The sequence below is a fragment of the Lissotriton helveticus genome, chromosome 8 (genome assembly GCF_964261635.1).
Source record: "Lissotriton helveticus chromosome 8, aLisHel1.1, whole genome shotgun sequence".
In the NCBI taxonomy this organism is placed as follows: domain Eukaryota; kingdom Metazoa; phylum Chordata; class Amphibia; order Caudata; family Salamandridae; genus Lissotriton; species Lissotriton helveticus.
In genome coordinates this window covers 1707197352-1707269440 of record NC_136069.1, presented here as the reverse complement: position 1 = coordinate 1707269440, position 72089 = coordinate 1707197352, and the positions used below count along the sequence as shown (strand labels likewise).

The window sequence follows — 72089 nt, the reverse complement described above, 5'->3', positions numbered from 1 at the left end:
GTGAAGTGAACCATTTTAAGACATGGTCCCATTGCAAAATACAGCACTTTATGTTCATGTGTGTTTTAATTTTTTAATTATTATTGCAGAATTCATTTATCTTTGAGGGGATGGATTAGCCTGCCTCTCTCCAGTGAATAATGGGCTGCACACCAGGTACTGCGAATTATTTATGGCAGAAAATGCTTGATTTAATCAGACACTGATAATTGCTCTGGGAATTGTTTTTGTTATGTAATGTTATAAAGTTTTCTAGAGCAATGAAATACCCAGAAGCATCTTGGCTCCGGCTTTAAAGCTAGCAGTGTAACAGGTGGACCCGGAAGAAGAAAAGCTACAGAGACTTAAATAATTTTGGGGCATATTAGCAACAAATAGCGATAATTATAGCTAAATGCGCTTTTATTCTTTTTATCGTCAGCTATCGCCGGATATTATTACAGAGATAACATGCTATTAGAAACGTTTATCTCCAAAGCGATAACATATCCGGCGATAGCGGCTCAATGAGTGAATATCGCTGGAAATTCAGTGATATTCAGGCATCATCGCTAATGGGGACTTAACCTGAATATCCAACTCCCATTGGATATACAGGTTAAGAAGTGTTATGAGCAGGTGTTAGGTATTGGCGATAATCGCGCTTAGCGCAAGTTTTTTATCGCTTCGCTTGCCTTGCTAATAGGTGATACCTGAAGTAGCGACTGCTTTCAGTCGCTAACAGGTTGGGTACTCCCACTTTGCATGTAATCAGCGATAAAATTCGCTGACATGCAAAGCGGGCCCCAAACCTGTAGCTATCGCCTACAAGCTGTCGCTAACTTCTGTTAGCGAGAACTTGCTAAAAGGGCGATAAAAATATTGCCGCTTTCGCGGGAAAAAGTCTCGCTAAAAGCGGCGATATCGCCCTTGCTAATATGCACCTTAGTCTTTAACAATTTCCTGAAGACTAGTACATTTGGGGCCTCCTTGACATGCAGTGGGAATGCATTCCAGGCTTGTGTGGCTCCCAGTCGAACACTCTTTCCTCCCTAGAATCTGATAGGCACCACAAGTTTAGCAGAGGTTGGGGCATATCAGCAAGGGCCTGCGATGATTGTCGCTTAGCACTCTTAGCGCCAGGATAATTATCGCAGGCTAACGCTGGATTCTACCGTGGAGATAGCGTGCTATCAGCAACACATATCTCCCAAGCAATAGAAATCCATACGGGTATGTAACGTTTACAACGAAATTTTTACAACGCACTACCATTACAACGCAGGCATTACCACGCATACCATTACAACGCATTGCGCTGGGGGGCGCTCTAGGGTAAGTAATACGTTTAATTTTCTATCCAACACCTTCCCTAGTGTCCACGGGGACTGGAGTTGGAATAGAAAATTATACTTACCACTATCCAGCACCTCTAAGCGCTATGCGTTGTAATGGTATGCGTGGTAAAAACCGCGTTGTAAAGGTCTGCGTGGTAAAAGTATGCGTTGTAATGTCATACATCCATCCATACGATTATTGCTGGAAATCCAGCGATAATTGCACTGTGACAGGCGATACCTTGATGATAGGGCAGGGTGGACTTAGCCATGTAATCCACCTCCCATTGGATTACACGGCTAAATCAGATCGTCGGCAGGTGTAAAGAAACCAGCGTTAAGCGCATTTAGCACTTCTTTTCCAATCGCTAAGCAGGTTAGCGATTCCCTTGATAATTAGAGAAATGTCTGTTAGCGACATTTCGCCTGTTATTTTGGGATGGAACGCCCACTTTGCATCTCATTAGAGATGCAAACGAGGGCGTTACGGGAAAGGGCGCCATGGCAAGGTTTCACGAGATAGCTGATAAGGCGATAAGATTATCGCTGCTATTCATCCAAAAACGGATGCAAAAGCAGCAATAAGTTTATAGCGCCGCCTTGCTGATATGCCCCGTTGAGCGCAAGCTTTTACCTGGAGTGTACCATATGAAAAACAATGAATAACAAGTCGGTCTAGTCCATACAGTGCTCTATAGTGTTTAATGGGGGGCCACTGCAATTGTCTTATGGCATTTTGTAGGGTTTGACATTTGTTTATAACACATTGGTTGGCAGAGAAGAGTAGTCCATTGCCGGGTCGTGGACCAGGATCAGCGGACTCGATAATTCTTGCCTCGGTGCCTAGTCTAACCAGGGGTCCCACTCGGCAACTCTGGGCATTAGCTTGCCTCATCTCCACAACGGCCCCATCAACGCCGGGGATGCCTGGCTCCACCTTGGGGATTCCTAGCAGGGACCATCCCACAGGGAAAGCCAGAACGGGTTCCCCAGCGGTATACAGCGCCAGGACGCCAACTGGCAACAGTGCGCTTTACAAGTATACACATTACATTACATTACAATAGTCCAGTTTTATCATGATCAGTGATGTCAATAGAGTTTTTGGGAGATGAATGGGCATAAAAGGTAGAATCTTTTTACTGGTCCTTCACGTAAAAAATAAGCAGAAGAGGTCACTTAATGAATATGAACTGAAAAAGACAGTCTATCACCCATCAAGACCCCCAGGTTATGAACCTTCTTTAGTGGAGATGGTAGGGGACCCAACTCCAGTGGCCAACAGTAGGGGTCCAGAAGGAGGTATGAGCTCCAAACAGTAGGACTTCCGTCTTGGCGGAGTTGAGCTTTAGACAATTTCTGTCCATCCAGAGCTTAACGGTCTCCATACAGCTGTCAAAGCTGGTGCCAGTGTCGTTATAACTTGTCTACGCCATTACAGACATGGACCTGGCATACGCCATTCAGCCTTGGCACTGCTCCAATTGGAACGGCCATCCTGAACTTCTAGACTAACTCAGAGCTTATTTTCAGGTGGGGCCAACCAGTACTCATTTTTGGGGACCAGCACTTAGTTTTCCTTTTCAGACTTTGATACAAAGTGAAAGAGAGAAAAACGCAGAAGGAAGAAGAGAAAAATGGAAAACTGTGGCAAAGAGAGAAACCAGCAACTGGTAAGAGTGAGATAAAGAGACAGGAAGTGTCTGGTGGTGGATTAAAGAAGCATCCGGTGGAATCCAGATGACACACCCTTGATATTCCGGCCCTGACCTTCGATTGCGCCAGCCATGGGCTTCTGAGCAAAACTTTGGGCCCTACTTATTCTTTTACAAACTAAGCACTGGACTAACTCACTTTGAATAAAATTACAAGCAGCACCAGAGCAGTTTCACCCTTGTTGGGCCTCATCAGCGAGATGCCGCTCTAGAACCGATGACAGATCGCGCTAGGGACTCAGGATTGAAATGTAGAGAGTCAGAGAGAGACTTGGCATTTTTGCATTAGGACTGCCTATTGTCCATCAGTTTTGCAGGGAGGTGGGAGATATTTTGACTGGAGTGACCGCGTTTAGAGTATAGCTTGAGCTTAAGCTCCGCTTTGCGTGTGGTATTAGCCTGAGCTTGCTCTGCTTGTGATATTGAGCCTAAGCTTGCTCTGCTTCTGATATTGAGCCTAAGCTTGCTCTGCTTGTGATATTGAGCCTAAGCTTGCTCTGCTTCTGATATTGAGCTTAAGCTTATTCTGCTTGTGATATTGAGCCTGAGCTTGCTCTGCTTGTGATATTGAGCCTAAGCTTGCTCTGCTTCTGATATTGAGCTTAAGCTTATTCTGCTTGTGATATTGAGCCTAAGCTTGCTCTGCTTGTGATATTGAGCCTAAGCTTGCTCTGCTTCTGATATTGAGCTTAAGCTTATTCTGCTTGTGATATTGAGCCTGAGCTTGCTCTGCTTGTGATATTGAGCCTAAGCTTGCTCTGCTTCTGATATTGAGCTTAAGCTTATTCTGCTTGTGATATTGAGCCTAAGCTTGCTCTGCTTGTGATATTGAGCCTAAGCTTGCTCTGCTTGTGATATTGAGCCTAAGCTTGCTCTGCTTGTGATATTGAGCCTGAGCTTGCTCTGCTTGTGATATTGAGCCTAAGCTTGCTCTGCTTCTGATATTGAGCTTAAGCTTATTCTGCTTGTGATATTGAGCCTGAGCTTGCTCTGCTTGTGATATTGAGCCTAAGCTTGCTCTGCTTCTGATATTGAGCTTAAGCTTATTCTGCTTGTGATATTGAGCCTAAGCTTGCTCTGCTTGTGATATTGAGCCTAAGCTTGCTCTGCTTCTGATATTGAGCTTAAGCTTATTCTGCTTGTGATATTGAGCCTGAGCTTGCTCTGCTTGTGATATTGAGCCTAAGCTTGCTCTGCTTCTGATATTGAGCTTAAGCTTATTCTGCTTGTGATATTGAGCCTAAGCTTGCTCTGCTTGTGATATTGAGCCTAAGCTTGCTCTGCTTGTGACATTGAGCCTAAGCTTGCTCTGCTTGTGATATTGAGCCTAAGCTTGCTCTGCTTCTGATATTGAGCTTAAGCTTATTCTGCTTGTGATATTGAGCCTGAGCTTGCTCTGCTTGTGATATTGAGCCTAAGCTTGCTCTGCTTCTGATATTGAGCTTAAGCTTATTCTGCTTGTGATATTGAGCCTAAGCTTGCTCTGCTTGTGATATTGAGCCTAAGCTTGCTCTGCTTGTGATATTGAGCCTAAGCTTGCTCTGCTTGTGATATTGAGCCTAAGCTTGCTCTGCTTGTTATATTGAGCCTAAGCTTGCTCTGCTTCTGATATTGAGCTTAAGCTTATTCTGCTTGTGATATTGAGCCTGAGCTTGCTCTGCTTGTGATATTGAGCCTAAGCTTGCTCTGCTTCTGATATTGAGCTTAAGCTTATTCTGCTTGTGATATTGAGCCTAAGCTTGCTCTGCTTGTGATATTGAGCCTAAGCTTGCTCTGCTTGTGATATTGAGCCTAAGCTTGCTCTGCTTGTGATATTGAGCCTAAGCTTGCTCTGCTTGGCTGTGCCAGAAAAGTACAAAATCATTTTTGTGGAGTTAGCGCCTGGTGAAACAGAAATACATAATTGAGTCAGTGTTGAGGGACGTACCATGCATTGCCAAGTGGTTGAGGGGCATTTTAAGAATAGAGGTCACCCACGTAAAGTTTCAAAAGGTTTGGTGCTGTGGCAGGAGTATTTCTCTATGCTATGGATAAGAAACCCCAAGTGTTTGGTTGGGGAAATTGAGAGGATGTGGGGGCATATTATCAAGACTCGGCGATTAAATTATCACCGCTTTATCGGCAGGAAACTGCCGCTAAAATGGTGATAATAGGCTTGATAATATGCGTTGTAGAGTTCCAATAGAAGCCCAGGTGATATGTCCTGCACATCTAACCTGGGCTTCTATTGGAATTCTATTACGCATATTAGCAAGCCCATTATCACCGTTTTATCGGCAGTTTCCTGCGTCTAAAACGGTGCTAATTTTAACAAGGTTCTTGTTAATATGCCCCAGAGTTTGTAAAATGTGCAAATAACAAATCCTCTGAAAGCATGCATGTGTCTGAGCAACTTGAAATAATATAAATATGTGCAAAGAAAAGAAGTGCGTCTGGTCTGTCGAGTGTTCCTCTCGAGTGGATGTATGACGTTACAATGCATACTTTTACAAAGCATGCCTTTACAACGCGGTTTTTACAACGAAAACCTTTACAACGCATAGCGCTTTGGAGTGCTGGATAGTGAATAGTTTAATTTATTATTCCAACTCCAGTCCCCGTGGACACTAGGGAAGGTTGTTGGATAGTAAATTAAACTTATTCCCTATCCTAGAGCGCCCCCCAGCGCAATGCGTTGTAATGGTTTGCGTTGTAAAAGTTGCGTCGTAAAGGCACTGTGTGGTAAAAGTTGCGTTGTAAAGGATGGTTCCGCTCTCGAGTTGTTGCAGCACTTTGAGGCTGTGATGATCTGTTCCAATCCTGATCTCTAGTCAGCCTTGGACGACGATGTCTCAATGTCATGCATGCTTCTTTGATTGCAAAGAGTTCTTATTCACTCTTAAAATTGTTTTCTTTTGAAATCGGAGGACTCCTGCACCAGCAAAGAAATACATGTTCTTCTCTTTTGCTGTTCTCTTGTATCAGGACGGATTCTAATTCGGATTCAGTGCATTTTCTTTTGGGCTGAACAGGTTTGTGCAATTTGGCTGATGCTGGAACTTGAGGATTTAACTACTGTGTACATCTGACTTCAGATATGTTCAGCTCTGCTATGTCATAATTTTTTTGTAATGCGCAATACGTGGTTCAGAGAGACAGTTGAATCTGGGTCAGCCCCCTTCAGCCAATTTCTTCCATGTATTGGTCATACTTTGGAGGCTTGGAGGAGTTGTCCATCAAGTCCTTAGTATCTTGAGAATGGTTCCATTGTTTCATTTGTATCCCCTTAGTGTTTGGTTATTATTTTATTATTTAATATTTATGGAATGTGTATAGCGCACTATCACCTTGCAGGCATCCTGGCGCTAAGCAGCTCAGAAAAGGAAGTAGGTCAGAGGCAGAAGCCGACCAGCTACTTCATAGGGAACAGCCACGTTTTTACACGTCTCCTAAAGGGGAGTAGTTCCCTAATTTGCCTAATCTCCCAGGGAAGTTTGTTCTACAATCTTGCTGCTGCCACTTCAAAGGATCTACCCCCTGACCTGACTTTCCTAAATTTTGGCACCTTCACCAGTCGGGCCGAAGAAGAGCGGAGCAGTCTTGAAGGGGTGCATCAGACATATTTTTTGCGCAGCAGCGCCGGTCCTACCCCGTGAAGGGCTTTAAAAACTAGGCAGAGAGACTTAAACTGCACCCTCTGTCTCAAAGGGAGCCAGTGGAGTCTTGCTAAAGCTGCAGAAGCGGAGGACCTTCTAGACAGCCCTAGAACTAATCTGGCTGCAGCTGACTGAATCCTTTGTAATCTGTCCAGCAGAAAATTGGGAGAGTCCAGCAAGAGGGCGTTACAATAATCTAGCCTACTGAGGATGGTACACCTTGCCACTAACGCGCGCGCCTAGGCAGGTAGGAGTGGAAACATTTTGTGAAGGGGCCTAATAATCGCAAAGCATGAGGCTGTTCTTTTTGTCACCTGGGCTTCCAAAGAAAGCCTGCTATCAAACATAATGCCCAAGTTGCGTACAGTTTTTATCGGCAGGACTGTGTTAGAAAAGCCCGGGGGTTATAGGGCATTAAATTACTCTTCTGTTAGACTTGACATGCAACATGGGTGCCAGTGTGTGTCCTTTGATACACATTTGCAGACAGAGTCACATTTTAATTGCTGATGTATGGATTTATTTGTTTATGAAGTATATGCTATTTGGATGCCTTAGCTTATCATCAAGACACAGTACTATTCTCTAATCACCTTTTCACATTTATTTGTTTTACTTTGCTGTCATGATAACTTGCTGTTCGATTCATGATGTTTTTCTTCTCAAACCAAAAGCATGCACACATAGACTTCCTTAAAGATACAAAAAGAGGCCTTTTGCAAAGGTCTAGTGTTCCATATTTGACTGTGTGTGCCTTTTAATTTCACCAACCAGATGTGACAGACCTTTCTTCCTATCCCCACCCAACGCTCGCAGTAGTGACAGATGTGGCACCTTTGTGTTAGGATGCTCATCTGGGAGAAGTAGCAACCACATTCCTTCGCTCTTAGAGCCAAGGCTCCAACCCAGCCTGCAAAGGCTTTACTCCATTTGGTTGGTCTAAAGGCCTTTCTTCCATACATCAAAAGGAAGCCAGTTCAGGTCCTATTTTATTTATTTATTAAGCTTATAGAGCGCGACAGGTACCCAATAAGGGTTTCCCGGCGCTGAAAAAGGCAGTGTGCTAGAGGACCGCAAGATTCCTACTTACTGGAAAATTATTGATTGAACAGCCAGGTCTTGGTGGCTCTGCGAAATCGAACATAGCTGGTTTCTGTACGGATATTCATGGGGAGAGAATTCCAAAGTTTAAGGCCTAAAAGAGAAAAGGACCTACCGCCCATTCTAGCGAGTCTGTATTTGGGCACGCTGAAATAGCCTTGGGATGAGGATCGGAGGCAGCGTGCAGGAGTGTAGGTGTGGACCAGGGATTGCAGGTAACGGGGGACAATACCCCATTTTATCTTATACATGTAGCGCAGGGTTTTAAATTTGACCCTACTCACTACTTTAAGCCAATGTAAGTCACGGAGATGCCCCGTAATGTGATCAGTTTTGTGACTTTTACATAGCAGTCTCGCAGCGGCATTTTGAACAAGCTGTAGGCGTCTTGTTACTGCCTTGGTTGCCCCCAGGTAAAGGACATTGCCATAGTCCAACCAAGAGGTTATCAGGGCAGAACAGACAACATTACCGCAAAGTGTTACTGCAACACGCAGTGTAGTAGAGTGTTGCGGGTCCTGTGCCAGGAGGCACTGCAGCTCTGGAAGTAGTTGGGCTCCCAGAGGATTTCTCTGATGATAAACCATTCAGCAGGTTTGCAGTCTGCCAGGGTTGATAAGTTCAGCAGATACCACCTGCTAACCACCTGGAGGTGCTTCAAGGTGTCTTGGCCAATGGGCTGAATACTAGCTAGATCTTTGTTCCACCACCAACAATGCATTGTCATAAGTACTGAACATTTAGTTTCCGCCAAGAGGCTCCCTGGGAGACACATTCTTTACTATTGGGACATCTATCTCCCGTATGCATTCCTGCACCTATCTCTCCTGCCCCAGTTCTGAAGAAGGTCATAATAGACTGGTCGCAGGTCATTCTGAAAGCCTTGAGTTGACCCAGGAGAGTGTGGCACTCTGATCATGTGAGCATTTGCTCTCATGTTCTCCTGCTTTTTCATGAGACCTCCTGTCTCAACAATAGGATAGGCTTCTCCACCGAATCCCCAAACGCTAGATCTTCACGTGTGTAAATTGAGCAACACTAAGTATAGAATGGTATTTTTGTGGCTAGGTGCCCATCTACCAAATTTATTTATTCTGGTTGTTGAACAAAGTTCATGGTCTGGTGCGGATACCTTCAAACGGATCCTCTCCAGGCAAAACTGGCTGATGTTTTGATGTTTGTTTTATCTCGGCCTAGCAAGCTTTTGTATTGGACACTATTAACCTCTTGGGTGCCCATGACGAGCTCAGCTCGTCATGCAGCACGGTGGCGCTGTGCTGATGATGAGCTGAGCTCGTCATGACCGTTACGCTGGGATAATTCCCTCGCTGTGCTGGGCGTTCCATTGGAACGGGCGTGGTCATGACGAGCTCAGTGCGTCATCAGCGCAGCACCACCATGCTGCATGACGAGCTCGGCCTCTGGGAAATTAGCCCTGCGGGGATGGGGTTATAGGTTACTCCATGGCTCTTTCAGAATTCAGACCTGCCTTTGTTATTCAAGTCTAAGGTTTTGATGTGTTTTTTAAAATGCCTCAATGGGATCTTAACTTGGTTCTCATGTCCTTGACGTACATGCTCTTGAAGAACATACTCTTTGCGCTTATGCTCACTAAAATAATTGACCATTAAAACGGTAGTCCTAATTGCAGTTACTTCTGCGTATCGTGTCGGTGAGCTGTAGGCACTGTCAGTGCAAACTTCACAAACAACCTTCTTCCTGGACACATTGGTGCTGCAAACTCATTCCTTCATGCCAGAGATGGTATTGCCCTTCCAAATGGGACAGTCCATTACTCTTTCTCTGTCTTCTTTGTCCCACCTCATGGAGAGGCTGCACATGCATGGCCCTAGAAGAACCCGTAGCTTCTACATCAAACGCATGTCGGCAAACTAGGTAGGTGAGCATGTATTTACTGGCTTTGCCGGTGCTAAGGGGAAGGAGTCCAGAAGTAGATCTTATCGAGGTGGATCGCCCTATCAGGGCCGGCCTTAGGCATGTGCAAGCACGGTCAAGATATCTGGATCCTATATATCGGAAATGTAGAATTTTAACTGCAATAGAACTGTTACTTGTGTGTAAACAACCACCCAATGAAGTTGTATGTTATAATTTCTATACATTTTTAAAACCTTTTTTGACATTATACTAACCTGTAAAAAAAATTTGTTTGTTTTTATATAATATTTGTGGTCCTCAGTCGAGAACCAAATCAAATAAAAAAATTTGACTTTTGACTTTGACTTTATGTGCAAGCTGTGCACCTGCACAGGGCCGCCAAACCCCAGGGGTCGCCAAGCCAATATATATCCTTAATATAATAATCCTCTGAGGATGGATACATATTTGCGTGGCGGCCCCAGTGGCAGGGATTTGGCGGCCTCCGGCTCTGTTCCACTTCCAAACACCCTGACCCCCCCTCTTCACTGGCCTCCACGCCTCTTCCGGGGCCTCCTCTTCCAGGGCCCTCTTCCGGGGCCCCCTACCTATGCTCCCTGCCCAGGGCCGCCATGAGCCTAGAGCCGCCCCTGGCCCTATGTATCAAAACATGCTATGCTTTGCTAAGGAGGAGGTTCCCAATGGCCTTAGGGCTCAGTCCACCAGAGCCAAAGTGGCCACTACAGAAGATGATGATGTGTGCCATCAGAGGATGTAGCAAAAGGAAGACATATAGGAAGGATTTCCTCTGTCTGGCGGTCGCATGAACACACACCTGTTAAAACAGACTGAAATGCCATGCCAAGGCTCACGACATCCTACCGCAGTCTGTCTGAACGCTCTCTCATCGTTTGAATAAGTTCCCTGCGACAAATGCCTTAAGGAATCCCTGAGCAGCAAGGAGGGATGCAGAGTCTCTGCAAAACCTCACTCAGAAGGTTAGCAATGCAATGAACTGCCATAATTGACTGTACAAAGTTAATTACTCTGAATAACAGGGAGCTGCTGCGTTTGCACATTCTATTTATTGTGGGTGATCTCAATGGCAGCTGCTATAAATGTCCACCCACACAACCCCTGGGGCGAGCTGGGCTGCTCCCAAGAAGTCCAAACCTTGCTGACAAGGCTCCCAGGGCTGGCCTTCAGGCAGCAGACAGGCTGACGATTCAGACCTGGCCAATCCGCGGTGCTAAAATTCGAGCTCTAATTTTAATGGCTTGTAAGCTCCCTGGGATGGACTGACATTGCGAAGTTTATAGCTCTGCCTCGCTGGGCACACCCACTGCTCCATGAAGTGCTTGGTGCCAATGTATGTGATAAGTGTCTGCGTTATTGTGCCTTCCGCCCTACTTCTAATTCCCTCTAATTGAGGACATATTTCCTCTGCCAGGACTGTGATATATCGGTGGGAAAGTGAGCAAACATCGCCTTTGTGTCTTTTGACAAAGAACATGATTGTTGTTTTATTAATAGCTGCTTTCAGGGAGGTGACGAGGGGCCAGCGATGGTGCACCAGTGTCCAGATGTCCAGTCAGGGTGGTGAGTGAGGCAGACAGAGACGGAGCATGTAGTGCGCATAGTGTAAATATTGGCAACACACCCCACCCACAACAACAACAACAGGGCATGCATGCTGAATAAATAAAAACACACCACAACTTTTGTTTGGAAAAATATTGCTGCAGGTTTATTCCATACAAAAGTATGCAATATGGCGGGTTATCTTACGGGCCATCCAAGAGCAGGCAGCTGTAACCGACCTATGCTGCCCTGCCCGCCTGATGAGCCAAGCACTGTGGAGAACCCAATCAGTGCTACACCTTATGGAGAGATCCCCATACTGGGTCACGTGACACATTGCTCCCTTATTACTTACGCCCATTTCAGGTTGGAGCGTAGCAAGGCAACCCCCCGGTTGATCAGGCCCACAACCGCCCAAACGCCTAACAGCGCGCCAACGCGGTTTTCCAGGAACCTGCCATGAGGCTCCTGGTATTTGGCTTTGGCACCCCTGTTGTGCCACGCAGAGATACCCTTCTGTACCCATCTGCTTCCAGATCGCCCTGTAACTCTGCCTGCAATGACAAAAAAGAAAACATTACAACGTTCTATGTACTTCGCCTTCTACCCCACGCCGGGTAAGCGGTAGGGTGGGAGACGGTGTGTCCAGTGCAAAGAGGACACCAGGATGGCCAATGGAGGCATATATACCATCTCCAGTTCCTCATCGTGCCTGAAATGATGCGTCCAGCATGTCACAGGCAAAGTGGAGACTCCTCCTATCTGAGTCCCGTCATGGGAAGGGGTAGACTGGTGCCCAAATGGAAGTAAAGGGGCCTCCAACTTAAGGTGACCCCCTGAGTGGGCCACGGGCAGCCGCATAGTGCCAATATTGGCAACACACCCAACCCACAACAACAACAACAGAGCATGCATGCTGAATAAATAAAAACACAACACAACTTTTGTTTGGAAAAATATTGCTGCAGGTTTTTCCATGCAAAAGTATGCAATATGGTGGGTAATCCTATGGGCGATCCAAGGGCAGGCAGCTGCAACCAACCTAATCTGCCATGCCCGCCTGATGAGCCAAGCACTGTGGAGAACCCAATCAGTGCTACACCTTATGGGGTGATCCTCTTTCTGGATCACGTGACACATTGGTTCCTTATTACTTACTCCCCTTTCAGGGCAGAGCGTAGCAAGGCAAGCCCCCGGTTGTTCAGTCTCATATTAGCCTAAAGGACTAACGTGACGTGTTTTTCCAGGATCCTGCTATGAAGCTCCTGGTATTTGGCTCTGGCACCCCTATTGTGCCGCGCAGAGATACCCTTCTGTATCCATCTGCTTCCAGATCATCCTGTAACTCCACCACAGCTTTGGAGGCGGCCCCGTTGCAGCTTGAGCCCCCCACCAAAACAGCTCATTTCTCACCTGCAACCTCTAATTTCCAGGGCTTCCTGCAAATCCAAGAGGAAGAGATCCATCCCTACTGGTGATAGATGGGCTCCATTTTTATCAAAATAATCTTTAACATTCGCTTGAATCATTTCATGTCTGATGAAACCCAGACCCATCTGGTCAGTAACATATGCATTGAACTGTTCAATCACTTTTGGGAATGTTTTACAGCCTCCTCTGACTTATCCCCGTGCCACATTCTGGGGGGGATCATCTTAGACCACCAGAGCTCACATTGACCCACATATTTGCTGATCTTCCTTTATTGCTTGCAACAATGCCCCCCATCCATGGCAGTGAGGTCATAGCCTCCTAAGTGGATCCCCAAGATGAAAGGGAGACCTCCCCCCAGCCAGTCTCTGCTCCAATCTGTTCGGAGCTGATCCATCTCATTCCGGGGGACCCCATCCAGACAAACTGCATCTGGGAAGACCCACGGAGCAAGTTATCCTTCTCTGGGAAGAGCAACTGCCTTACATTACCTGTAGGAATGTGATGGTCTCCCGGGAGGGAACTCTACTCTTAAACCATAGCTATAGTACCCTTGAGGTTAATGTAGGCTTCCATCTCCTGCAACTTATAGTTGCAATCCTCCAGTATTTTTTGTGATTTAACACCCTTTCCCCCGATTTGTGGGATAGCATCACCCTTGTTAGAAGACTACTTCCACAACCCTCCTTTCTACTGGGGCTACCAGGGCAGAGACTATATTGTTTAACTGAAGCAACCAAAAACCTGCCCTTTGAGCAGGGAGCCCCTACTCCGTTGTCCAGACATTTACACCGGACCCTTTGGCTTGCTTTAACTAAAGCTCGATCCTGTGACCCTTGGAGCTCAATCCAGCTATAGACCTAGTTCCCTTGGTGTCCCTGGAATGATTGCCCTCCACAAATTAAAGTCCGCATTCAGCTTCCCTTCTAGTCACCTTCCAATGCAGGGTGGGACATACAAACCCCACAAGACCAGGGGGGTCATGTGTATATTACCAAGGAGAACAATCACCCAAGCACTCGTCAGCAGCAGGCTGGACTACGGCAAACCCTCTATGCAGGAACCACAGCTACACTCCAGAGGAGACTCCAATGCATACAAAACGCCTCCACTCGCCTCATCATCTAACTCCCTTGCCACAGCCACATCACCACCCACATTAGAGATCTGCACGGGCTCCCGGTCAACAAGAGGATCACCTTCAAACTCCTCACCCACGCTCACAAAGCACTACACAATGTCGGACCAGCATACCTCAACAAACGACTGTCCTAAACCCCGAACCACCAGTTTGCTCTGCCGACCTCGCCCTCGCCACCATCCCCCGCATCCTCCGAACGACCACAGGTGGAAGATCCTTCTCCCAAGTTGCTGCAAAGATCTGGAATACCTTCCCCCCCACCTGAGTCAGACCCAAGACCTGCTGACCTTCAGGGAGATTCCTCAAGACCTGGCTGTTTGACCAGTAGCTGCCACCCCTCAACGCCTTGAGACCCTCACAGGTGAGTAGTACAAATGCTTGATTGATTGATTGATTGTTTGAATGATACTGGTAGTATCTAAGGTTCCCAGTTTCAAGTATTGTGGCAGCCCCCTTTTGTGGGTCTGTTGAGACCACACTGTCTCACAGCACGTTACCTCGCCACCTCATGCAGCTCCATTGATGCCTTAGTGTGTCCCTGAAAACACCTGACAGGACGAACGATCTGATGAACCAGGAATAAGTGATAACAGAAAGAGTGTCCTCGTGTACTTGCCATAAATCCCTCCTGTCTTACAGAAATTATGCTTGTTCAGCTCCTTCTGAGGGGACTTCTCTTTTCCTTAACTGCTAGCACCGTGTGCAGTCGCAACATTAATGGGTAAAATCCCGGTTTACTCCCACCTTAATGTGCCATGCTGAGAACAACTAGGTGCCCCAAATCCCTCTTCTCTATGAAGAGATAAAAGAGCCGGCCGAATACACAGGGCACGGGAAGTGTGCCCAATGAGAAACCCCCAGTTCTGCAAGATTGTGCCTATCCTTTCGGGGGTGACTAAGCACAAGTTTGCACTTACTTGGATGATCCCCAGTACCCGGGTACAGGCTTATGAGTGGAAGGGTTTCCAATGCTGCCGGCAGGAGTGCCCTACCTTTGCCCAGGCAACTCATGACAAGGTGTGCCATTGCAGACAGAAGTCAAGAGATCTCCAAACCCACCTTATTACCACTCTTACAGTTTTCTGTGTATCGTACTTATTAGAGCATAACACAATTGACTATTTGTAAAGCGCGACTGCTCCCGTAGCCGGAATGTCACTGAATACCGATCTATGTTACCCCACTCACTGATAATTATGTACCGACAACTGCCCTTTCTTAACTTGAGGGAATGCTGAATGCTTCTAAGAACTGTTGTCTGGGGGCATTACTTGGGTCATAGCACACAATTTAACAGGCAACCCAACTGGAGCGTGTAGTAACGATAGCCCTATCGCCTCTGGCGGGGGACTTGATTCCTCCCTTTGAGAGGCCCATGACGCCAAAGCTGAAGCCCGAACTTTGGTTCCCACCTCAGCAAGGAATCCCCCACTTGCCGCACTCAATCCGACCCGTATCCTACTAGTTTGCACAGTCCTGGTTCGCCTAGGTGAATGTTCCCTCTAAGCCATGTTTGAGGCCTATTTCACACTTAAAGAAATGCCTATTCTTTTGAATTTAGAGTGATGGAAGATTTAACTGGCGGCTACCATTATTACTCACATCTGCATATACTAGGCGCAGAACACAGAACACGACTCTAGCCTGGCGTTCCTATGTCCCGTTATACCAACTGATAATGGCTCTACTTGATCATAATGACCCGAAAGACACATCAACCCTACGGAGACAAGGTGGGGATGCTAACCTGCCCCAAACTAGGCTGAAACAACAGCATGTGCAAGCTTGCAACAAACATCTGAAAAGCTGCCAACCAACGAACCATCCCCAGCACGGGGGGGGCATGCCCCCATTCCTTGGCCTATACACTGACCAAGTGTAAGAATAATAATGGCATTGAAGGACCCATCTCTGAGCGCATGCTTGCAACACTATCCACTGCCTCACCCTAGTCAGTAAAACCATTGCAGGGTAACATGCAAAGCTAAGCCCACGCATAAATCACCTGCCAATGCGAGTGGACCAAGCCTTCACCGCTCCGTAAGCCATCAGAACTGTGGATGATAGGCTGTTTTTCTCCCTCATCACAATTAAGAGGACCTCAAAATCAATGGCCTTGTACACAACCTGTTCCTGTGTTTAATTTAATAAACTATAATGTTGTTTATTTATAATAGGAACCCAGGTCACCCAAAGAGTGCACACATCCACTGATCTACCTCTTTCTCACCATCAGTCTTATTGTCAAGGAGGAGGGAAGAATTAATATTTGTAAATTAACATTGAAACCCTCACTTTAAATAATACTTGTCAATGCACTGATCTCCTAAACTGAAAAAGTTCTGAAGTTAATGTTACATCCTACCTTTCCTCTTTCTCTGTCCTATTTTAGTGTTTGTTATAACTTGCTCAGCATGCATCTATGATGTCACCTAGGGTTCTGATTGTGTAGGCTTGAATTGAGAGTCAGTTACATCTGAGGCTGTGCAGGAGTCCATCTGCTCCTGGTGGGGTTTTAAATTGGATTACAATTGGACCTACATACTTTTGTGTTATCATCTTGATTTTAACTAATCTTCAATAAATCATTCATATTCTGGATTTAAAGACTTTTATTTGCTACATTTGGCGACGAGGTACAAGCCTATGCGTGAAGGAAAAGGCAGATACAATGGATTACTGCAACTAAGGAATTTAAGAATACTGCAACTGCAACTGCAACTGAAGAAGCTTGAAAATAAAAGGTAAATTAAGTAAAGCGCCCTGGTTTACCCCACCAGTGCCTCTAGTGTTCTGGACAGCTTCTTTCCCCAGGGTGTGTGAGTTCTAACTGCATGATTTGAACAGTACTGGCCTGAGATCTTGTCACTGAACTGTGATATTTGTCATATTTAAAGGAAAAGTCTGCCATCAGTGGTGAAGATGTAGATGTGCAACAATTATTTATTTTTCGATATTACAAGAGTGTAAGCAGCGTGGCAAGAGAAGAAGCAGAAGATTTCAACACTCTTACACACGTAGTGTTTAAAGGAAAGGCACCACGAGCGTGTATTTATTTGTTATTCGATATTATAAGAGAGTAAGCAGTGTAAGAAACGACGTGCAGTTTTATTTTAGCCCTTGCGGAAGAAACAAAGATGCTGGCAGTTGTGGACAGAGCACAATGTACGGTTTTCTGCTGTGACATTGAAGGAGTGTTGTCGTAACTCTTGTCAGGGTGAGCTACTTTGTATCGATTTATTGAATTTGATGGAGGATGACAGCGCATTCTTGTGAAAGTTAACGGGGGTGCAGATTCTTTCAAAATTAACGTGTGCGCAAACATTCAAAATTCAAAGAGTACACGCGCTACTCACACTTTCACATGCTACACCTGAGCAGTCTTCTGTGACATTCTTCAACACTGCTGATACACGTTACATGCTGCAGCATGAGGGGAGCCATCCGGCCCTGCGTCATCAACGTGCCACCATTTTTGCGCATTACGTAAATTCCTCATGTCATATTTCCTGAAGGACTCTGCACGGCTGAAGAGTTCAAAAGCTGCATCGTGGACAAACGTTCAAAAGCTGCATCGTGAGACAAACCTTCATAATGTGGACCTGACTATTTCCGAAGGAAGTTTAGATTAGTGTGCTCATCCAGAACATGTGGGATTTTGTCTTTACATTATTTAATCTCCAATGTGCGCTACGTATTTCTCGAGTACTATGTTCGAGTACTGGCGTAATTTCTCTCCAGTTGAATGTGTGGTGAAAAACATTTACCGTTTTCCTGTTTATGATTTTCTTTGCTTTTTTATACATGCTTATTATTTACATGAACCATTACAAAAAGGGGGTGGTGATGGACAGAGTATCTGAGTTAATCAGAACACTCCTACCCAGTCAACAGATCAGGGATTGATCCATCACCGTTTTTTAGCTCACTGCACCATCCCAGTTCAGAACCTGGCTATATGCAAATTAGTCTGTCCCTGGCCCAGTGCATAATGGGAACAGGGCAGACCAAACTACCAAGCCAATTCTTCACTGGAAAGGAAACAAGCTTCCGGGGACTGGTTTCTGGCATTACAGCCGTCTTCGGCCCGGCTTGCTTGAATCCTGATGTGCAATGAGCAAGGGACTCATGTCTGAGCATACCCTTTCACACTCATGGTGGCCAAAATAATTACAAAAAGGGGGTGGTGATGGACTGAGTATCTGAGTTAATCAGAACACTCCTACCCAGTCAACAGATCAGGGCTTGATCCATCACCGTTTTTTAGCTCACTGCACCATCCCAGTTCGGAACCTGGCTATATGCAAATTAGTCTGTCCCTGGCCCAGTGCATAATGGGAACAGGACAGACCAAACTACCAAGCCAATTCTTCACTGGAAAGGAAACAAGCTTCCGGGAACTGGTTTCTGGCATTACAGCCGTCTTCGGCCCGGCTTGCTTGAATCCTGATGTGCAATGAGCAAGGGACTCATGTCTGAGCATACCCTTCCACACTCATGGTGGCCAAAATAATTACAAAAAGTGGGTGGTGATGGACAGAGTATCTGAGTTAATCAGAACACTCCTACCCAATCAACAGATCAGGGCTTGATCCATCACTGTTTTTTAGCTCACTGCACCATCCCAGTTCAGAACCTGGCTATATGCAAATTAGTCTGTCCCTGGCCCAGTGCATAATGGGAACAGGGCAGACCAAACTACCAAGCCAATTCATTACTGGAAAGGAAACAAGCTTCCGGGGACCGGTTTCTGGCATTACAGCCGTCTTCGGCCCGGCTTGCTTGAATCCTGATGGTGCAATGAGCAAGGGACTCATGTCTGAGCATACCCTTCCACACTCATGGTGGCCAAAATAATTACAAAAAGGGGGTGGTGATGGACAGAGTATCTGAGTTAATCAGAACACTCCTACCCAGTCAACAGATCAGGGCTTGATCCATCTCCGTTTTTTAGCTCACTGCACCATCCCAGTTCAGAACCGGGCTATATGCAAATTAGTCTGTCCCTGGCCCAGTGCATAATGGGAACAGGGCAGACCAAACTACCAAGCCAATTCTTTACTGGAAAGGAAACAAGCTTCCGGAGACCGGTTTCTGGCATTACAGCCGTCTTCGGCCCCTCTTGCTAGAATCCTGATGGTGCAATGAGCAAGGGACTGATGTCTGAGCATACCCTTCCACACTCATGGTGGCCAAAATAATTACAAAAAGGGGGTGGTGATGGACAGAGTATCTGAGTTAATCAGAACACTCCTACCCAGTCAACAGATCAGGGCTTGATCCATCACCGTTTTTTAGCTCACTGCACCATCCCAGTTCAGAACCTGGCTATATGCAAATTAGTCTGTCCCTGGCCCAGTGCATAATGGGAACAGGGCAGACCAAACTACCAAGCCAATTCTTCACTGGAAAGGAAACAAGCTTCCGGGGACCGGTTTCTGGCATTACAGCCGTCTTCGGCCCGGCTTGCTTGAATCCTGATGGTGCAATGAGCAAGGGACTCATGTCTGAGCATACCCTTCCACAATCATGGTGGCCAAAATAATTACAAAAAGGGGGTGGTGATGGACAGAGTATCTGAGTTAATCAGAAAACTCCTACCCAGTCAACAGATCAGGGCTTGATCCATCACCGTTTTTTAGCTCACTGCACCATCCCAGTTCAGAACCTGGCTATATGCAAAATAGTCTGTCCCTGGCCCAGTGCATAATGGGAACAGGGCAGACCAAACTACCAAGCCAATTCTTCACTGGAAAGGAAACAAGCTTCCGGGGACCGGTTTCTGGCATTACAGCCGTCTTCGGCCCGGTTTGCTTGAATCCTGATGGTGCAATGAGCAAGGGACTCATGTCTGAGCATACCCTTCCACACTCATGGTGGCCAAAATAATTACAAAAAGGGGGTGGTGATGGACAGAGTATCTGAGTTAATCAGAACACTCCTACCCAGTCAACAGATCAGGGCTTGATCCATCACCGTTTTTTAGCTCACTGCACCATCCCAGTTCAGAACCTGGCTATATGCAAATTAGTCTGTCCCTGGCCCAGTGCATAATGGGAACAGGGCAGACCAAACTACCAATTCAATTCTTCACTGGAAAGGAAACAAGCTTCCGGGAACCGGTTTCTGGCATTACAGCTGTCTTCGGCCCGGCTTGCTTGAATCCTGATGGTGCAATGAGCAAGGGACTCATGTCTGAGCATACCCTTCCACACTCATGGTGGCCAAAATAATTACAAAAAGGGGGTGGTGATGGACAGAGTATCTGAGTTAATCAGAATACTCTCACCCTGTCAACAGATCAGGGCTTGATCCATCACCGTTTTTTAGCTCACTGCACCATCCCAGTTCAGAACCTGGCTATATGCAAATTAGTCTGTCCCTGGCCCAGTGCATAATGGGAACAGGGCATACCAAACTATCAAGCCAATTCTTCACTGAAAAGGAAACAAGCTTCCGGGGACCGGTTTCTGGCATTACAGCCGTCTTCGGCCCGGCTTGCTTGAATCCTGATGGTGCAATGAGCAAGGGACTCATGTCTGAGCATACCCTTCCACACTCATGGTGGCCAAAATAATTACAAAAAGGGTGGTGCTCATTTCTGCTTATCATGCTTGTGATGAATTATAGTAATACTCTATTCTGTTTATGCTTGTAAATGCTGAGCCAATTATTTGCTCAACTTGGTTGAGGTGCTCAGTTTGGGTTATACTTACTATAGTGTATTTCTTTTATTGAAGTGAACCACAAATGTGCTCAAATTATTTTGAGGTGTTCTTTTCAGTTGTCCTAGTGTTGGATTTATTGGATGTGTTGTTTTTTTGCGGAGCCACATCTGTGCTTAATTTTGAGGTGCTCCGTTCTTTTCATGTTAATTTTATAGAGCTCTATTCTGCAAGAGGTGTTCAATTCAATTCAAAAGTCTTTATTTCGATTTTTTCAATCATAAAAGACAGTTACAATTTAATATTTTAAAATTACCCTTCATTGACAGCTAGTAAAATCCACAATTCATCACTTCAGTTCTCAATTAACAGTTATTGGCTTGCCCCCATACCTAAAACCCATAAATTACAGTCAATAAATAAATTATGTTAAAAAAGAAGAAAAAGGAGGAACATGGGTATGTAATTCATTTCATTCATTAAAAAGAGAAATATTTTCAAATTGATCACTAAGTACATTAATCACTATGGACATTTTACAATCACAAATATCATAGTCCGAAGTTACTGTAGACTCATTTTACGGGCCCGTATTATCCACATCCAGTTTAGCTATGGCTATAACTACGGCTTGGGAGTTGTCAGTTCGTAAAATCCTGACAACCTCACAACCCGTTTTGAGACCTAACTGGACACAGATAGGTTTTAACCAAGATCTCCTAGGTACCTTATATTCTAGACAGGTAAAGAGAACATGCTCAATGACTTCCCGCTGATCGGGACAGAAGGGACAGGCCGAACCTTGTCCCCCACGCCATTTAGCAGTGAGAGCATTTAGTGGTAATGTCCCCACCCTGGATATTTCTTCCTGTCCCCTGAGATGGTAATCAAGTCCCAGTAAGCCGCAAAGGCCGGTGATTGCTTAAGTTCTAGGAAATCTGCCGTAAAGGGTGGTTCAGTACAGCGGCCAAATCTTCTTGCCTCCAGCATGTTCCAGTACAGGTCTCGGAATGTTTTTCTTGGTGGAAAAGAATTCCCCACTGGGTCATCCCACAGTGGAGATAGTCCCATAGCCTTATATATTACTTTTGCCTCCCTCATCCATAGTATTTTATGGGCCTTATCGGAGTCTCTCACCTCGAGGAAGGCCCGTGCATACTGGGAGAGTTCTGGGGTAACGCATAATCTCCTCCAGTAGGCAACCGATCTGTATCTGGCCATATCCTCGAGGCCATGAGACTCTAGATCATAGTGGAGAGGGATCAAAGGAGTGGAAGCCGGTAAACCTGTATTTATTTTGCGCACCCGCCAACCTTTTTAAGTTACTGAGTCCCCATAGTTCCGCCCCATAGAGAACTGCTGCTCAAACTTTGGCGTCGTAAATCTTTAGGACCGGGGTGATTGGCCTGGTATGAGATAAGTAAAATTCCTTGGTGAGTGCTCCTGTCAATTTTGCGTGCTTCGTGATCAACTGGTTGGTATGCTGTTTCCAGTCTAATTTGGATGATAAGGTTATGCCAGGTAGTTAAATACTTGGGTCTGCTCCAGTTGAACCCCATCCATAACCACCCTCCCTCTGGCGTATTTATTTTTATGCAGGACCATGAACTTTGTCTTAGATGTATTAATGACAAGACCATGGTCATTACAGAAAGCCTCGAAGACTCCAACGGCCTTCTGGAGGCCCTGCTGTGTCTTCAAAATCAGCAACGTATCGTCAGCAAACATCAACAGGGGGATCAGCTTGCCATCCAACTTGGGGGCATCGGTTGGTTGCTGTTCAAAATAGCTGATCACCCTGTTGATGTATAGGGAGAAGAGTGTAGGGGCAAGTACACACCCTTGGCGTACCCCCCTTGCAATAGGGAATTTATCAGTCAATCAATCAATCAATCAGGCCATTTGTATAGCGCACTACTCACCCGGGAGGGTCTCAAGGCGCTTGGGGGGAGGGTATGCTACTACTCGAACAGCCAGGTCTTGAGTTGTTTCCTGTAGGCGAGATGGTCCTGGGTCAGCCGAAGGTGGATGGGGAGGGAGTTCCAAGTCTTGGCAGCCAGGTAAGAGAAGGATCTTCCTCCGGCAGTGGCTCTTCGGATGCGTGGTACGGCTGCGAGGGCGAGGCTGGTGGACCGTAGTTGGCGGGTGGGCGTGTAGAAGGTCAGGCGGTCGTTGAGGTACTTGGGGCCCAGGTCATGGAGAGACTTGTGTGCGTGGGTGAGGAGCCGGAACGTGATCCTCTTGTCGACGGGGAGCCAGTGCAGGTTCCTCAGGTGGCTGGAGATGTGGCTGCGTCGGGGGACATCCAGGATGAGTCGGGCGGAGGCGTTCTGGATGCACTGGAGTCTTTTCTGTAGCTTGGCTGTGGTTCCGGCGTAGAGGGCGTTTCCGTAGTCCAGTCGGCTGGTGACGAGTGCCTGGGTGACAGTCTTCCTGGTCTCGGTCAGGATCCAGCGGAAGATCTTGCGAAGCATACGCAGGGTGTTGAAGCACGATGAGGAGATGGCGTTGACTTGTCTGGTCATCGAGAGGGAGGGGTCCAGGATGAAGCCCAGGTCGCGTTCGTGGCTTGGGTGCGGTGCCCAGGGCTGGGGGCCACCAGGAGTCGTCCCAGGCGGAGGGCGAAGATCCCAGGATGAGGACTTCCGTCTTGTCCGAGTTCAGTTTCAGGCGGCTGTCCTTCATCCACTCGGCGACGTCTTTCATCCCTTCGTGTAGGCAGGTTCTGGCGGTGTCGGGGTCTCTGATGAGGGAGAGGATCAGCTGGGTGTCGTCGGCGTAAGAGATGATGTTGAGGTTGTGCTGGCGTGCGATGGTTACACTTCCCTGATGGTTCCATCGGACTCGGGCAAAATTGTCTTCATGTAATCTGATAAGGAGTGACAGGATATCCAATGGGATGCCCGGTTCTTGTAATGTTGCCCACAGCTTAGTACGAGGTACCAAATCAAACGCTGATTTAAGATCAACGAAAGCTGCAAAGAGCATACCCCCGCCCAGTAACACTACACGCCAATATAATTTTCGATGCGGTACTCCTCCATGGAGCTGCGCTCCTTGCATGTCAGGGAGAGCTGCTGCCGCATTGTCTTTCCGGCCCGCCATAAGGGCAAGTTGCGTTGTCCGGGTTGTGGCTGGCATCCTACCCGGGTTTTGTCATCTACTCCGCCTATTGACATCGCTGGTGCGGAGTACGCCTGTATGCTGTTAAACACTAGGTCGGCTAGCTGCCATGCGCAACATATTTTTGAACTCCTCGAGACTGAGAGACCACTCTGCCTTATGTTGACGGAGACTTGGTGGGGTGAAGCGTCTAATCCTGATGTGGCCATGGCCATTCCGCCCGATTATGACATCTTCAGGAAGGACAGAGCAAAGGGCAGGGGTGGCGGGGTTGCACTGATGGTAAAGAAGGGCACATCTTGTACCATCTTGCCCACTGAGGACATCCGCGGCTCTGAATCGCTGGCTTTTTCTATCGCGCTAGCGCCGCACCAATCAGTGAAGGGACTGCTAGTTTACCGCCCCCCCGGTCCGCTTGGGACGTTCTTTGCTGACCTTGATTTGGTGGTGGCGGGTCTAGCCCTGAGAGCAGAACATTGTTTAGTGGCTGGGGACTTTAACATCCGGATGGATGATCCATCGGACCCCGCCGCTATTAAGCTCTTGGAGGCTATGACGCCGCTGGGACTGACCCCACACCTACAGGGTCCGACCCACGAGAAGGGGCACACCCTAGATCAGGTTTTCTCGACTTCTCCGCTGGTAGTGAAAGAGATTCTCCCGGTCCTGTGGTCGGATCATTGGCTTGCCAAATTTGTAATCAGTGGCAAGGTTAGGGCGTTGAACCCTGTCCCACAGCAGAGTGGACGTGCCTGTAGAGCATTTAGCAGGGTGACCCCTGAGATGCTAGCCCAGGCTGCTGTGACTCACCCTTGCCCTCGGTCGGGCGAGCTAGAAAGCGACCTGGAGGCCCTGCAAAAGTGGCTGACGGAGAGGCTGAACGACCTGGCCCCTGCTCTGCCCCCCCGCCCGACATCTAAGCGGGTTTCTGCCCCTTGGTTTACCTCGGCTCTGTGGGCTACGCGGCAGCAGTGCAAGGTAGCCGAAAGGGCTTGGCGGGCACATTACGACAGCAAGGACAGGTCTGCCTACAAGGCTGCGGTTAAAGCTTACCACCGCGACATCCGCCTCGAAAAGAAAGCCTACTTCGCGGGGAGAATCGAAGCAGCTTCGAACTCCAGTAAGGAGATTTTTACGATCGTTCGCGAATTCATCTCACCCCGGACCACCGCTTTGGAAGTGGGCCCTGTAGAATCCTGGGCAGCAGATCTGGCGTGCTTTTTCACAGGCAAGATCAAACTCATCCAGGACTCCTTTCCTTCGAGTGGACCGGTTACGCTGCCGGGGCCAGAGGGTATGCCCCCCCCAGTCATGCAGGGCGCCATATTGGCTGAGTTTCCATCTCTGCCAGCCTCCGCCTCCCTTGCGCTCATGGGCAATTTAAAATCTGGGTCTCCGCTTGACCCTTGCCCAGCTAAGCTTCTGGGTAAATTGGCGGAGGTGGTTAACCCGCTGGCTCACCCTCTTCTCAACCTTTCGTTGAGCTCGGGAGAGGTGCCGCTATCCTGGAAGCAGGCAATGGTGATCCCGTTGCTTAAAAAGCCGGGACTTGATCCGAAAGCCCCTGTCAATTACAGGCCTATTTCGCTGCTGCCGGCTTTTGTAAAAATCTTGGAAAAGCACGTTCAGTCGGTGCTCACCAACTTTTTGGAGTCTCATGAGATCTTGCACGACTCCCAGTCAGGCTTCCGCTCAAACCGCAGCACCGAGACCGCGCTCCTTGAGGTTTCGGAAACCATCAAAGGGGTGCTGGATTCCGGGGGCAAAGTCATGCTGGTGTTGTTGGACCTGTCGGCGGCCTTTGACACCGTCCCCCATGAGGGCCTGCTCGCAAGACTCTTTGAGATTGGCCTGCGGGGGACGGTGCTCAAATGGTTTTCTTCCTTCCTGGCCGGCCGCCGGCAAACGATCTGGACATCATCTGACACCGCTGTAATGCCGCCTTTGGGAGTCGGGGTCCCTCAGGGCTCTATTTTGAGCCCGACCCTTTTTAATATCTATATGACCCCTTTGGCGGCGGTGGCGGAGTCTTTTGGTGCCCGGATCGTGTCGTATGCCGACGACACTCAGCTCCTCTTCTCATGTGAGAGGGGGGCTGACTTTGACGGGGAGAGTATCCAGAATTGCCTTGGGGCTGTGTTTGCATGGTTCCAACTGCACAGCCTCAAGTGCAATTCCGATAAATCGGAGGTTCTCTTCTTCGGGTGCGATTCGGAGCCTAGCTGGCAGGCCTGGTGGCCCATCGACATGTTCCCTCCGTCCGGCTCCTCTCCCATGGCTAAAAACCTGGGGGTCAAGATGGACGAGGGGCTGACGATGAAAGCCCAGATTCTGGGGGTAACTGGCACTTGTTTTGGCTTGCTAAAAATGTTGCGGAAGTTTCTGCCTCTCCTGTCCGAGGATCACAAGAGGCTGACGGTGCAGGCCCTGATAGGCTCCAGGCTGGATTATGCCAACAGTCTGTACCTGGGCCTACCAGAGTATTTGCTGCAGAGGCTTCAAGTGGCACAGAACGCGGCGGCCAGGGCCATTTTTGGCCTAAGTAGACGTACCAGCGCCTCTGGGTTGTTGGTGAAACTACACTGGCTACCCATCCGCAAACGGATTGCCTTTAAGGCGCTGACCCTGGCCTATAAAGCTCTCCATGCGGTGGGAGCCAAACATCTTCGAAAGAGACTCACTTTCTACCACCCTACTCGCGCGTTGAGATCGGAATCTTTACTTCTCGCGGCTGTTCCGCGTGTGAAGAGGGCTCGCCTAGGTGGCCGCTCCTTCAGTCTTCTGGCCCCACAGATGTGGAATTCTTTACCGCTCCCCTTGCGGGGGGCGACCAGTCTTCTTGAATTTAGGAAAGGCCTCAAAACCTGGCTGTTCTCTCAATAGGTTTGCCAGTAGCCCTGTTTCTTTTGTGGACTTTTAAACTGTTTTTATCTGTGTTGTGTTATTCTGAAACCAGCTTCACCTTACCTAAAGCGCCGGGATTCTCTTTTTGAGTAACCGTTGCGCTATACTAAATAATAAATAACATAACATAACATAACATAACATAACATAACATAATAAAACAAATCTAAAAACGTGATCAATCGTACTGGTATGGCTACAGAACCCTGCCTGTAGAGGCGACAAAATATCATTTTCCTCTATCCAGCCCTGAATACGCTGCAATAAGAGCCTTGCCACTACCTTTTGTATGCAAGCAATAAGGCTAATCGGCCTGTAGTTTCCTGGGTCCGTGCACTCCCCCTTTTTGAAAATTGGGATAATCACGGCCCCCTTCCAGGACTCAGGTATTGGTGAGCCCATTGCAATGCCATTTGCTAGGAGATGGATATACGAGGCCCAAAGGTCCTTGTCATGCATAAAAAGGTCTGCTGGAATGCAGTCCAGGCCTGGTGCCCTAGCTTTTGGGATATTGTTCAAAGTTTTAATGATATCAGCTTTGGTGAAGGAAAGGTGATTTGTGCCCTCAATTGCTTTTAGAAGAGCCTCACGCTCTTCTCCCTCCTCGTCCACAGCAGTAAGCTGGGACGCATAGTGAGAGACCCAAACATTTGGTGAGACAAAATTAATGGGTTCACCCCTTTTAATCCCCCTACCCCATTTGACCATATCCGAAAAGGAGCACATAGATCTTTCTTTACTAGCACTCAGGAGCTCCCTCCAATATTCATTGTCCCAGTCACTTTTTGCCTTAAGTTGCGTTTTTTTATACATGGCTCGGGCAGTCTTAATTTTAGCCTTATCTTTTGTTTTTACTGCATCTGATAAGGCCCTATATGCAACCCTACAGGATTTGCCATACCATTGATCCTCCTTCCTTGCTGGCCTACTCTGTTTTTAGTCACCTTTTTAACGAAGAAAGATCTTAACTGATTAAAAAAACTGCCGTGGATCCGACTAACGTTTGCTACGACTGCCTCCACAGTTGAATTTTTCCTTAACTCTACTGTAGCCTGGGCGGTCAAATCCCTCATAGCAGCAATACCTTCCTCATTCATTATACAATTAGCCCATCTTATTCGTCTGTGGTTGTTTGAGAGGGCTATCTCCACACAATCACACAAAACCTCACATTTAGGTAAATCAAATAACCTAAATGACAGGATTAATGGGTCATGATCACTCTCTGCCCGTTCCTCTATCCGCATATCATCAATACTGGACCAGTTCTCTTTATTTGTAAGAATGTAGTCTATGCGGCTTTGAGATATACCGTTGTTAAAGGTAGAGGCACCCTGTTTGCCAGAACCCATTCTTCCATTGGTGGCACTTAACCCGTGCTCCACACATAGGACTTTAAGTTGTAATGCTGCCTCTGACCATTTTTTAATAGGTGGTATTGTCAGCTGAGGGATCTTCCAGATATAGTCCTCTTCCACTGTAAGGTCCATATCATTGCTGTCTAGGGGTTCAAAGCAACAATTAAAATCTCCTGCAACAATAATGTTACCTTTTGAGCGATATCGCTCAAGAAGAATATCTAGCTGGTCAACTGCTTCAGTGGGTTTACCACCTGGGAGCCCCCTGGAGTAGATATTAAAAACAAAAAGGTCCTTATAATCTGAACATTTAAGTCTGATTAACAAAATATCTGGGCTATTTGTGACCAGCTGAGTAACGGAATATCTACTGTCCTGCTTAACCCATGTCAACAAACCTCCCTTCGGTCTCCCCCGTAAGCTAGGAATAGCTGAAGTATAAAAATTTAAATATCCTTGCTTAAATTCCGGGGTTACCTGCCATGTTTCCTGAAGGAGGATTATATCCTTATTATCCAAAAAGGCTAGCCAGTCCAGAGATGTTACCTTACTACTCAGCCCTGCCACATTCCATGACAACAAAGTGGATTGGGCGAGAGGATTAGTGCTGTCAGATTTAATGCTGTCAGATTTGTTTCGGGGGTCAACGCTAACCCTGCCCTCTTTGGGTAGTATACCCCCGCATAGACTGGTATCTAGTGCCTCCGGATTTAGATCAATTTTGTTTTTTATTGTGTTGTCAGCAATACAATCAAGTAGTTGGTTTGGGCCATTTGTCCCTTCCAAATCCACTAAGATTTTACGTTTGCCCATTATATTAGTCTGAGGCATGGGGATGTGACTTGTAAGGGCGGTGCTCTGAGCTATAGTGTCACCCGTTCCACAGACCTCAGGTAATCTGATACATGCCATATTGCAATCCCTCGTAAGTCAGTCGCAGTCATTTAGGCCTGACAGGATCCCAAACCTATTTCCTAGGCTAATCCCCCATTCATTGGCTGGGGCACCCACACCCCGTCTATTCGTCATCATGGTGTCCCACCTTGGCCCTGGAGTCTTAGGATAAGTCACATTTTGCTGCTCACCATAGAAAAAATTTACGGTGAGGGGAACAACAGTGCCACTCCTGCGTTGAGGGGGGGAGTATATTTGACAAAACACTAGGAAGCACAGCCGAATTAAAAAAGTTCAGCACTACACAATCTCCTTTGAACTTTTTCGGTCTGTTCCCTATCCAGGCTACCCTTCTAGCTGTCTTAATCTCCCCTGCTAACTGCTGTTTCCCTCCTGGAGCCATCTGCATGTTACCTACCAGCCAGTGCAGCGCCTTACTAGAGAGAGAGGTTGGGGATTCTAACTGCCCAGGTGCCACAGGTGGTACATTTGCCAGTGCCAGCACCAGAGGTGAAGCTTCTACTATAAATTGGGGAGGCTCTGTCTCCTGACTTGGTACGGGTGGTACAATTGATGTTGACAAAGCATCCTCTCTTACTACTGGGTGGTTATCTACATTTGCTAGTGCCTGACCAGGGGGGATGGTTGCTGTCTTACTCCTCTCTGCCTCTGCCACACTCGCAACATTCTCCCCAGTTATACCTGCTAGGTTTGAGACTAGAGTTGCTATGTAACCAACCTCCCCCACAACCTTATTCTGAATCCCACCCAATTTTTTAACCTCAGCAGTGAGCTTATCAATTTTGACCACCATTGGTTTAATAATAGCTTTGATTTTACACTCAATCATATCAGCTATCCTTAAAAATAGCTCATCATCCATGATATGCTTTACACTGTCCTCCCCAGCATCCATACTCTTATCCTTAGCGGTGAGGCCCTTTTCCTCCTCAACCCTGACCGTAACCCGCCTCGCTTTGGCTGGGTCTTTCTACATGTTCTGACTGCCCTCGTTTCCTGCTCTGGGGAGGAAAGATCATCTTCTATGACGTGGGCATGTGTCTCAGGCTCAGACTCAGCATTGCTTCCCGGGTCAATTACCAGGTCAATTTCTGGATCAACCGCTATAAGTGCGCTATGATCATACTTGCCACTGGCAAGAAGATCGGTCTCAGGAGCGTCACTACTAGCAGCCGGCAATGATATATCTACCAATAGGGATGATGAAGATGGGCTCAGGGGAGAAAGGACTGGAGATTGACTTAATCCTAATGACTGTCGCCTTTCGCTATTTATTTTCGTTACCACCTGGACCAAATAGTTATCCATCGTATTGGACGTGATTGGGGCGATTTTTTTCGGCATGCTACACAATTGGGGGTTAACACTCCAATGAATATTAGGGATTTATAACATACATTAGCTGTACTTGAACTGGGAAAAGGGAGGGCACGACTATAACAAATCTCTATAGGATTTAATAGGGTAAGGCAATATAGTCTTACTACAAGAAGATGCCTCGGTCCTAGCAGGGGCAGAGTGTTCGGCCCAGTCCAGTCACGGCCAGTCTCGGACTGTCTAAGACTGTCCGCCCTTTGTCCGGGCTTTGTCTGGGCGTCCCGCTCGCGTCCCGCGGCGCGGGGAGAGCGCGCAATTTGAAGCGCCTCCGGTGCCGGGATGTGACGTGGGGCTCCGCTATGCCCCCTGGGTTTTATGGTCTTTCCTGCTTCCTCCACTCGGCGGCCAGATGTATCTTGCGGTGGCGGGAGGGCACTATCCGGATATTTTCTTTCGCTCCTCACAGGAAAAGCACACTGTCCCCTCGCAGACCCGGGTAAATGCAGTTCAGCAACAGAAGACCCGCTCCACCGGGAGAGCGCGCAATTTGAAGCGCCTCCGGTGTCGGGATGTGACGTGGGGCTCCGCTATGCCCCCTGGGATTTGTGGTCTTTCCTGCTTCCTCCACTCGGCAGCCAGATGTATCTTGTGGCGGCGGGAGGGCACTATCCGGATATTTTCTTTCGCTCCTCACAGGAAAAGCACACTGTCCCCTCGCAGACTCGGGTAAATGCAGTTCAGCAACAGAAGACCCGCTCCACCGGGAGAGCGCGCAATTTGAAGCGCCTCCGATGTCGGGATGTGACACGGGGCTCCGCTATGCCCCCTGGGATTTGTGGTCTTTCCTGCTTCCTCCACTCGGTGGCCAGATGTATCTTGCGGCGGTGGGAGGGCACTATCCAGATATTTTCTTTCGCTCCTCACAGGAAAAGCACACTGTCCCCTCGCAGACTCTGGTAAATGCAGTTCAGCAACAGAATACCCGCTCCACCGGGAGAGCGCGCAATTTGAAGCGCCTCCGGTGTCGGGATGTGACGTGGGGCTCCGCTATGCCCCCTGGGATTTGTGGTCTTTCCTGCTTCCTCCACTCGGTGGCCAGATGTATCTTGCGGCGGCGGGAGGGCACTATCTGGATATTTTCTTTCGCTCCTCACAGGAAAAGCACACTGTCCCCTCGCAGACTCGGGTAAATGCAGTTCAGCAACAGAAGACCCGCTCCACCGGGAGAGCGCGCAATTTGAAGCGCCTCTGGTGTCGGAATGTGACGTGGGGCTCCACTATGCCCCCTGGGATTTGTGGTCTTTCCTGCTTCCTCCACTCGGCGGCCAGACGTATCTTGCGGCGGCGGGAGGGCACTATCCGGATATTTTCTTTCGCTCCTCACAGGAAAAGCACACTGTCCCCTCGCAGACTCGGGTAAATGCAGTTCAGCAACAGAAGACCCGCTCCACCGGGAGAGCGTGCAATTTGAAGCGCCTCCGGTGTCGGGATGTGACGTGGGGCTCCGCTATGCCCCCTGGGATTTGTGGTCTTTCCTGCTTCCTACACTCGGCGGCCAGATGTATCTTGCGGCGGCGGGAGGGCACTATCCGGATATTTTCTTTCGCTCCCCACAGGAAAAGCACACTGTCCCCTCGCAGACTCGGGTAAATGCAGTTCAGCAACAGAAGACCCGCTCCACCGGGAGAGCGCGCAATTTGAAGCGCCTCTGGTGTCGGGATGTGACGTGGGGCTCCGCTATGCCCCCTGGGATTTGTGGTCTTTCCTGCTTCCTCCACTCGGCGGCCAGATGTATCTTGCGGCGGCGGGAGGGCACTATCCGGATATTTTCTTTCGCTCCTCACAGGAAAAGCACACTGTCCCCTCGCAGACTCGGGTAAATGCAGTTCAGCAACAGAAGGTGTTCAATTATACAGAGAGCCGCTTTAGTGAATGTAAATGTAAATGTAAATGTAAATGTGCTGGATTTGTAAAGCGCACAGCTGCCCGTGAGCGTCCCGGCGCTTGCTTAGGGAACCCGTCCTGGTATTCCCCTGTGAGAAACCCCGGCAGGGTGTCCACAAGTTGAAAGCCAGGCATCCCGCCGCGAGGGGCCGTAGTGGAGATTAAGCAAGCTATTGCCCAGAGTCGCAGAGTGTGACCCCGTGAGTTGAGTAGGCACCAGAGCGAGAATTGTCGAGTCTGTGGAATTTTGGAGCCCGAGACCCGCCGAGGTGGGGAATCGAACCCTGGTCCACAGTCGATCTCAGCTTCCGGGTCTGCCGCCTCTAACCACTGAGCCACGCTTCTCCAAGCTAGTGCTCAGTGTTGTGAGGAGTTATAATGTTTCTCGGTTTTATGTGTTTACGGTTTACATCCGAGGATGAGCCATGCTTTAGTAATTTCAACGTTTGAAGAGCTTAATGCTTGTTGAACCACATATGTGCTCTAATATTGTAGAGGTGTTCAGTTTGTTCGATGTTTAAAAGAGCCCTTTGTTGCTCTATTTTTGGGTGTGAACCACTTTAGTGCTATAATATTTTAGAGGTGTTCACAGTGTTTGATGTTTAAAAAGCCACAGGTTGCTCATTTGTTGAACCACGTACCATGTACAGAGAAAGAGGAAAAGTAGGATGTAACAGTTAATTAAATACTTTATGAATTTTGAAGAGACTATCATATTTTTACAAATTTACTACACGATGTCTTTCAAATTAAAGATGTTCTTAAAGTTTAGCAGACCAGGGCTCGCTAGTTACTTTCTTTCTTTAACACAAATTGACAGATGTATGACGTTTCAACGCACACTTTTACAACGCATACCATTACAACACATTTTTTACAACGCAACATCCATTACAACGCACACCATTACAACGCATACCATTACAACAAATACTTAAAAAATACCTTTACAACACATTCCACTACAACGCATAGTAATTTACAACGCATACCATTACAACGCATTACAGTACTTTGCATATAAGGTAAGTGTTGGGTAGTGTAGGGGTTAAAATTACTATTCTAACTCCAGGGGGTGCAACAGTAGGGTAAGTGTTGGATGGTAATTTATGCGTTGTAATGGTATGCGTTGTAATGACTGCGTTGTAATAGTATGCGTTGTAGTGGTGTGCGTTGTAGTGTCATGCGTTGTAATGACTGCGTTGTAAATGCATGTGTTGTAATGGATTTTGCGTTGTAAAAGTTTCGTTGTAATGGTAGTGCGTTGTAAAAATTGCGTTGTAAACGTTGTATACCCAAATGGACATTCAAATAAATGTTTGTCCATTTATCTAGCATCTTTTTATTGCTAGTGCTGAGCAGTACACATAAGCAGGAGCTTTTCAACTGACTTACAGGTAGATTCATCAAGCATTTTTGCGAGCGCAAACGGTGCAAATCGCAAAAATCGGCCGTTTGTGCCCGCAAAAATTGCATTTGGGATTCATCAATGGTTCATGCTCTCGCAATTTAAGAATTCGCAAATAATTGCGAGTTCTCAAATTGCGATTGCATTTAAGGAATCGCAATTTGCGATTCCTTATATGCAATGCATGAACCATTTTTGAATTGCGAAATCGCTATTTTTGGCCGCTATTTACCGCGAAGTCTGACTTCGTGGTAAATAGTGAAAACTTAGAAAAATGCACTTTAGTGCATTTTTCAAAGTTGTATGCTACACACACACATGTCCTTTGGACATGTGTGTGCGCAACATCAGTCTACATTTACATTTCAGGGGTGCTACAGGGTGTCCTTTGGACACCCCTGGCACCCTTGAAATCGCATCCTTATTTGCGATTTCCTAATTGCTAATCGCAAATAAGGAATGACTCCTCATTCATTCCTATGGGCCTTTAGGCCCATAGGAATGATTGGGGAGTCATTCCTTATTTGCGATTAGCAATTTGCTAATCACTAATAAGGAATCTGTAGAAATCGCAAATAAAATTGCGATTTCTACATGAATCCTGTTTTGCGAGTCTTTAATAGTGATTCCTTAATAATCGCTATTAAGGACTCGCAAAAGGGGACGATGATGAATCTGGGGGTTAGTTGGGCTTTGACGGAGGAAAACAAGGGACGATTTGGTGTCCTTAGATACTCTTCTGATATTGCAAAAGTCACCACCACCCCTTCACCACCTAAAACACTGGCATTGAAACTACACACTTCCTTCTCTATTTGTTCTACACCAATTGACACTAACACATCTCCATGTTCCTAGCACAAAGAGTGTTTGGAACTAAACTGCTGCTGATGAGTTATCAGTGTGCTACCCTTTGTGGGCATCCCTGTTGCCGGCAAAATTGAGACTGTTGCAACCCTTGACCCTGTTGGGAGGACGGAGGAAGTGTAAGGGGTGCGTGAAAGGCACGCTGGAGTGGATGCCTGCTTGTACAGGGCACGGAGTGCGTGCGAAAGGAGCACTATAGTCCATCCCTACTTGTGCCCCGGGGGCACTGTAAAGTGCATGCTAACGAGGCACGCCCATTGGCTAAATGTCCAGAGCGCTTAGTGGTGCCAATGGCTTCATCAGGGTTATTTCCATAGACATCTACCTGCAGATCCGGAAATGAAGACTCACATTAACCGCAGTACACAAGCTTGGCCAGCTTTATGCAACGAGCTCATTTGCCTGAACAGTGCGAATGAGTGTGTCACAACCTCGTCCTGGCAAGAAGCCACTGCATTTGAGAATGCAGTGACGAAAAAAAGCACTGCAAAGAAAAACAAGATTTTCAGAGCACTCACATTGCGTATGGAGGAGGCGGGGCGTTGGCTGACGCCATCACGCACTGGGCCAGTAGGAACCGTGAAGGCTGGATGGCCAAACAAAATAACCAATGAGTGAAATCACCTGGGCGTCAAACAAGCAGCCGGAGGCAGGACCGTTGAAAGTATGGACCAATAGGAAGCCAGCATTTTAAAATGGCACAGAAAAGATTCAATAAGAAGCAATGGGCTTGATTAAAGTCCATAGTGTAGATACATTATTTATATTTGCAGATGTATATAGCACGAACTCGACCCAAATGTATTGGAGCGCTTTACATGAGCACCAGTTACGTTACACAGGGACACCATCATTTTTTTGGTAGGCACAGGGAGATTAAGTGATTTGCCCAGAATCACAGGATGCGGAGTATACCCCCAAGCTTGAACCTTGGTTTCCCAGCTCCAAAGTCAGCTGTCTAGCCGTAAGACCACATCCTCTCCCCAAAGGATCTTGCAGAGCTGAGCATGCACGCTGACTCTAGGCTCGACCTAAAAAAAAAAAACCTCTATTGATGTGTATCAGTGTGTCAACAGAGTATGCACGGTATGGGGTCTACTTTTCCAGCAGAAAATAAGCCGTTGAGATTATGATTTCCATTTAGTATTGATGATTGATGGAGGACTCAGTACACTAGAGGCAACATAGCAAACACTGAGATAACACTATGTGGTGTGTACTCAGAAGTTATTGTCCTGAACCTAGTTGTGAAACTACCACCAAAACAATTGGAGTCCGGAGTCCACTTAGGAGTGAATGGTCATACAAACACTGTGGGGCCAATTTCGATGTCGTTTGGAATCTTTCCGCCCGACTCCTTCTCAGAATCGGATCTGACCAACTTGTGATCTGCGGTTCCACATGACCGATTATGAGATGACCAAACACCATTCAATTGGTCTCCCATTGACTTCTAGAGGAGCCCGTGATCCTACTGAGAAAATTGGCCCCTACGGGGAAAAGGAGTGTTTGCGGAAAAGTTTGAACCCTGTTGTGGGCACTCCATGGTGCCTGCCACACAGATCATGGTTTTAAAGGGGGGGGTCCTGGGTACCCCCTCAGCCCCATACAGGAGGTTGCAGGATGAAGGGGGCCCTGCTAGGGGCTCCCAAAGTCAGTTTCCAACAGCCTTTTTATGTCAGCCAGACCAACTCGGAGAGGCTGTTGGAATCCGACATCGTAATCGCTGGGTCGGAAACACTGTTCGTAGAGTTGTATGATTCGGCTCCGACTGACACGGATACTCCCAGAGCCGGTCGGAACCAATTTGGAATAACTGTATGATTTCCCTTCCACCCGCAAACATCGTAATCGATAAGGCGGAATTGAATCCGACTGAGTCGGGTGAATGGGTTTCGACACGGTCTAGGAGGATCCGGTTGTCGGTCGGCAGCTTTCCCCATGACATCGTAATAGACCACAAGATATAGATTCTATGCAGCAGTTTCAAGCTGGATAGGCTCCTATAGAATACAGGGCCTATTGCATCATATTTTAGAAAGACTTGAGAGTTTATATCTTTTCTGAATTCAGTGATTGCTGATAATCTTCATTTTCTTCATTTCTTGGATACGGTTTCCCATAAACTACAAGTCTGTACCACGAAGAAGTTTAGCACTCCACGAGTTACTTCAAAGAAAGGAACTATCAGGTCCATTGGCATTCTGGATCTGAGGGTCTACGTCTGGGTATAAATGTCTAGGGTTAGACGGCAGAATGATTATGCTGGAATTAGATAGTCTGGTGGACAATACGCCAATCTTCAAATAGGACGCTTCGTACAGGTAGCTTGGAGGGAAGTGCCAATCATGATTTATTGAACTTTGTTTATTAGGCAGCTCATAAGTCCTATGTAAAACATGGTAGGGTTGTCCAGGCATGAAAGCACTAGAAATACCATGGCTGGTAGCCAGTGGGAGAAACCCATGTAAAGAAAGTTATATGTTGAATTTTGGTTGCATTGCTCATCTGATTTAGGGGCAGGAAGAAGGAGTCCCCAATCACAATAATTTAGTCAAGGTTGTTTGGGAAGGTGCAGTCTTCAAAGGTGACGTGATAGATTCAAAGACCTTGCAATATCCAAATGTTAGGACCTCTGATTTAATTTGAGTTTCAGTTTCGAGTGATTTTCTAGCTTCTAGATGTCTATTACCAATAAATATGAAGCACCAGAGATAGGCTGTCAGAAATGAGATACTTTGACTTTTTGATGCTTGCTTTGTAAATTCACTATTAATGTAGCATTTGATTTTTTCTCTTAAAGGTCATGTATTTTCCTTCACTATCTTTCAAGGATTCTAATTTTCCTTTTTTCTAGTTTTACAAACAAATTGAGACAACCTGTGTCATAGGGGATGTTGTGAAGCTTGTAAGGGAAATACTTTGTTGAAGACCTCGGTGAGCCAGGGATGGGAAGGAATGTTGAGCATCAGTGGGTCGGGTGCCACATCACCAAGTTGTGTAAGTGATAGGCATGATACTTGGTCATTGGGGAGTAATACGTTAGGTGCTGTCGGCAGTGTTGTCACTGTTGATAGGTTAAGGTTGAAGTTGATGATGTGGTGATATGCTGATCCCTACAGTTGATTGGTTTGGTTCATTTAACTGAAATCATTTCTTCTGAAGCTAAGATGGCCTCAGTCATATTACAGTACAGTGATGGTGATGATTTGGTTGTAAATTTGTATTTGGAGTTTAAGGAGGAAGCCTGCAGTGTGGTGAAGATCAGGATCTCAAATGAATTGTTGGTGAAGGTATTTGAGATTGCTGTTTACGTTGGGGGAGATGGACGCCAGAGATCCAGAGTTTTGCAGTATTAGATGTTCTGAAGTTAGCTGGATTTTTCTGGTGCTTTGTCTGGTCTATGTTGCCACTTGAGGGGTGGAAGGGAGCACTCTCTGTTGTTTCAGGGGATACTACTGTCACTTCCTCTGATTGGTGTAACAGCAGACTATGCGTGCACTGTGGGCTCTGCGAATTTATTGGTACGCTTGATCGGGAGGTTGCCTGGAGTTAGAAGTCCACTTAGAAAGCACCTGCCGGATAAGATGATGACTGACCTATCAGTTCAGTTCAGTTCATAAATCTTTATTCGAATTCAGAGAACTCATAAAAGCACATACACAATTTACATAACTATTGCAGGATCCATATACAATTATTGAATCATAAAAACCTATCATAGAAGAGTGGTAATGGATTCATGGGAGTGGTGTGGTGTATAGCGAGCCAGGGGGAGAACACGTATGACAATATTGGGGGACAGTAATGGTGAAAAGACGTTCAGGTGGGATGTAGTGATGATTGTTGCCATGGGTTGGTCTGTGTCTTGTGTTTTACGATGGACCTTACAGCAGGGGGCAGGAGTGATGAATGGAGGAGAATTATTTTTTTGTGTAATGTATGGTGGGAAATAGAGCGATGCACTCTCTCGCCATTTTATTCATCCATACAGGTATCCACTCATTGACCCGCCATCTATACACTAGATCATGAGCTCACTCACCTACTCATTCATTCACTCACTCACCCCTCCAGCTATGCTGTCAATCATTGCTGCATCCAGTGATGCACTTTCCCACTGATCCATTCATCGTGTATTCATCTTTGCATGCACTCACATCTATCCACCCTCCATGAACTCTTGTTCGCACTCACCCGTTCACTCATCCACAGGCATCCAAACGTGCCACTCACAGAAGAAGGTCAGACCTTTGGCATTCTGGCTGCTTTTATATTTCATTTAATTAAAGTTGACTTCCAATGCAGAGTTTTCTCCCATGTTTCCTTAGCCCAAGTCTTGCCTTCCTCTCTGACAAGTGTTCTGCATGTTTACTTAATAAATAATGAGACAACTAGTGGACTTTAGCGTGTACTCCATTTATTACATCACTGGGCTTTGCGTGATACATGTGCAGACAGCAACAGAATGACTTGAGGAAGCAATGCATATTTTACGCACCAACAGCTGATTTCTAACAGTAAATAGTGGACAGCAGGCAAGCCCCAGAGGGGTGGGCAAAGAACACTCCTTGCATTGTGAAAGGAAGATATACCCCAGCTCTGTACACAATATGCTTGGTGAAAGGTCATATATCCAGCTCCAAGGTCTCAATAGGTGTCAGCAAGTACCATGGCTGAATCTTTAGAGAAGGGACCATTTAATGATGACCTACAGAAAGAAAGAAAGAAAGTACTCTTTAGATGCTGGACCAAAGCCTCAAGATAAAGTTGCAGAATAACATAGAGTACTAAATAAATACGTATTATCATAACTGCTTAATTTGTAAATTAATAAGTGCCATGGACCAAAGGTTTCCTTAGGAGCACTCTTCCGGCACTGCAGAACGGTGGAGGTGCTGAATACTAAAGTTGCCTGGCCTTGATTCCACCTTGTGCCTCCCTCCTCAACCACCCTCCACTGACTGTCTCCTTATCTAAAGAGTACAGAGAGTGCCTGGTCTTGACTCCACCTTGTAGCTCCTTCCTCCACTTCCTGTCTCCTTATCTCATGAGTACAGAGAGTGCCTGGTCTTGACTTCACCTTGTATCTCCTTCCTCCACTTCCTGTCTCTTTATCTCATGAGTACAGAGAGTGCCTGGTCTTGACTTCACCTTGTATCTCCTTTCTCCACTTCCTGTCTCTTTATCTCATGAGTACAGAGAGTGCCAGGTCTTGACTCCACCGTGTGCCCCCCTCCTCCTCAACCACCCTCCACTGCCTGTCTCCTTATCTCATGAGTACAGAGAGTGCCTGGTCTTTACTCCACCTTGTATCTCCTTCCTCCACTTCCTGTCTCTTTATCTCATGAGTACAGAGAGTGCCAGGTCTTGACTCCACCGTGTGCCTCCCTCCTCCTCCACCACCCTCCACTTCCTGTCTCTTTATCTCATGAGTACAGAGAGTGCCTGGTCTTGACTCCACCGTGTGCCTCCCTCCTCCTCCACCACCCTCCACTTCCTGTCTCTTTATTTCATGAATACAGAGAGTGCCTGGTCTTGACTCCACCTTGTGCCTACCTCCTCCTCCACCACCCTCTACTTCCTGTCTCTTTATCTCATGAGTACAGAGAGTGCCTGATCTTAACTCCACCTTGTGCCTCCCTCCTCTTCCACCACCCTCTACTTCCTGTCTCTTTATCTCATGAGTACAGAGAGTGCCTGCTCTTGACTCCACCTTGTGGCTCCTTCCTCCACTTCTTGTCTCTTTATCTCATGAGTACAGAGCGTGCCTGCTCTTGACTCCACCGTGTGCCTCCCTCCTCCTACACCACCCTCCACTTCCTGTCTCTTTATCTCATGAGTACAGAGAGTGCCTGCTCTTGTCTCCACCGTTTGCCTCCCTCCTCCTCCACCACCCTCCACTTACTGTCTCTATATCTCATGAATACAGAGAGTGCCTGGTCTTGACTCCACCATGTGCCTCCCTCCTACTCCACCACCCTCCACTTCCTGTCTCTTTATCTCATGAGTACAGAGAGTGCCTGCTCTTGACTCCACCTTGTGGCTCCTTCCTCCACTTCTTGTCTCTTTATCTCATGAGTACAGAGCGTGCCTGCTCTTGACTCCACCTTATGCCTCCCTCCTCCTCCACCACCCTCCACTTCCTGTCTCTTTATCTCATGAGTACAGAGAGTGCCTGCTCTTGACTCCACCTTGTACCTCCTTCCTCCACTTCCTGTCTCTTTATCTCATGAGTACAGAGAGTGCCTGATCTTGACTCCACCTTGTGCCTCCCTCCTCCTCCACCACCCTCCACTTCCTGTCTCTTTATCTCATGAGTACAGAGATAGCCTGGTCTTGACTCCACCGTGTGCCTCCCTCCTCCTCCACCACCCTCCATTTACTGTCTCTTTATCTCATGAGTACAGAGAGTGCCTGCTCTTGACTCCACCTTGCGGCTCCTTCCTCCACTTCCTGTCTCTTTATCTCATGAGTACAGAGAGTGCCTGCTCTTGACTCCACCTTGCGGCTCCTTCCTCCACTTCCTGTCTCTTTATCTCATGAGTACAGAGAGTGCCTGCTCTTGACTCCACCTTGTAGCTCCTTCCTCCACCTCCTGTCTCTTTATCTCATGAGTACAGAGAGTGCCTGCTCTTGACTGCACCTTGTAGCTCCTTCCTCCACTTCCTGTCTCTTTATTTCATGAGTACAGAGAGTACCTGCTCTTGACTCCACCTTGTGGCTCCCTCCTCCACTTCCTGTCTCTTTATCTCATGAGTACAGAGAGTGCCTGGTCTTGACTCCACCTTGAGGCTCCTTCCTCCACTTCCTGTCTCTTTATCTCATGAGTACAGAGAGTGCCTGCTCTTGACTCCACCTTGTAGCCCCTCCTCTACTTCCTGTCTCTTTATCTCATGAGTACAGAGAGTGCCTGCTCTTGACTCCACCTTGTGGCTCCTTCCTCCACTTCCTGTCTCCTTATCTCATGAGTACAGAGAGTGCCTGGTCTATAGACTCCACCTTGTAGCTCCCTCCTCCACTTCCTGTCTCCTTATCTCATGAGTACAGAGAGTGCCTGCTCTTGACTCCACCTTGTATCTCCTTCCTCCACTTCCTGTCTCCTTATCTCATGAGTACAGAGAGTGCCTGGTCTTGATTCCACCTTGTAGCTCCTTCCTCCACTTCCTGTCTCTTTGTCTCATGAGTACAGAGAGTGCCTGCTCTTGACTCCACCGTTTGCCTCCCTCCTCCTCCACCACCCTCCACTTCCTGTCTCTTTATCTCATGAATACAGAGAGTGCCTGGTCTTGACTCCACCATGTGCCTCCCTCCTACTCCACCACCCTCCACTTCCTGTCTCTTTATCTCATGAGTACAGAGAGTGCCTGCTCTTGACTCCACCTTGTGGCTCCTTCCTCCACTTCTTGTCTGTTTATCTCATGAGTACAGAGCGTGCCTGCTCTTGACTCCACCTTATGCCTCCCTCCTCCTCCACCACCCTCCACTTCCTGTCTCTTTATCTCATGAGTACAGAGAGTGCCTGCTCTTGACTCCACCTTGTACCTCCTTCCTCCACTTCCTGTCTCTTTATCTCATGAGTACAGAGAGTGCCTGATCTTGACTCCACCTTGTGCCTCCCTCCTCCTCCACCACCCTCCACTTCCTGTCTCTTTATCTCATGAGTACAGAGATAGCCTGGTCTTGACTCCACCGTGTGCCTCCCTCCTCCTCCACCACCCTCCATTTCCTGTCTCTTTATCTCATGAGTACAGAGAGTGCCTGCTCTTGACTCCACCTTGCGGCTCCTTCCTTGACTTCCTGTCTCTTTATCTCATGAGTACAGAGAGTGCCTGCTCTTGACTCCACCTTGCGGCTCCTTACTCCACTTCCTGACTCTTTATCTCATGAGTACAGAGAGTGCCTGCTCTTGACTCCACCGTGTAGCTCCTTCCTCCACTTCCTGTCTCTTTATCTCATGAGTTCAGAGAGAGCCTGCTCTTGACTGCACCTTGTAGCTCCCTCCTCCACTTCCTGTCTCTTTATTTCATGAGTACAGAGAGTGCCTGCTCTTGACTCCACCTTGTGGCTCCCTCCTCCACTTCCTGTCTCTTTATCTCATGAGTACAGAGAGTGCCTGGTCTTGACTCCACCTTGAGGCTCCTTCCTCCACTTCCTGTCTCTTTATCTCATGAGTACAGAGAGTGCCTGCTCTTGACTCCACCTTGTAGCTCCCTCCTCTACTTCCTGTCTCTTTATCTCATGGGTACAGAGAGTGCCTGCTCTTGACTCCACCTTATGCCTCCCTCCTCCTCCACCACCCTCCACTTCCTGTCTCTTTATCTCATGAGTACAGAGAGTGCCTGCTCTTGACTCCACCTTGTACCTCCTTCCTCCACTTCCTGTCTCTTTATCTCATGAGTACAGAGAGTGCCTGATCTTGACTCCACCTTGTGCCTCCCTCCTCCTCCACCACCCTCCACTTCCTGTCTCTTTATCTCATGAGTACAGAGAGTGCCTGCTCTTGACTCCACCTTGTACCTCCTTCCTCCACTTCCTGTCTCTTTATCTCATGAGTACAGAGATAGCCTGGTCTTGACTCCACCGTGTGCCTCCCTCCTCCTCCACCACCCTCCACTTCCTGTCTCTTAATCTCATTAGTACAGAGAGTGCCTGATCTTGACTCCACCGTGCGCCTCCCTCCTCCTCCACCACCCTCCACTTCCTGTCTCCTTATCTCATGAGTACAGAGAGTGCCTGCTCTTGATTCCACCTTGTATCTCCTTCCTCCACTTCCTGTCTCCTTATCTCATGAGTACAGAGAGTGCCTGCTCTTGACTCCACCTTGTGGCTCCTTCCTCCACTTTCTGTCTCCTTATCTCATGAGTACAGAGAGTGCCTGCTCTTGACTCCACCTTGTATCTCCTTCCTCCACTTCCTGTCTCCTTATCTCATGAGTACAGAGAGTGCCTGCTCTTGACTCCACCTTGTATCTCCTTCCTCCACTTCCTGTCTCCTTATCTCATGAGTACAGAGAGTGCCTGCTCTTGACTCCACCTTGTAGCTCCTTCCTCCACTTCCTGTCTCCTTATCTGGGTCCCCAGAAGCCACTTCCGGAACTATATCTGAAACCCACAAAGGTGGCCACGGCTATGAGGCCTGCGTGTGCTGGTATTCTGGCAGGACTGGGCCCCCGCCCTGCCTGGAGCACCATGGGGGCGCCTTGTTCCCACTTACCTCCTCCACCCACGGGCTGCATGCAGGCCCTTCCGTTGCACCGGGGCACAGAGACGCAGACCAGGCCACCGTGGCATGGGCGCCGAGGCCCACACTGGTTAGGGCATTCCATCCCAGGATGGTTGTGTCCCCCTGAAAAAGAAACAAGGCAGCATTCACCAGGAGCAGACTCAGGGCCGTCCTTTCATGTATGTCAAATGATAAACATGGGGCAGGTGTCATGTGTGGCCTGGGGAGTGCATGACGTCAGCTCAGAGACAGCATGTCCTCCCCAGGCTCAGCACTCATCCTCTTACACGCTGAGCACAGCTGTCAGTCCCAGCTCTGTGTAGACTCTTTTGCTAGTTAGATGCAGCCCTGATTGTAATTATTAGGACCCAAGTCCCAGCTTCTCTCCATTCACACACAGCGCATGCGCAGTCACCCCATTCCGACACTTGGGGATTGCACCCGCGGAGAGGTTCACAGTGATGGGGCTCACACCGGGGCCGGACGGGCCTTTACTCCAGCGGGCAGTCCCCGGTGGGTGGGGTCCTTGGAGGCGGCTCCCGGGGCTCCTGTCACTGGCCCAGCAGGCACTAGGAGGCTTCAAGAGAGACAGAAAGAGAGGGGAGGAGAGGAGAGAGGAGAAAGAGAGAGAGAAAAAGAGAGAGAGGAGAAAGAGAGAGAGAAAAAGAGAGAAAGAGAGGGGAGACAGAGGAGAGAGAGAGAGAGGAGAAAGAGAGGGGAGGAGAGGAGAGAGGGAGGAGAAACAGAGGAGAGAGAGAGGAGAAACAGAGGAGAGAGAGACAGAGGAGAGAGAGACAGAGGAGAGAGAGAGGAGAGAGAGAGAGAGACAGAGGAGAGAGAGAGGGAGGGAGGGAGAAGGAGAGAAAGAGAGAGATAACGAGAGAGAGAGACAGAGAGAGAGAGGGAGGGAGAGGGAGGGAATGGATGGATGGAATAAGCACAAGTAGGCAGAGGGAGTGAGGTTGTTGCCAGGCTGCGTTTGGATGCATCATCTCATGAGCGCGGCGTCGGCATCCTGGCGCTGGGACTGGTGGTCACTCCTAGCAAACAACTCTTGACCACTGCTGGTGCCACTTCACTTCACCCAGTGTTTCCAGCCTCAACTTCACTTACTGCAGGCAAGCCATGACTATTCGCCTGCACCAGCCGTTCCCTTACCATCTGTGAGCGTTCGACCCCTAGCCTCATGGTCCAGCGCGCTTTGAGGGATGGAGTACACGCGAGCCCTGCATCTGCTCTGGTCCCTACACTTCAATTCACAAACTGCTCCTTTTTTTATCAGAAGACTCCTCAGTGGTGTGAGAGGGCCTGTTCCCTCTCAGGGTACTTGGGCGGCACTCCTCTCCCTGCTTCTCTTTTTTTCCAGAAGACTCTTCACTGGTACAAAGAAGGGGGACTTAGGGCCTCCTTTATGAGGAAGTCACACAGTGCAGCACAGCACCTTGCAGGGCAGCACGTCACCTTGCAGCGCAGCACTGTTTGAAAGGGAAAGGGCAGGAATGTACCGTATGTAAAGTAACACAACGCATCCCTTTCCTTTCCCTTGTGCTGGCGTCCTTTTCCCAGTGCTGGTGCACAACGTGCTGCCAGCGGTAATACAAGCACTCTTGCAGCCTGGTACAAGGGTGCCTGCATTGTATACAGGATTGTTTCGTGAAGGAAGGGGCACCTTCCTGCACAAAAACAATCCTGCGAGGCATACTCCTCTTAAAAACAAGAAACAAGAAAGATATTTCTCCTCTGTACTCCTAGGTACAAACAAAAAAGATACACTCTTCCCCAGAAAGGACAATAAACCGGCGTAACCAAGCGGAAAAAATAGGGTAGGGGGGAGGGGGGAATCCCCCTTTCGGAACTAAAACCCTCACATACCCAGCAAGCTAGGTGTCATGCTTCGTCATCTGGGTTCTGCTCCTCGTCAGACTGGCGCTGCAGTGTCTGACGGGCACCCGTAAAGGAACAAAAGATCTCCGATAAAGAGCTGGGTATGAGGGTTTTAGTTCCGAAAGGGGGATTCCCCCCTCCCCCCTACCCTATCTTTTCCGCTTGGTTACACCGGTTTCTTGTCCTTTCTGGGGAACAGTGTATCTTTTTTGTTTGTAGCTACGGTCCAAGGGCTGATACACTGGACCCCGTAAAATATTGCCCTTCTAACTCCTCCCTCTTTTTGTTGATACGTCCTCTGTACTCCTCCCTTGAAAAGGTGTAAGGTTTCGGCACATGCCCAGGGTTACAATTTCTTCTAAATCTGAGGATATATCACAATCCATGGGAGAAGCGTGGGAACGCCCACAGCAACCCCTATGGATGCCGACCCGGGGCAGAATATTACAAAGTAGTGATTTGCACTGTTTTGCGTTACTCCAGATTTTTGAAGCCACTGAGAGCCACAAAAAACGCCTTTGCATGGCTTCAAAAATCAGATTTCGAGGTTTGCTTCATGCATGTACGAAGCTGCATTGTGCAATCGTGATATAATCCTTCCATAAATGAGGCTCTAAGTGTCTTATAAACGTGAGATCTGGGCCCCTCCCGTGCTGAGAGATGCCAGTGAAGCTTGGTGCAAGACGCACCCTTACATTCGTATACTCCGCGCCGTACTCAAAGAAGCCCGCTAACGAGATAACGGAGAGGTCTATACGGGACACAAAGAGCGGGTATGAGATCATTCTTATTGAAAAGTGGTGAATGCACAAAATCAGCTGGTTAGAGAAGGGAGACTAGTGACCTTTGAAAAGCCCCAGGTACGTTTGAACTTGAAAGGACAATTCCTTGAAATAAGGACCACTTGTAGACTGCATTCAGAGGATTGTACACCCCCGGCCTATGGAAACCCTAAACCCCCCAAACTCCAGAACCTGAAAAACTGCAGCACATTCAAGGGAACAGTTTCAGACTTTAATCAAATATGCCTTGAGGCCACCTGCTGCCAGCCATGATTGTGACAGCTTAAGAGACGGTTGTCAAACAGAGTGCAGATGCCGAGAGGGGGAAGACTGGATGGGACTGCTGCGGAAACATGACAATTAATATTTCATAAATACGGTGCATTCCTGCCCTTTCACTTTGAGGTAGGACAAGCAGCAAGAAGACTTACGGTCCTGCCCAAAGCCAATTAATGATAAATGAGGCCCTCAGTCTTTTTAAAGTGCTATCCTCCTTCTGAGTGCCAATTTGACACTCAAGTTGAGGGCGTTGTACATCTCCTTCTCGCTAATTTCACTATTAAATCGACATGCAAGAGTAGAAAAGGTCATTTTTCTGAACTGAAATTTAGTTGCAATTTTGCTGTCTCTTGGTAACAAAAAACTATGGGGGGGTGCAGATGCGCCCACGAGTCTGAAGGGAAGGTCTACGTGTGATGTCTGTATCGTTTACACTCACCTTCACGGGGAATGCACTCCCCTGTCCTGCACCCGGTCTTCCTGGAGCATTTCTTGAACCGTCCGCACTCCTCGTCGCTGACGCAACCGCGGGGGTCACATTTATTTCCGCCATGGTCATCTAAAAAAAGGACACACACATGTGGATGATGAGAAACCACAAGAAATAGTCTCCTACTCTACCTCTTTATTGTTTTTTCTATTCTCCTTTTCATGCACATTGCAATTGCGAATGTGCACTTTTTAGACCTTCGTCTTTGTTCTATCAATGTTATTGATTTTTAAGAAGAAAACACCTACCGACCATCCAATGTTGCAGAAGTTCTGTGGTCCATACAGAGGCTGGGGAACCCAAGACACCATAATATGTGGAGCTGTGGGAATGCATGCAAGGCTGAGCTTGGTAAGTAACAGCCATCATCAAGGTAAGATACAGAAATTGGGACATGGGGATTATGGGAGATGTAGTTGCAGCAACTGGAAACATAATGAAGCTGAACTCTACGGGGCTGTATGTTACGTTGTAATGTGAAATTTGTGTCATAAAATTGCAAGGTGTCTGAGGTCGCTATCGGGAGAGCAAGTCGAATATAAAGGGCAATAGTGGAGGGAGGAGGGGGATTGGAAGTGGGAAGTGGGGTCTCTGAGCACTAGGCGTGAGACGGTGTGAAAAAGTGTCTAGGCCGTGAAAATTGGTAATGGTCGGTGTGTGGGTGCGGTCCTTTCGGACTCTACAAACTGTCTCAGGATCACCAAACCTCACTCTACATTTGGAGATAGGACTGGTGTGTGGAATGAGAGCCGTGGGCTCCTCTCAGTAAAGTAACCCTGGCCCACCATGTGTTCAACGTTTTCCATTCAGACAGGATAACTTTCACAGCGATCTCCAGAAGGAGGCCAGGCAGAGCCGCGTCAATGGCTTTAAGGTTCAAGGCCGTCTTCGAGGCCACCATGGGAAAGTCTAAAGTAATCCTGATGTTTTACTTTGTATTTCATCTCAATAAAGCATTCTAAACTTAAAAAAATGAATAAAATAGCTCAGATATAAGTTTGTTTCAGGGCCCGGTAGTGATGAGAAGTGGACTCTGAAAGAACATGTGATGGTGATAACCAGACTCCTTCTTGCAATTCCAACAAGAGTCCTTCGCCCACAGATTTAGTTTATGTAGCCTACCGGGCGCCCAGTCTAGTAAAGTCATTCTGGAGAAATTGATTAGATGAGAGAAGGAGCTACTTTATTGTGCAGAGAGAGCTTGCTAACATGTTGCCAATTGTCCCCTGAGATGTGTTCAAAGACATCAGAATGTAGTTCAACAAAAAGAGAGGTAGGGAAAACGTAGTAGTACACTCTTATCCCCAAATATATCGTTCAGAACAAGGAAATAGTGTAGAGAGACTTTCAAGAAGACAACCAGAACAAAGAAAGTATACAAGACCAGTTGGGTTTGTATAGAAAGCCCTCACTCACCAACCTGGTTGGTGACATGCTTCATCATCGGGCCCCACTGGGAGAGGCAGAATGCCTCCCCAGTGTGCATCAACGCCAGATTTACTGCGGAGCGCATAAAGTGAAATTGTGAGTGCTCAGTGATAGTGTTGATGGTGGGATTAAAAATGTCTAAAATTATCAAAAAAAGATTTATTAACCCCTTCAGTGCTAATGACAAGGGTAACTCGTCATGGAGTTTCCATTGATTTCAATGGAAAGTCAATGGAGGTCCATGAACACCCTTAGCAGCCAAGTGGTTAATTGATCAATTGGACATGTTTAAAAACAATGTGTTGGAAACTAAGCCAAATACATTGTTTGGTTGTTTCCCATAGACTTAAGAGGTGATAAACATGTTTCTGCCAATGTAGGTGTTAATTTACCTGGCATTCGTCAGAACCTATCGCGAAGTAAACCCTGGTGGTATGGGCACGCTAAGGCCCACCCTGATCTGGGGACGTGAAAGTGAAAAATTTGTGAAAAAGTGCATGCAAAGGGAAAAATAATCCCTTAGGGGTGCTCGCAATTATGGAGCTCAAAAATTAAAATGCACCTGTGGAAAAATGACAAAGACACACATGGAGAGACAAACACACAATTAGGTTTCTCTATTCAGAGGTATGCCTGGTAAGTCAGATAAAAAAGTGACTTGGTGTTCTGGTCGTAAAGAAACACACCCCTAAATGAATAATAGTACATTATACATTCAAATAATGGGTGGGTATCGCTCTGCGCCAAGAGCGGGTAGCTAGGTGCTTAGTCGATCAATGGATGATGCCAGTGGCGATAAACACTTAACTCCATGACCCAGCAAGGCGCGTGTGCATAGCGGGATCAATGGGCCTAGGGCCTGTGGACCCCGGCACTCAGTGTCAAGGATTAAAAACACAATCAAAATCAAAATTTCTCACTTAGATAGTGAGACAATCTCACGTCATGGACCCCGGGAGGGGGGTGGTGGCGAAATCGGCACACCCTTGAAAGGTAGAGAAGGAAAATATCAGCAGGAAAAGTAACAAACAGTCGGTACTTAGCTCAACTCAGTGTCGATGGGAGCAGGGGACTTACGCCCTCAACGCCAGGCACCCACTGGAAAACTGCATACACCCTCGGTAACCGGATCCCGGAGATGGGGCTCGGAGGGGTGCACCAGTATAAGTAAGCCGATGGTGAGAAAGCGTTCAGTTCCGGGGTGGGCGTGGCTAGCATCAGGAGGTGCCGTGTTAGCCAATCCCTAGGCACGATTAGGTGAGGATGGACGTATCTCAATCCTACAACTAGACCGTGTGCGGCTGAAATGAAGGAGGGATTGAAAAACGTTATTGTACTCTGCTGTACACGGGTATTTTACCTACAAAGTATACATGTGTAGGTACGATCCGAAGTTGTGTAAAGGCAGAGAAGGGACTTACAATACTGAAAAGGACTGACAAAGCTAGAGGAAGGCCCTCTAAACGGCAAGTGGGCAGAGGTGTCAGTTACTTGAGAGTGTAAACAGAACTATGGTTTATAAATACAGTTGCTTCCATATTCTCGGGATGAGAAATGGAATGTAAAACAATAGAGGTGATTATCTGACTTACCAGGCATACCTCTGAATAGAGAAACCTAATTGTGTGTTTGTCTCTCCATGTGTGTCTTTGTCATCTTTCCACAGGTGCATTTTAATTTTTGAGCTCCATAATTGCGAGCACCCCTAAGGGATTATTTTTCACTTTGCATGCTCTTTTTCCCTAATTTTTCACTTTCACGTCCCCAGGTCAGGGTGGGCCTTAGCGTGTCGATACCGCCGGGGTTTACTTCACGATAGGTCCTGACGATAGGTCCTGACAAATGCCAGGTAAATTAACACCTATATTGGCAGAAACATGTTGACCACCTCTTAATTCTATGGGACACAACCAAACAATTTATTTGGCTTAGTTTCCAACACATTGTTTTTGAACATGTCCAATTGATCAATTAATAAATCTTTTTTTGATACTTTTAGACATTTTAAATCCCACAATCAACACTATCAAGTCAAGTCATTATACTTTTATTCGACACATGTATCATAAAAAGTACAAACATACAATACAAACATAATTATAAAACAGTTCGTTATTTACAAAAATACATCTAAGAGTTATGTGGAAAAATTGACTTGATGAGCATTTTTTAAAATCTTAGTCCTAATAATCCAGGCACATGATAAAAACTTTGCAACCCCACAAACAACAACCATGGAAGAGGTGTCAGAGCTAAGAATACGCAAAGCTAATTTATAATCTCTAATACCAAGATTCTTTAGCACTGGTTTTAACCATTTCTTCCTAGGTAGGATGTATGCCTTACAGGCAAAAAGAAAGTGGCCCAATGATTCCTTGGGATTTATACAACCTGGACACATTGTATCCTCTTCCCTCCTCTTGTTCCATCTAGATGTAACAGTTTTGAGGGGCAATGTTCCATGTCTAAATTTAAGATATAAAGTCCTTTCTCGAGGGATCTGAATAAAATCCAAAAACAATTCCAATTTTAGGGTACATTTATGGGACAAAAAAGTCTCGGTCAAATGTCCCCAATTTGGGTTCTGTAGCGCCTTGGCCTCTATCCAATCCCAATATAATTTTTTCACCACTTGTTTTGGTGGAGGTGATTGGGATACCCAGGCGTCGCTTAAACCCACACTTACTACAAGATTTTTTAAAGCATTTAGCCACTTTATTTTGCCTGCAGTGTTTAATTTTAGCATTTCATCTAACACTAGGGCATAATTACCTAATTCGGGGGTCCTCCTCAAACGGACCCAATATAAAAGGGGACGGAGCTGAAGGAAGTCCCGAATAGACTTTCTGCCTAGGTCTAAAAATAAAGGTTTGAGTGGGGTAGAGGATGGAAGCGACACCAAGTCCCTCATAAACTTATTCTCTGATCGGACGTGGTCGTTGGTATTCTCATTGCCCCACAGTTCCGAGCCGTAAACAGCTGCGGCAATTGCTTTTCCCTCATAAACTGATAAGGCAGGTGCAACTGGCCTACTTACAGAGAGACGTTGGTTTTTTAAAATAGTGCCGGAAACCCTTTTAAGATTTAAAACCATTTTACATATATGGGGTTCCCATCTCAAATGATTATTAATCCTAACACCCAGGTAATCAAACTCATCGACCACCTCTAAAGGGGATCCATTCAAGGACAAATGGATATTCCTGTATTTCTTCTTGGCGGTCATAACCATTAGTTTAGTTTTAGTTGTGTTTATTGTAAGTCCCCGTTCCTGACAAAAAACACTAAACTGATCAAGAAGGGTTTGAAGGCCTGTGGGGGTTTTGGATAAGAGAAGGGTGTCATCGGCAAAGAGGAGGGATGGCGTTTTCTCCCCGGCCACAATGGGGGCGTCGGCCGCTGTCTCATTCAGATGTTTCACCACCCCATTTATAAAAAGGGAGAATAAAGTAGGGGCCATCACACACCCCTGCCGCACCCCTCTATTAACAGGTATACTCTTAGTGAGTTGTCCCTGTGCCCCCCATCGTATCTTCGCATAAGTACCCTCATGGAGTTTAATGATAAGATTTAGCAGATAGGATGGGAACCCCATATCCCGTAGAACACTCCAAAGTTTAACACGGGGTATTACGTCAAAAGCAGTTTTAAGGTCAATAAAAGCCAGGTAAAGGCTCCCTCTGGCTATTGACACTGTTTTCCAAAAAACTGCACAAAATCTGAAAACTTGATCAATGGCCCCAACATTGCTTCTGAATCCAGCTTGGAAGTGGGACAAAATATTTTCTTCCATAAGCCAGCCCTCAATCCTATTTACAATTACCCTACCAACTACTTTTTGAATAACATCAATTAAACTAATTGGTCTGTAGTTGGCAGGGTCCTCTCTCTCACCCTTTTTAAAAACCGTAACAACTTCAGCACCCTTCCATGAATCCGGTACTTGCTGGCCTAACTGGATGAGGTTCAAAACATTTACAATAAAAACAGCCCAAACCAATGGGTTAGACTTCAATAAATCACCCGGTATTCCGTCCGGTCCAGGTGCCTTACCCGGTTTTATTTTAAGGATGGCCTCCTGTACCTCACGAGGCGAAAACAATACGTCTATAGAGTCCTCATACTGATGGGCCAAACAATTGGTACCTATTAAAGGGGATGCTGGCGCAGCTTCTAAGGGGCCTACGCCGTATAGATTCGAGAAGTGGGAATACCATTGGGACTCAGTTATATGGTTTGGAATAGGCTCAGCGCCTCGTCTATCGATGACGTTAATCAGTTTCCAAAATACCATGGCATTTTTCCCAAGAGCCGCTTCTTTTAAAGCCTGCCAATGTTCCTCTTCCCAATCTTTTTTAGCTTTCCTAATACTAATGCGATAGTCATTTCTAGCTAATCTAGCGGCTGGGGCATCCTTGTTTTTAATAGCTAGCGAAATTTCTTTTCTTTTCCCTCTACAGGAGGCAGTATACCAGGGGTTCCCCTTTTTTCCATGCATTTTGACAAGTGGCATCCCTTGTTTTTTTTTAGAAAAAAACATACTGATCTCCCCTATTAGGTCTTTATACTTAGTTGCCAGCACTGACCCCTGATGCTGAGATGAAATTTGATTCATTGGCACCAGGGCGGATGAAGCAGCCGAAACTAGAACCCTGATATTCTCAAGTGTCTCCTCATTACACCTAACCACATCCCATTTAATCCTACGATTACAGTTAGAAGGGACTAGGTCTTTAGTAATCAACTCATTTTGGACCTCCTCACCAGTATTATCTCCCCAGAACATACCCATGCAGAGGGGATTATGGTCGCTATCAATCCTCTGCCTGACCTCCATATCAACCAAATTGGCCCATGACCATACATCCAAAAGGATGTAGTCAATCCTGGACGGGCAGCCAATTCGATTGAAGGTCATGGCGCCCATGCGATCAGATGTAGTGCGGCCATTTAAGGCACATAGGTCATATGCAGACACCAGGGCATTCAACTGAATGGCTCGAGCCGACCACTTCTTGATTGGGGCCAAAGATAAGGATGGAATTAACTGGTTTCCTAACTTGTTAAAAGAGCCCAAGAATTCATCCTCATCAAGAGGCTCAAATGTACAATTAAAATCACCTCCCACTAATACTGAGGATTTAGAGGGGATCAACACTATCACTTAGCACTCACAATTTCACTTTACCCGCTCCGCAGTAAATCTAGCGTTGAGGCACACTGGGGAGGCATTCGGCTTCTCCCAGTGGGGCCCGATGATGAAGCATGTCACCAACCAGGTTGGTGAGTGAGGGCTTTCTATACAAACCCAACTAGTCTTGTATACTTTCTTTGTTCTGGTTGTCTTATTGAGAGTCTCTCTACACTCTTTCCTTGTTTAGAACAAAGACATCAGAATCAAAGTGGCTAGCCCATTTGGCGTATAACGCAGTCATGTGGTCAGACGATCCAACAGGTATGGTTAGATACCATGTTCAAACTTGGAAAGATTTTTCTTGATTTCCAGGAAAGAATAAAAGCCCAAGATAGGAAGATGACACAATTGTGCTAAGCATGAGAAGGGCAGAAGAGAGTTATTACAATCGTATAAATCCCTAATTTGATTAATGCCCTTGAAGGCCCCTATGGGAGGAGCCTTATGCGTATGTCTTGGGACTGTGCCAGAGTGAGGCAAGTCTAGGTTTGTGAATGGGTCAGGAATATGCTTATTTTAGTAGATTCAGTGCACCTATAGTTCTGAAAACATTGTCTGAGACTGCAGGGCTTTGACATTGCGACTATGGAAGACAGGCGAAAGGGAGAGCAAATGGCACGGTCTGTCTCCACCCATCGGATATGCTGGGGAAGCTCTCTTGATGGCCTCCCCCTTAGCCTACAGTTTCTGGGTGGTGTGCTCTCTTAAACAGTGAGTAAATCCCAAGATAGCCAGGAAGGTGATAGGTGCAAGGACCAGAGACTGCCTAGGTGAAGGGTGGGTGTGTGGAGCCTTAGTAGGCAGGACCTATCAAACAGCCCCTCAGGTCCAGGACCGGATCAGCCAAATGTACTGAATGCAAGTAGTAGCCGTCACCCTGTGGCTGTCCCGACTGTCGAGCCTAGGGCCCTTCTGTGAGGAAAAATGGGAAGGTCAGACTCCTGCATTCGGCTGCGTGGTCATCATATTACCAGAGCTCACCAGTCTGGTAGTGAGATAAAGGGGGAGCGCAATCACTTAGGTCTGCGGTACTCACTGTGGATCGGGGCAGGAGTCTCAGGTGTGCACCGCCACTATTCTAATCATTCAGGTATAGTAGCTCCTAGAGTGCTAGAGTCACCATTAACATATGTATACTAGGCACTCACTACCCAGCAGCCAAAGACCTTGGAGGGCACTGCAAATGATCCCAGGTCAGTAGCAGGCGTGAGCCGCGACAACATACCTCATGACCTTAGGTTGGGCAAGGAGAGACTTGTAGGAAAGTGCCACTAGCCTGGCTGCCTGTGGTCCAAGTGGTCTACGCTGCGTTCCGCTGTGCCATTTGAGACCCAGGAGAGATTCCTCACACCGGACCCCTCACACTGCACGGTAAGTCACAGGGGCACTGAGGAGACACCAGGATGACGCCATTTCAGCTCTCAGATAATACAGAGACCTTAAAACTCTTAATCACCAGAACTGGCTCCCAGTCACTCCCATTCACAGGATCTGCCAACAACACGGGCCCCAGTGGTCCTGAGGCACCTCAGTCTCTCACCCTTGCTTGACATGCATTCTGCTGCATAAGCAGGCCAGTGACCTTGGGCCGAGTAGAGAGAGACTGGCGGTCAAATGTTACAATTCTGGCCACCTTGGTCTAAGTGCTCTTACCAGAGTTCATCACAAAATATCAGTTGGCCACAGGGTGAGAGATGAATACGGTATGTTCCGCCGTGCCACCGGTTTAGAGATGAACATGGTTTGTTCCGCATACCAGTGGGGACCCACATGTTGTTTCCTTACATTGGACGATAAGTCGCCAGGGATCTGAGTCAACAAAGGGACACCACGTTTTTGGATAGCACTGTCACTAAAACCGTGGGCATCTCTTGCCCCAAAATGCCTAGTTGAACTGTTTCTCAGGCATGTCAGGCATGGCCCCTCGATCAGCAACCTTCCGCCACGTGAAAATTAACGAATAAGTGGGTATAGTAGCAATCGGCTCAGCTTACACGTCCGAGGCTCCAAGGACCTCAAGAGGGAGCCGCCATCTTAGCCCTGTATCAAGCCACGCCACGTCCACTTTTCATACCTGAAAGATGAACACTATAGCATGAAATCAGCTTCGGTGCTACTCTCACCACAGTATCACCGGTGCTCTCTCCAGGAACATCTATATCATATATCTTTCCTTATCGCCTGTGCTTCCTGAATGCTCCTGCTGTGCCGTCTGACAGCCCAAGTGATGCAGAACTTAGAAGCCTTGAAGTTGGTCTATCGCCAACAGAGCTGGGGGTGAGTATCTCCAGGAGTGTCCGGACACTTGTTCAAAGTATCCATTGATTAAGGCATTAAAGGTGCACCCACAAATCAGGGCACCCTCTATTATAATGTATTAGACAATAAAAGTCATAAAAACAGTGCAGTGAGGGCCAGTGCAGAACAAGGTGTTTGGTGCTCCTTCATAAGTGCTGCACACCTGTGATAAATGTGACCATCGTGAGTTTCAAAATAACAAGAACAACCCAGCCCGTCATACCAAAACATATATTAAAAGCGGGTCTGCAGTGCAATTAGTTGAAGGCGTTTCAAACCTCAACAAATACCGGGATCTTCATCAGGACTCTAACATCTGTTGTGATCCTGAGACCATATTAGCAGGCACTGAGAAGCGTCATAGCTCCCAGCAGACATCCATGGACAAAGAAATTGCTGCAAGAGCGTTAAAGTCCACACTGGGCGGCAGAAGCCAGGGGCCTGTCAGTGGACTGTAACAGGCTACCGGAGTAGCAGCAATGAAGTCCGCTTAGCCAAAGCAGGAGAGGTGCCATTTTTTTTTTCACGGTTGTAGTCATCGGACTTTGATCCTGTTCTATAACATTATATTATTTAGCGCTTGTGCTCTCTCAGTAGAGGTATGGTGGTGATGAAGAAAAACTGGTGGTTTTGCTAGATGCACAGATAGGCTATGGTAGTGTGAAATGGGAGCATATGTTGTGAACTCTATGAAGAATAGGTTTCGATCATTCCTATATTTCTAAACTGCGCTGTATCCATTGCAACCCAGCTGCTGTTGTTATGTATCACAGCCCCTGCATATCAAGATCAGCAGGTGCCAAGGATGCCCGCTGTCCCCCTTACTTCGCGCTCTGGCACTAGACCGTTGTAGTCCTTGATTTGACAAGACAAGAAGATCCAACAGGTTCTGACGGCCGCCGCGGAGCTGAAGCGATCGCTAGAGGCAGATGACATCCACTCGACACAGCGACACCTGAAAGCTCCCCCGCTCACCTCATGGATCTCATTTCTAAATGTGCCCTGTTTTCTGGGTACAGTGTAACCTGGGGACATTGGGAAGCTATGCCCCCGATGAGGGTGGCCGCCATGGCTGCTCTGGGATCCACCAGCTTCAATTGAATGAGTTAAACCTTGCATTTCTAGGTATCTTCCTTGATATAAGTCTCAAGCATGTAAATGTAGTGCTTATATAGCGCACAGATCACCCCCGAAGGGGTCTCAAGGCGCTGTACACATACCGCTGTGGAACCCTTCCTGGCCTTTCCCTGTGAAGTGCCCACTCCTGGGTACCCCCGAGGTGAGGCGAGGCATCCAAGCATTGTTGGGGCCGTTGTGGAGATTAAGCAAGCTATTGCCCAGAGTTGCAGAGTGGGACCCATGATTAGAATAGGCACCGAGGCGAGAATTATCATGTCCGGGGCAATTGAGCTCAAGACCCTCCGAGGCGGGAATTGAACCCTGGTCCCGGCCAGACTACTGCATCAGGGTCTGCCGCTCTAACCATTGAGCCACACTTCTCCACCTGGAGGAGGCCAGCCTCACCCCACTCACTCACAAATAGAATCAAGATAGAGCCATGCGGGCAGCTTTACACTTTTCTCTATGGAGTAAAGCTCACATAACTAATAGGAATAAAGTGCCAAGATTAAACTATATTATCATGATACTGCTCCTAATAATACCAAACCCCATGTGGTCATACCTCTCGGACATGATTATTTCTTCGGGAGGGAAAAAACCCAAATGAAATTGGCTCAACTTTATGCTGGGGAACAAAGAGTAGGGCTCTACAAACCTAGAAATGTTCTAGATTTCTTTCCACATAGCCCTACTCTGATACTCTATTGACGGTACAGTAGAAAAGCTGACATGGGCGCGACTGGAAGAAAAGCCTCCGGGAAAGCAGGGGGACTTAGGGCCTCCTTTATTAGGGCGTCACATAGAGCAGCGTGAAAGGGGAAGGGCACAAATGCACCTTATTTAAGGGAATACAAGGCGTCCCTTTCCTTTCCCTTGTCATGGCGGCCTTTTCGCAGTGCTGGTGCACAATGTGCTGCCGAGCGGCAACGCAAGTACCCCTGCACCATACTGTAAGGGTGCCTGCATTGCATGCACGATTGTTTTGTGAAAGAAGAGGAACCATCCTGCCCAAAAACTATCCTGGGAGGCATACTGCTCTTTCTGTGTGTGATGCAGAATACAGCAAACGTAGAAAGAGGAACACATCTAAGTGAAAGAGAGAGATTTATCCCTCCTACGCCTTCCCTGGTAAGGTGTAAGGTTTGGGCACATCCCCAGGTTTACAATTTTTTGTAAATCTGGGGCTGCATCTAAATCCATGGGAGTTGCGTTGGAAAACCAATGGCAACGCCCATGGAATGCCTCCCCAGTGCAGCGTAACACAACAACGTAGTGATTTGCACTGTGTTGCAATACTCCAGATTTTTGAAGCCACTCAGAGCAACAAAAACTGGCTTTTCATGGCTTCAAAAATAAATCAGGTTTAGAGGTTTGTTTCATGCATGCACCATGTTGTGTTGTGCAAAGGTGGCATTACCCTTCTTCGAATGAGACTCTGAAGGGAAGGTCTACGTGTGATGTCTGTATCGTTCGCACTCACCTTCGCGGGGAATGCACTCCCCTGTCCTGCACCCGGTCTTCCTGGAGCATTTCTTGAACCGTCCGCACTCCTCGTCCCTGACGCAACCGCGGGGGTCACATTTATTTCCGCCATGGTCATCTAAAAAAAGGACACACACATGTGGATGATGAGAAACCACAAGAAATAATCTCCTACTCTACCTCTTTCTTGTTTTTCTATTCTCCTTTTCATGCACATTGCAAATGCGAATGTGCACTTTTTAGACCTTCGTATTTGTTCTATCAATGTTATTGATTTTTAAGAAGAAAACACCTACCGACCATCCAATGTTGCAGAAGCTCTGTGATCCATACAGAGGCTGTGTAACCCAAGACACCATAATATGTGGAACAGTGGGAATGCATGCATGGCTGAGCTTGGTAAGTAACAGCCATCATCAAGGTAAGAGACAGAAATAGGGACATGGGGATTATGGGGGATGTAGTTGCAGCATCTGGAAACATAATGAAGCTGAACTCTACGGGGCTGTATGCTACGTTGTAAGTGAAATTTGTGTCATAAAATTGCAAGGTGTCTGAGGTCGCTATTGGGAGAGCAATGTCGATTATAAATGGCAATAGTGGAGGGAGGAGGGGGATTGGAAGTGAGAAGTGGGGTCTCTGAGCACTAAGCGTGAGACAGTGTGAGAAAGTGTCTAGGCCGTGAAGATTGGTAATGGTTGGTGTGTGGGTGCGGTCCTCTCGGACTCTACAAACTGTCTCAGGATCACCAGACTTCACTCTACATTTGGAGATAGGACTGGTGTGTGGAATGAGAGCCGTGGGCTCCTCTCACAAAAGTAACCCTGGCCCTCCATGTGTTCAACGTTTTCCATTCAGACAGGATTACTTTCACAGCGATCTCCAGAAGGAGGCCAAGCAGAGCCGCGTCAATGGCTTTATAGTTCAAGGCCGTCTTCGAGGCCACCATGAAATGATGATCATTACGCACTTGTATAGCGCACAACTACCCGTAGGCATCTCGGCGCTTGTACGAATACCGCCGAGGAACCCTTCCTGGCCTTTCCCTGTGAGGAGCCCACTCCTGGGCACCCCCAAGGTGAAGTCAGGCATCCTCAGCGTTGTTGGGGCCATTGTAGAGATTAAGCAAGCTATTGCCCAGAGTTGCAGCATGGGACCCATGATTAGAATAGGCACCGAGGCGAGAATCATCAGGTCCGAGGAAATTGAGCCCGAGACCCGCCGAGGCGGGAATTGAACCCTGGTCCCGGCCAAACTACTGCATCAGGGTCGGCCACTCTAACCATTGAGCCACACTTCTCCATGGGAAAGTCTAAAGTAATCCTGATGTTTTACTTTGTATTTCATCTCAATAAAGCATTCTAAATTTAAAAAATAAAAAAAAATAGCTCAGATATAAGTTTGTTTCAGGGCCCGGTAGTGATGAGAAGTGGACTCTGAAAGAACATGTGATGGTAAGAACCAGACTCCTTCTTGCAATTCCAACAGGAGTCCTTCGCCCACAGATTTAGTTTATGTAGCCTACGGGGCGTCCAGTCTAGTAAAGTCATTCTGGAGAAATTGATTGGATGAGAGAAGGAGCTACTTTATTGTGCAGAGAGAGCTTGCTAATGTGTTGCCAATTGTCCCCTGAGATGTGTTCAAAGACATCAGAATCAAAGTGGCTAGCCCATTTGGTGTATAACGCAGACATGTGGTCAGACGATCCAACAGGGACGGTTAGATAACATGTTCAAACTTGGAAAGATTTTTCTTGTTTTGCAGGAAAGGATAAAAGCCCAAGATAGGAAGATCATACAATTGTGCTAATCATGAGAAGGGCAGAGGAGAGTTATTATAATCGTATAATTCCATAATTTGATTAATACCCTCAAAGGCCCCTATGGGAGGAGCCTTATGCGTATGCTTTGGGACGGTGCCAGAGTGAGGCAAGTCTAGGTTTGTGAATGGGGTCAGGCATATGCTTATTTTAGTAGATTCAGTGCACCTATAGTTCTGAAAACATTGTCTGAGACTGCAGGGCTTTGACATTGTGACTATGAAAGACAGGCGAAAGGGAGAGCAAATGGCACGGTCTGTCTCTACCCATCGGGTGTGCTGGGGAAGCTCTCTTGATGACCTCCCCCTTAGCCTACAGTATATATCATGGAAGACACTGCACCTTCACTTTTGACTGGTTGTTCAGGCATGCTTGATTTGCATCGATGGAGTCTTCCAGCAGCCTTATCACATAACTGGCTATGCCACACTCACAAGTGTGCACCACCTGCTCACCCAGGATTCACCCTGCCCAGCTTCCAGCTGCAAGGAGGACGTCTACAAAGGGTACCTCCTTGGCGTATGCTTGAGGTTTCTTTCATGGCAACAGCCAAAATACTTTAGTGCATAAAAGTAGTTCAATCCTGGGATGCAAATAGAAGATTTCAGGTTATCAGAGGAATGTGGACTTTGGGCCCGATTTACAGAAGTAACTTAAGACAAAATCCTAAACGTACTACCATTTTCGTATTGGCAGAAGGCACTTACTCATTTCGGTATTCATAAAAGTTAGGACTCCTAACATTACTACTACTAAACTGGGAAAAATCCTAATTTTAAGACTTTTGGTATTCACAGAAGGCATTTAGGAGTCCTAAAGTTAGGAGACCTAACTTCTGTAAATACCGAAATGAGTAAGTGTCTTCTGTGAATACCAAAATGAGTAAGTGCCTTCTGTGAATACGAAAATGGTAGTAAGATTAGGATTTTGTCTTAAGTTAGTTCGGTGAATCGGGCCCTACGTCTTGTGTCCCCCATATTAGATAGACCATCTCAGAGAAGGTACATTATCCTAATTCTTAGGGTCCCCCCACTTAGGATGACTATATCCAGGACAAGGTACACTATCCTGATTGTTTATGTACTCCAGTTTAGAGTCAACATCTCCAGGAGAAGGTTCATATCCAAATTCGTGGGGTCCTCAGTTTAGAGTGACCATTTCAAAGAGAAGGTACATTATCCTAATTCTTAGGGTCCCCCCACTTAGGATGACCATCTCCAGGACAAGGTACACTATCCTGATTGTTTATGTATGAAATGAAATGAATTAAGATTTGTAAAGCGCATGGCTGCCCGTGAGCATCCCAGCTCCAGTTTAGAGTCAACATCTCCAGGAGAAAGTACATTATCCTGATTCTTTGAGTCCTCCAGCTTAGAGTGACCATCACCAGAAGAAGGTACAGTATCCTGATTCTTTGAGTCCTCCAGCTTAGAGTGACCATCACCAGAAGAAGATACAGTATCCTGATTCTTTGAGTCCTCCAGCTTAGAGTGACCATCACCAGAAGAAGGTAGAGTATCCTGATTCTTTGAGTCCTCCAGGTTAGAGTGACCATCACCAGAAGAAGGTACAGACTTACCTCCATCTTGTGCTGCTCCTTGGGATTTCTACTCTCTGAACGCATGATTGCGCACTGGGTTGAGTAGAGCATACAAGAACACACTTATTGAGGATTGGATAATGGATTCCAGGCTGATCATCTTTTGGTTCTAGTTTCACTACAAGAAATTAGTTCAGAAATCAGTTTGGAGTGGGGCGTCTTGAGGTCCGTATCAAAAATGCCCCACACAAAAACCACCACCTAAACCGTACAAGCCACACTGACCACAACACAGCTGATGCTTAACACTTGATGCTTGACAGGACCACCAATATATGAAGGACATTTCCAGACAACAGTGCCTGCTGGTTAGCAGCAATCGCCAACAGAGCTGGGGGTGAGTATCTCCAGGAGTGTCCGGACACTTGTTCAAAGTATCCATTGATTAAGGCATAAAGGTGCACCCACAAATCAGGGCACTCTTTGTCACTGACTGTTCAAGGAACTTTGACATTGGAATAATTGCCTGATGCACTTTATTATGTGCTATTAACTCCAGCTCACCGTAAGTGGCAGAGAATTATCTCATAATAATGCCTGATAGAGCAGTCATTAATACTCCTTGGCTCTCTTTGATGCTCTCAATGAACACAGAATGGAGTCAAAGAACAGCCATGAATGCCAGAGCTCTAGCCATTCTGGCAGATGCAAACACTATAACATGTGTTCATGACAAAGCAAGAGTGAAGAAGAATGCAATGAACTTATCATTGTCAATTAATAGGAAACAGTCACAATCCATAGCACTAGGTCCCTCATTATGGGTGGGTGGGACTCCGGGTGGGACCAGTAATGGACGTTACTTTAGCCATCAGGAGTCAAAGGTGGTGCCTCTAACCACATCTGGTAACACCCATTCTCCGCCCGGTCTCCCTTCCCACCTTACTGGCACAGCCCTAGTCCCTTTGGTGCCGGATACAGATCTGGTTGGCTTCATTGCTGTGTGGCTATGGGGAGTCTTTTATCCTTTGAATGAATCTTCTTGTGCCTATGCTTTTGGTATTTCTGTGTGCAGGCCAGTACATTGTCCTCCAATGGCAATTTCACTTCCACATAATCATACATATGAAATACTCCCATGGTCAGCCAAAACATTTTATTGATTGGAAGAGTTGACAAACTCTTAACTGTTTTGCTAAACTACCTCAAAGTTTATGGCTGCTTCATTTGCGAAAATTATGTTAGTGAATAGATGCTGGATCATTCAAATGAACATCTTCTTGTTAGCACAACATTGGAAGTAATCCCCTTTTAGAAATGGTGGTTCTACTTTCCTCAATTTTCCAATGCTCTCTGCAGAGTAGGAAAGGGGTTTTAGCTTCATGCCTACATTGGAATGCCTCAGCTGAACAGAATCTTGGGAAAGGTTTCCAGGTGCTTCACAATCTTGTGACAAGAGCCTTTGTCATAGCAACAAAAGTGTGATATATATTCATATGGTGGACTCAGGACATTGTCAACACTTAGACAATGTTATGGACTAGTACTCCTACAAGCGCTTAACAAATGATCATTTCAGTGGTCACACACAGATCTCTGGAGATACAATCTAACATAAAAAGAAAGAGCAGACATCTCACCTCCTAGGGTTGAGGACACCTCTGCTGTCCAGAGGGCGAGCACCGCGACGAGGAGGAGGAGGCAGCCTGCAGTCTTCATGATGATGCTGGACACAGGTCGTGAATGCTCTGAGGCTAGAACCTCAGCCAGCTTTTAAACTCTCCAAGGGTGGGTTTGTGAATCTAAAGGGCGTCACACCCATGCATTATTTCAACATCAAGGCTGAGTTGGAGACACCCCTCCTTGAGTATTGGTTGAGTAAAATCTCCCTGCATTATTATATGTTCTATTTACAACCTACTTTCGTTTTATTGTGTAATTTTGTACTCATATAAGTGAAGTTTAATTACTCTATAATTAAACTGGTGCCCAGCTGGGGCAGTGCATGGGTAGTGTGCAGGCTGTGTGCCATCACCAGTGCTGAGTAAGGGAATTTGAAAGAAAGCTACCTCCAGACAGAAGTGGACACATCCAGGGGGGACCAGGGGAGTGGGCGAGGCAGTTACAAAGCAGATCGCATTCTGCTGTGCGTTGTTGGGATAAGTAAATCAGTCAATGAGCACTGATAAGCGAGCAAAAGGAAAAGTCAGAGACAGAGTGATACAAACAAGGCAGTGGAAGCAGGTCTGGCTTCAAAGTGCAGACATGGGCAAACACATATGTGCACATGTGTGTGCTTACAGGTGCTAGCACTTTAGAACATGGGCTACTCGCATTGCCAGTGACTGAAATCACCTGCATGTACACTGGCAGGCGCACTCTCCTCTCCACTGCCCTGGACTGGTTTACACTTCTGTGCGCTTGATGGTCCTGGAGAAAAGGGTGGGCAGAAGGAATAAGGGAGAGTTTAACTGCGGACATTGGCAGATAGTATAGAGGCTAGAGGTATGCCTCTTCAGGGCAGGAAACACGCAGGGGTACTTCAAGAGTGTATGCATGTCATAAACCCAGCACCCACACACTATATCATGGCCAGACCCAGGTTCCTGTATGTCCTCCACCCACCACCCCCACACTATATCATGGCCACACCCAGGCTCCTGAATGTCATCCACCCACCCCCACACTATATCATGGCCAGACCCATGCTCCTGTATGTCATCCACCCACCACCTCCACTGTGTCACACACACACAACCTCCACACTATGCCATGCATGGCTCCATGTGCCTGTATATCATGCACAGACCACCTCCGCACCGTGCTATGCACAGATCCATGCGCCTGTATGTCATGCACATACCACCTCCACACCGATCCACGCTTTCATCCATGCTCCTGTATGTCATGCCCCACCACCTCCACGGTGTGCCATGCGCAGGCCCAATGTCCAGTATGTCATGGACCCACAACTGCCTCAATGTGCCATGCACAATCCCATGCTCCTGAATGTCATACACTTATCACCTCCACGGTGTGCCATGCACAGACCAATGATCCTGTATGTCATGCACTCAGCACCCCACAAAATATCATGGCCAGAGCCATGCCCCTGTATGTCATGCACACAAGACCCACACACAACAAAATTCCCAGGCCAATGCTCCTGTATGTCATCCTCCCACAACATCAACACTGTGCCATGCACCGACCCAGGCTCCTGTATGTCATACACACACCACCTCCATGTGTGCCTTGTACAGACCCATACTCCTTATGGCATGCAGCCACAACATCAACACTGTGCCATGCACCAACCCAGGCTCCTGTATGTCATACACACACCACCTTCATGTGCGCCTTGCACAGACCCATACTCCTTATGGCATGCAGCCACAACATCAACACTGTGCCATGCACCAACCCAGGCTCCTTTATGTCAGACACGCACCACCTCCACGGTGTGCCATGCACAGGCCAATGCTCCTGTATGTCATCCACCCACAATATCCAACACTATTCCATGCACAGACCTATGCTCCTGTATGTCATGCACTCACCACACCCACATAATATCATGGCCTGACCCATGCCCTTCAATGTCACACACCAACCCCCCACAACATCATGTTCAGACCCATGCGCCTGTATGTCATTCAGTGCACCCACCACCCCCACACAATATCATGTGCTGACCCATGCGCACCCACAACCCCCACACAATATCATGGGCTGACCCATGCGCCTGTAAGTCATGCACCAACCCTCTTCCAGCCAAAGTGCAGGGTAGACAAATCACTACCTTGATGGGCTTTCCTGCTTTGGGCGATAGAACATAGACCCTGGCCCACAACTGCAGGGGCATACTCCAATTCTACGCCAATCTCAACCCGTTTGGATCCCACTGTTCATACTCTCAGGGCCCCCTAAGCTAACCCATTGGGGAACCCTTCTCCTCACCTGTGGACACCATCTGTGCAGCACCTAATCATAGCTTGCTCAGAGGTGTGTCCCAACAGACAGACAGTACGCATATGGCCAACACAGAGGTGTGGACTAGTCCACCCCCGCTGTGTGACTCCTGTCCCCCTCCCAGGGGTAACTCTGTCCACCAGGACAGCAGCAAGACACAGTGGCCACTGACAGCTGTCCGTGATGAGACCCAGGTCCCAAACCTTTCATGGTTCTCCAACATCTGCGGCATCAGAGAGCGGGGGCAGTAGCCCCAGGCGCTTGGCACCCTAGTCCACTCTCCCTCCTGTCAGGTCAGGTATGACATCCTGACACTGGCCCAACAACCCCAAGTCTGTACCGAGTGGATGGACAGGAGACTGGGTTGGGCTTTCCCACATCTGGTCTTTCTCCTCTTCAGGGCTCTGTACCCTCCCACCTTCAGCGGTACCCCTTCCAGAATTGTCAGGGCACCTGTGGCATGTGTCCTGCACAATTCGCCCACCAGTTCAGGGGCGCTATCCTGCAACTTGGATTCCAGCGTAAGGTCTGTACCCTTAGACTGGCTCAGAGGTCAGTAGTGAGACTGCCCTAGCCCCCCCCTTACTGGGGTCCTACATCCTCCCACCTGGAGTGGTGCCCCCAGAACACAAACTGGTTGGGACACTGATTACAGTTGTCCTTCCCTCCAGGCCAGGCAACACCTGAACCTGGCTTCCCAACCGAGTGACTAACCCCCGTGGCTGAGCACCTGCCTGGCGCACCAGCACTTCCTGGGGAGCACACAGGCCTCCCCGTGAGTAACACATAACTCATGTGTTGTGTGACAGTCTGCCTGGCGCAGATCTCCCAACCCCTGTCCATCTGACAGTGCGTAAAGATCCCCCAGGACAGAAGTGGTGTCATCATGGTCACTCCTAGGAGACTCAGTCCTTCTGCATGGCCCCTGACCCACTGGTTCTTCCACTGGGGACTCTCTCCCCCTCTCACCCATCAATCTGGACTTCAGCACCCTTCACTTAGGAGTGGCACTACCACACACCAGAACTGATGGAGGTCTGCTTACAGACACTTCAAGTTCTCCTAACACTAAGAGATCTCCTTCACATGGCCTACTAGTACATCTTAGGCTCCCTACCTGGTGTTCCCTTAGGGAACCATCCAAGCTCTGAGACTGAGGTTGGGTACTTTCAGGACATATCCCAGTCTCACTCCTTCTCCTATGAGACAGGACGTGAGACCCTACAAACTTCCCACTACAACAGGACCTGACTGGGCTACTCTGAACCTCTCCCACAAATCTGGGCTGGAATAGAATTGAGCCTCTTAGCGTCACTGGAATCCATCAAAAGGTTTGCCTTCCGGTGAGCTCCTTGGGGTCAAAGAACTCACACCCCAACAGGTGTTGGCATTGCTCTGGAAAACAGAGACTTAAAATATGCTCTCACCCACAATTGGATCACACAGCCGCCCGCAGGTGTTAACAAAACTATCCTTCACTTCACCATCCAGTGACTCGCACATGTAGTCCACACCACTCTCCTGATATTTGCAAGACAGTACTGACTGTCTCTGTTACGCAACCCACACTCTTCTGGGCAGTCTCCACACTCACACAACAGGATTTCAACCATGGGGAACCCCTCTCCCTGCACCTTTCATCTAGAGTCAGTAGAGTCTGCCGCACACCGCTTGTACCATGAACCCCTGCGTTAGTTTACCATTTCACCTCCGGGACACTGCGCACCACTGGAGCTACCTCATATCCTTGAACCCCCTGATTTATGTGAACCCCCTCCTTCAAGTCAGGCGCCAAATCTCTGGGTGTGTGTATTGCTCCCCACAGCACTAGATAATACAATTTTGCTGCCACCATCTGAGCTGGAATCCACCTCCAACCAAGTCAAGTTCACTTCCTGAGCTACACACATTTCTTCTTCTTGGGATAAGGCCCTCTTGGCCTCGGCCCTCTTGAGCTCCTCATCAAGCTCTCTCAGCCTCTGCTCACAAGCCAGAAGCCTGCTATCTTTTTCTGTTTCTTCCTCACTTTCAAAGAAATCCTGCTCCTCAGACTCAACTGGTAGTGTTGGCCCCCAGCGGGGTAACTCATAATGAAATAGGGATGCCTCAAGATCCTCCCTGGATCTTCTCCTCACAGACAGCCCCCTTTCCTTACAGAACACACGTTGCTCCTCCAATGTGTAGATGCACATGTGCCAGAAGTTAAGTTCCATTTTGCAACAACTAACCAGAGTCCCAGTATCTAAAATACTTCCAGGAGGACACCAGAAAACAGAAAAAACAGAATGTGGTTACGTTATGGTCTGCACTCACTAGTAGTGCACACCATTCACTGTATATGAGTCACAAATGCAAGTCTAAATTCTCACTATTGACCACCAATGTTAGAAATGGGGGTATCTAGTTGGAAATAGTATACACTTTTGTCCAAATAGGGACCCTTGCTTCTAGACAAGGAAAGGGGGATTCACTCCTGAATAACCCCTGCTCACCCCCTTGGTAGCTTGGCACGAACAGACAGACTTATCTCACAGTAATACAGTGAAAACACCACAAATGGACACCACACCAGTTTAGAAAAATAAGTAATCTTTAAAAGACTTAACACAAGACCAAACAACAACAATCCACAATACTGTAATAAAAATATGCCTTTAAAATGGTAGAAATAGCTTAGTTCAATGTAGATGATAAAAGCGACACTTTAATCTCAAAGTACCTTGGATGCGTCACGCAAAACAAACAAAAGGGTCTCAGGGAAAGTGATGCGTTGTTTCCTTGCTCCGGGGGAGGTGATGCGTTGGTTCCTTACTACAGCGCAGGGCGGGTGATGCCTCTGTTCCTTGCCGGAGAGTAGCTGACACGTTGGTTTCTTACTGTGATCCGAGGGATGCGACAAGATAGCTCCTCAATGTGATGCGACGACCCGGTGCAATAAAGACAAAATGGTGTCTTTGATGCAATGAGACAAGATGGATGCGATGCGTGCACGCCCGACAGCCGTGCGGCTAAATCAATGATCTTTGGTGCCGCACGAAGACCCTACAACACATTTTTCCGGTGATGCAACGGCAACCTTTGTGGCGGTGGCACGCTTCTCCGGTGATGCAACACGTTCGTCTGTGCTGCCTCAGCGAACAGCTACTGCGGCGGCACGCTTCCTCAGCGATGCGACGGCAACTGCCGCAGTGGCGACATGATTCTTCTCGTTGCGCCGCGCTTCCAGCTCCCAGCGACAAGCAGTCTCTCAGGGGGCCCAAGCAACAGCAGGCACCTCACTGCAGGTAGAATTCCCAGCAAGGCAGTTCAGGGGGAGCTGGTGGTGAAATCTTTGTGTCCCTGAGACTTCAGACAGGAGGCAAGCTGAGTTCAAGCCCTTGGAGATCATCCTCAAGATGACAAAGCAAACACCACAGTCTTTTTCTCCTTTCCTTGGAAACAAGTAACCACTACAGGCCAACCACAGACAGCGAACAGCACAGGGGCAGAACTTCTCCTTCAGCTTCTCTGGTGTCTTCTCCTTGGAAAAGGTTCCTCTTGATTTCCAAGGAGTGATCTAAAAATCTGGGGTTTGGGATCCCCTTTATAGACACACAAATCTTTTGTCTCTGAAGGCAGAGAGTATCTGTACCTAGTCAAAACCAGTACTGTCCTCCTGCGTGCATCTTCCTAACAAGAGTTGGAGACAGTATTGTTTGAGAGCAGAACTGGCCCAGGTAGCTGAAAGGAAATCGCCTCCCCTTACTCTCTCTCTTCTATGAGGGCTCAGGTCAGTGAAAGGAAATCTCTGACCCCTAGTCTCTATTCAATGCAGGTCCTACTCTGCCGAGCCCTGACCCATCAGACTGCAGGAGCCACGACCCTCTCCAGCCTCATGTCACTCACAAACCAGATATGGAATATACAAACCTAGCAGAGGCATGCTGGATGGCTAGGCAAGAAAATACCTACTTTCTAAAAGTGGTATTTTCAAACACAGAATGTAAAAATCACCCACACTCAAAGATGTATTTTAACATTCTAAGTTCAGGCATACTAAACTCGAATTTCTACCTTGTTCCCTGGGTCAGTTATGATTATAAGATGTTATAATCAAACTGCCTTCTCCGGCCTATGGGAGCAGGTAGCATTGCAATAGTGAAAAACAAATCGGCATATTTCAACAACTTGCGATAAATATTGCGAAGCGCGCTTAGCCCTATTTTGTTTATCGCCGGCTATCGCTGGATTCCAATGATGAGATAGTGAATTATTAACAACGATTATCTCCGAGACGTAATGAAATCCAGCAATAGAGGCGAAAAGTCCCATTTTCACTTGAAAAGCAGAGATAAATATTGGGGATAATGGATTCCTTGCTGATACGCACTTGTGACCTTAACCCTGCAATCCACCTCCCATTATATAGATGGCTAAGTCCACTTTTGAGCAGGTGTTAAAAATCTGCAATAAGGGAGTTAGCATGATTATTCCTGTTGCTAAGCAGGTCTGCTGTAGGCTTGATAATACAGCAAACCCTTGTTTGCGACTATTTCCATGCTGTTTTGCTCCAGTACGCCTACTTTGCAAGTCATTAGCGATGGCATGCAGGGCGATATGAAACGGGAGCAAAAACATGGAAACTAGCGCTAACAAGGCTTAGCGCGAGCTTGTTAATAGGGCGATGTGAATATCACCGCTTTAGCGGCAAAAGTGCTGCTAAAGCAGCGATAAATGCCCTCGATAATATGCCCCCAAATTGGTTGTAATTCACTATCAGGACATGCCACGCATATCAGGGCATGTTCTACCTTTTATATACATTTCACCCTGCCCTTGGGCCTACCTTAGGGGTGACTAATATGTAGAAAAGGGAAGATTTAGGGACAGGCAAGTGGGTGCAATTGTCAAGTTGACATGGCAGTCCTAGACTGCAAACATGCTCTGAAATGGCAGGCCTTAGCCATATTTTACAAGCTGCTTCTGTTGCTGGCACAATCAGTGCTGCACGCCCACCAGCAGCATTTGATCTACAGGCCCTGGGCACACATTGTGCACTGTACTACGGTCTGACAAAAAAATCAAATAGAAAATAATGAAGTCACTAATCCATTACAACAATTTACAATAGAGAGCATATCAACTTTAGCACTGATCGGCAGTGGTAATGTGCCCAGAGTAATAAAACCACCATTAACAGGTCAGAAGAAATACAGGAGGAAGGCAAAAAGTTCAGGGATGACCCTGCAAAAAGAGCCAAGTCGAAGAGGGCGGATGGCGGTCTGACCCAAACAAGAAGTTGACTGTTAGAAATGGGGGTCTCTAGTTGGCAGTAGCTGGCCACAGTCCAAGTAGGGACCCTTCTCCCTAAGTCAGAGTAAGGGGGCTACAACCTTTGATAACCCCTGCTCAACCCTGTGGTAGCGTAGCACGAGCAGCTAGGCTTATCTCAGAGGCAGTCTTTAAAGCATTTATGAACATTCACAGTAACACAGTGAAGGACACTACAAAGGGACACCACACAAGTAGTTATAAAAAATAAGTATCTTTATATATAGACTTAACACAAGACCAAAAACGGTAACAAGCCACAATACTGAAAAATGGGGGTACTCTTGAAAAGCTGGAAAAAGCGTTCAAAGTATTCAAATAGGGGTTCAGTTCCAAGCAGGGGTCTCTGCGACCCTTTTACTTACAAAGTACATGGATTTCGTAGCAAAACAAGCAAAATGTCGCAAACGAGCTATAGCGATGATTTTCCCCATGCTAGGCCAGCGATGAGTTGAATCCGTGCCGCAAAGGAGGATGATGCGCCAGTCTGAGGGTGCGTGCGGGACAAAGCATCAGACTTCTTCACACTAGGCCAGCGATGCGTAGAATCCTTGCCGCAAGGGAGGATGATGCGCTGATCCTGTTGCGTGTGCGATCTTGTTGCGACTGGTAGCAGCTCAAAGGAAGAGCTCCAGCGCTGGGGATCACCTTTGGGTCTTTATCCCTCTTTAGCGACAGTCCCCACCTGAACAGAACAACCACGAAATGGAACGCTACAACCACAAATACAAAGGAGTAACTGGAGTAACTATATCATTCTGCATCAGCCACCATCCGTGGATTATCGCCGTTGGATCGGAGCTACCCCTCCATGCACGCAAACCTCCCCCACGACATCCTTCACAAACTGTGACTGTGCTGCTCCCACCGATTGCCGCCAGAAGTCTGAACGGGATATCGTGCCCAAGGATTATATCCGAGTGAAGATTCACTGGAGCAACCATCGCCCGCATCACCTACCTTCC

General features: G+C 47.4%; 1 protein-coding gene across 1 annotated transcript; it reads right to left on the bottom strand.

Annotated features, from left to right (window-relative positions):
* Positions 1-38702: 38702 nt before the first annotated feature.
* LOC144772162 (uncharacterized) lies at positions 38703-63600 on the bottom strand. The gene is made up of 5 exons (XM_078656306.1): positions 63483-63600; positions 58482-58601; positions 46909-47028; positions 43516-43647; positions 38703-39010 (listed from the first exon to the last, which is right to left on the bottom strand). Exons 1-5 carry the CDS (start codon positions 63559-63561, stop codon positions 39000-39002), a joined length of 462 nt encoding a protein of 153 aa, XP_078512432.1. The 5' UTR covers positions 63562-63600; the 3' UTR covers positions 38703-38999.
* Positions 63601-72089: the final 8489 nt, after the last annotated feature.

Coding starts and splice junctions, on each gene's coding strand:
- LOC144772162 (XM_078656306.1), bottom strand. CDS start 63,561: ATGAAGACTGCAGGCTGCCTCCTCCTCCTCGTCGCGGTGCTCGCCCTC. Junction 47,029..58,481: donor GGAGTGCATTCCCCGCGAAG/GTGAGTGCGAAC, acceptor TCCTTTTTTTAG/ATGACCATGGCGGAAATAAA. Junction 43,648..46,908: donor GGAGTGCATTCCCCGTGAAG/GTGAGTGTAAAC, acceptor TTTCTTTTTCAG/GGGGACACAACCATCCTGGG.